The 65785-nt window shown below is 37.4% G+C and overlaps 7 protein-coding genes across 16 annotated transcripts; 4 read left to right on the forward strand and 3 right to left on the reverse strand.

Annotated features, from left to right (window-relative positions):
* Nucleotides 1-13887: 13887 nt before the first annotated feature.
* On the forward strand, nucleotides 13888-17181 carry LOC117632826 (UDP-N-acetylglucosamine transporter ROCK1). Its single transcript, XM_034366419.1, has 6 exons — nucleotides 13888-14303; nucleotides 14406-14681; nucleotides 14930-15128; nucleotides 15231-15374; nucleotides 16143-16217; nucleotides 16701-17181. The coding sequence occupies exons 1-6, from the start codon at nucleotides 14176-14178 to the stop codon at nucleotides 16860-16862; spliced, it is 984 nt and encodes a 327-aa protein (XP_034222310.1). The 5' UTR covers nucleotides 13888-14175; the 3' UTR covers nucleotides 16863-17181.
* A 751-nt stretch (nucleotides 17182-17932) lies between these two features.
* On the forward strand, nucleotides 17933-18870 carry LOC117631876. The gene has a single exon (XM_034365201.1). The coding sequence runs from the start codon at nucleotides 18108-18110 to the stop codon at nucleotides 18603-18605; it is 498 nt and encodes a 165-aa protein (XP_034221092.1). The 5' UTR covers nucleotides 17933-18107; the 3' UTR covers nucleotides 18606-18870.
* A 421-nt stretch (nucleotides 18871-19291) lies between these two features.
* Nucleotides 19292-24314, reverse strand: LOC117631877 (BTB/POZ domain-containing protein DOT3). Its single transcript, XM_034365202.1, is given in 6 exon segments — nucleotides 19292-19701; nucleotides 21434-21562; nucleotides 21636-21890; nucleotides 22020-22919; nucleotides 23909-23978; nucleotides 24181-24314. Coding segments are annotated over 6 exon segments (1848 nt in total). The 5' UTR covers nucleotides 24309-24314; the 3' UTR covers nucleotides 19292-19335.
* Nucleotides 24315-26505: 2191 nt separating this feature from the next.
* Nucleotides 26506-29597, forward strand: LOC117631224 (ras-related protein RABH1e). Its single transcript, XM_034364252.1, has 6 exons — nucleotides 26506-26770; nucleotides 26877-26947; nucleotides 27595-27683; nucleotides 28064-28175; nucleotides 28903-28993; nucleotides 29214-29597. The coding sequence occupies exons 1-6, from the start codon at nucleotides 26654-26656 to the stop codon at nucleotides 29352-29354; spliced, it is 621 nt and encodes a 206-aa protein (XP_034220143.1). The 5' UTR covers nucleotides 26506-26653; the 3' UTR covers nucleotides 29355-29597.
* A 2904-nt stretch (nucleotides 29598-32501) lies between these two features.
* Nucleotides 32502-38847, reverse strand: LOC117632792. Of its 10 annotated transcripts, none has more exons than XM_034366362.1 (9): nucleotides 38689-38847; nucleotides 38518-38596; nucleotides 38039-38222; nucleotides 37538-37634; nucleotides 37338-37408; nucleotides 36133-36432; nucleotides 35883-35961; nucleotides 35169-35277; nucleotides 32502-32783 (listed from the first exon to the last, which is right to left on the reverse strand). In XM_034366362.1, the coding sequence occupies exons 3-9, from the start codon at nucleotides 38072-38074 to the stop codon at nucleotides 32705-32707; spliced, it is 771 nt and encodes a 256-aa protein (XP_034222253.1). In that variant the 5' UTR covers nucleotides 38075-38222; nucleotides 38518-38596; nucleotides 38689-38847; the 3' UTR covers nucleotides 32502-32704. The 10 variants fall into 10 exon arrangements, with proteins under 10 accessions (XP_034222253.1, XP_034222261.1, XP_034222258.1 ...); XM_034366369.1 differs by having other exon boundaries at nucleotides 32597-32783; nucleotides 36133-36417; nucleotides 37338-37387; XM_034366366.1 differs by having other exon boundaries at nucleotides 32597-32783; nucleotides 37338-37387.
* A 9897-nt stretch (nucleotides 38848-48744) lies between these two features.
* Nucleotides 48745-52579, forward strand: LOC117629868 (probable mitochondrial adenine nucleotide transporter BTL3). Its single transcript, XM_034362516.1, has 4 exons — nucleotides 48745-49591; nucleotides 50051-50354; nucleotides 51261-51728; nucleotides 52047-52579. The coding sequence occupies exons 1-4, from the start codon at nucleotides 49146-49148 to the stop codon at nucleotides 52119-52121; spliced, it is 1293 nt and encodes a 430-aa protein (XP_034218407.1). The 5' UTR covers nucleotides 48745-49145; the 3' UTR covers nucleotides 52122-52579.
* A 1568-nt stretch (nucleotides 52580-54147) lies between these two features.
* LOC117629866 (cyclin-dependent kinase C-1-like) lies at nucleotides 54148-59968 on the reverse strand. Its single transcript, XM_034362515.1, has 12 exons — nucleotides 59643-59968; nucleotides 58354-58435; nucleotides 58073-58163; nucleotides 57932-57961; nucleotides 57658-57767; nucleotides 57500-57572; nucleotides 57288-57408; nucleotides 57057-57174; nucleotides 56169-56308; nucleotides 56007-56064; nucleotides 55477-55547; nucleotides 54148-55056 (listed from the first exon to the last, which is right to left on the reverse strand). The coding sequence occupies exons 1-12, from the start codon at nucleotides 59750-59752 to the stop codon at nucleotides 54537-54539; spliced, it is 1524 nt and encodes a 507-aa protein (XP_034218406.1). The 5' UTR covers nucleotides 59753-59968; the 3' UTR covers nucleotides 54148-54536.
* Nucleotides 59969-65785: the final 5817 nt, after the last annotated feature.

Here is a 65785-nt window from a genome sequence, read left to right on the forward strand (position 1 = left end):
ATAACAAAGGAAAGTATGGATCTCTTTTTACAAAATAAAAGATGGTATGGTAATGAGATCTTACCCCCTGGATGTATTAGTGTTGCTGGTATCGAATTTCAGACTTTGTCCTTCCACTGCGCTGTTATTCTCTCATTCCCTTCTCCAAATAACAACTAGGGTGGGGGCCGGTATGTTTTCATCTTTTACTTTTTGTTTTTGTGGTCTGACCCCAGCCCTTGGGTTGTTCTCATTTAAAAAATGGGGCTTTGTCTTGGAAAACTCAATTTTAGTTCTCCACCAATGCCTTGACATGTGGCGTCCCCCACCATTAGATATTTTCAAGCATCATCTTTTATTATTCTCAAAGAGACACCAAGTCCGAAATCCAATATCAACTGTACAATTAAAACTAAAATAATTGTACGTGAGCAGCCACACGGTAGTTAATGTGAGACCAGGCAAGCATCAGGTTTTGTTATTCTCTTTCGCGCTAAATTCTTACTCTCCCCGCCACTAACCAAGTCCTTTTTCAAAGCTTGTTTTTAATGGAAACTTGGGAAACTCCTGGTGCTGATCTGTGACTTATCAAAAAAATAATTATTATGATACGATTTAATATTGTCAGCTCGACCAAATTATAAAAGTGCAACTCCCCACACAAAACTCTCTTGTTTGGGGACTTGGGGGACTTCTATTTGTGAGGTAACTGGGCCAGAGCACGGTGTTAGTGGTCGAGCTGGGCCAAAGCACGGTGTTAATAGTCGAGCTGGGTTAGAGCACTGTATTAGTGGTCTAGTTGGGCCAGACCACGGTGTTAGTGGTTAGGTTGGGCTCCAGCCCGGTAGCCATATATTTTTCGGCCTTGACTCGTGTGGGCTTGTGGGCCCATTGGTCCATGAGCTCAGGCCCAGTGCGAATGAGGTTGATTTAAGTAGTGTTCACTCAAAGGACTTCTAGTCCTAAAGAAGTTGGGATGTTTTGGGATCACCAAGACGCCTATCTAAATAGAGTCCTAGTCCGAGGAGGGTTAGGTTATACCGGAGTCCTAGTTTGAGGAGAGCTGGTTTGCTCTGGAGTTCCACTTCTAGAAGGATTAGGTCGTCTGGGATGATATAAAAGGCTAAGGCCATCCTCTGTGAAAGGTATGCTATTCTAAGCACTAGAACCTATTGTGCAATTTTACTCTCAAACACTTGACAGACTTAAGCATCGGAGGGTCCTTGGCTGGCACCACACCGGTGTCACCCACTGAAGCTATCTTGTTTTACAGGTTCTGGAAGACGACTTGGTTGGTCAGGCTAACCTAGTCCGGAAGAATTGCCCGACCTCGATCTTGAAAAGGTCATCTTCTGTTGAACCAATTTTAGGCATCAACAGACAAGATAGCTATATTTGGATTATTGTAGAAAAATAGTGGAGACTACCCTTGTTAGATGCTTAAGCCGAATTGTCATTATTTGAGAGAGTATTTGAGATTATTCTTATTCACTGTTTTTCTTTCTTTCTTTTTTAGATTGATCTCAATTAGGCTTTTGAATTGAATATTAAGAACTAATCTCTCTTTTGTAGGATTCATCTTATACTTTCACTTTTGAGTTGAATGGACCTTAAGAGATGATGTTAGGCTATGCATGTTCTACACACTAAATAAACTTATGTCCAACCCTTATGTGTGCCACCAACCCTTTTGATGCCAAACACTCAACATTTTCTTTCATTATCCACATTATTCCTTACCCTTTTCACCCTATTTTTAGCCATACCCTATAACTTGGGAGAGGTCATGGCAAGTGAAGACAAGAATGAAGGTTGAACTCTACATCAACAAAAGAGGTGGCATATACCGAGGAAATATATGCATAAAGTTCAACAACAACAAAATTTGCATTCAAAGTTGAAGTCCAGAAAGTAAAGCATATCAATAATCCTAAATGCCTTTTTGAAGTAAATTTGAAGAGCCAGGCCGTATAACAAAATAAATGTCTTGGTATGTCTCAAGTTCTAGTATTCCCTATCATTTCTTTCATAACCCATAACCCATAACTTAGCCTTACATTACAACAATAGTAAAGACCTAATGAATTTTTGGGTACGTCTTTCTTGGAAATGGAGATATGTACATTATCTATGGTTCTTAGTATTTCATTTCATTTCCATGTGATCTATTTCCAGAAACTGCATTTTATTCATTTTGGATGCATATATGTCTTATGTGTTGATTTCTTTACCTAACTTCATTCACATATGCGGGGTAAGTGTAACCCTAGGTTCTGTGTGAAAATTGAGTGTTATCTAGTGAGGCCTAGAATCGAGGAGAATTTGTACACACGCCGAGCATGGTTATCTTTAAGTTAAAAGGCTTGGAGTATTGACTTTACACTTTACACCATGATGCATTTTATTTGTAATGACAAATTTAGTTTTGGAATTGTGATGAACATTCATTGGTTATTATTAGTTTGTTGACAGTACTGTTTTAACAAATTTGTTTTGCATGGAGCGTTTGTGGGTATTGTGACTAGTAAACCCTTAGAAGACACAACTCCTCTTACTATGGACACCTAGAGGTTTAAAGGCTTGTGTGATTTGTGAAGGATTTGTGGAATATGAGAAATTGAGCTAAAAAGGGGCAAGAAGATGAAGATTGAAGATTAATTGGAAAGAAGCCAAGTTATTCCTTTCAGAACAAGGAATGTTGTCAAATTTCCTAGTTCAAGATGGTTCAAGTCTTACCAAGTCAAACAATGAGAAATCAAGAAGACCCTAGATTAGTAGGAATCCTATTTTTATTGTAATTATAACTTAGATAGGTAGGATTTCTAGGAGTACTATATATAAGGAGATTTGGCCACTATTAGAGAGAACGCTATGCCATCAAATTCCTACACACTCATACTCATAGCCGAAACACCCTAATGAGAATATAAAGAGAGCTTGCGCAATCTTCGTGTTCAACTTGGAGAATTCGGTGCCTTCCATGTCTTCATCAACCATCATATTTCTCAATAAGTCCTTCATGAACTAATTTCTTTTATTTGGGCTATGATATAGCTTAACTATGAATACTTAAATTCTTTGATATTATTAATTTTATTTATCTATACATGTTGAGTGTTTGTTACCATTCTTAATGCTTTCAATTAATTAGCCACTAATTACATGATTGGAAGAATTAGGTTAAGACTGTTGAGCCAATTCTTAACAACTAAAATGAGTTATTAAAAACAGCAACTTTAATTCTCGCAAGTGCACGAACCATTTATAGTATAGCTTATGTAAATACGAGGTCAATCCCACGGAGAATGGTAACTTGGTTCCAAGTTAAATTACTTAGAATGCTAGAAAAACATAGAACAAGAAACTGACTAACTAGCTAAAGGCAAGGTCGAATTCAACAATGCCCCTTGCTAATTACTCAAGGTCTAGGACAGACTCCTAGCACCACACACGCACTCGAAATGGGGGGTTTTGTTGTTGAAACGAAAAGAAGAAAGTGAAATGAAAGTGCTCGAAAGTAAACACTGGTAGCAATCAACAGATTATGAAACAATAATTGAGAGGTGTTAGAGCCTTGGAATCCACCACTAGTTTTCCTATCCAAGTTATGAATGCATGAAAATTGACTCAAGCTTCATCAACAATAGATTATCGCATACAAGCTTATGGTATCTAGGTGCAGGATGCATGATTCTCCTAAGGCATGTGATTATGCATGGTATCTACATAACACGTGATCTCCAAGGCTCTAACACCTCTCAATTAATCTCTAATATGCAACCTAAGCATGGTATCTACTTAGAATAAAGCATACAAGAGTCATTAAGCTCCTTGAGAATATGATAATCACACAAGTCCTAGAACATGGTATCTGTCCTAGTCAACCTATGGTTATTAAACCCTTGAATGATTCTTAGGCCATTCATGTGTTGCTTGTGAAAGGAGAGTAGAATTGGTGAATCTAAACCCCTTCCCAACCTGTGTTAGATGCATAAAATCCTAGTTAGCTACTCCAAGAAAACATACATCAAGCACATAATAAACTGGAGATTAACAACTTGATAATAAAAGCAAGGAAATCAATTAACTATAAAATCATCCATAACATTGAATATTCATGACTAGCGCTTCATCCTCAGCCCTAACTAAATGGATTAGTTAGACATAACTATGAATACAGAAAATAAGAAATACATAGATAGGATAAAGAGAGGAGAAGAACTAGATGATGGCAGCAAGGAAGTTCCCAGGACAACTCCAAGCTCCCTTGACAGCTCCAAGCTCCCTTCTCTCCTTGTGATGAATCTGAATATGTGTATGAGAGTAATGAATGAAGTGAATGTGTGTGTCTCATCCTTTTTTTGTATGAGTGTGCAGCTGTCAATTTATAGAGTGCAATTTCGTCCTCCTCTTTGGCTGGTGAAGCACACCTCTCTTAGCTGCTCCAGTTGCCCATAATTGCCAACTGCTCCAGCTGCCCATACTTGCCAACTGCTCCAGCTGTCAAATACACGCTTTGGTATGGTTTCTTTATGGAAAGCTTGACTTGTTCATCTTTCTGAGCTTCTGAGCTGATTTGACACCCATGTGTGGCTGCCCATGTGTAGCACATGGCTCTAGGGATTGTAGCCACATTAAATGTGATGGCAGCCAACATGACATTTCTATGAACTTAGTTCAGTCTTTGACGTGCTGAGGGCTCCAGATTTATCCAATTGGGCTGAAATGTTGATATGTTATAATAAACACCCATTGGAACAACTTCTATCAAGGATGTCTCCCCATCCGACCTGTGTAAGTTGCTGAAATGAGGCCTGCAAGATGACCTACGAAACTGGACTGACAAGGAGTGTGGCTCAAATTGGTTTTGTCTTTAAGCTCATATTCCTCTTGTGCCACTCTCAGCCCTTAACATGCATGAATTGTATCAAATGTCATCCCCTTGCTGTCTTAACCTACAAAACACACAAACATAGGTAAGAGACTCAAATAAAGAGAAGCTAAACAAAATTACTAAGCAAATAAGGCATGCAAATGTGTGAAATTATGACCTTATCAAAGACCAGAAGGAAATTCATAATAAAAAGCTTATGTAACAAGTACCATAAATTACATAGCCACTCGAAAGAATAGGTATATGATTTGTGTAATCATTAGTGTTTTCTACAAATCTTAATGGATTCGTAGCCATCTAAAGCTATTACTAAAAACAAAGTGGGTTGACGGTAAGAATTTCCGGGAAACGATTATCAACATGTTGGCTAAATTAGGATTAAAAAGATAAAAGGATTTGGGTGGGATTAACTAGGTGAAATCAGTGTCCTAGTGATTTATTATCCTTTGGTTTCATCTTTTACATTGTTTACATGTTCTTATTTTACTTTCTTATTTAGATTTTAATCATCATAATTCTCTTATCGTTTAATTAAAATATAATTAGGAATAAATCACTCTAGTATTTAATTGATTAACTTGATCACTGTTATAACGATACTCTATTTACCACTATATTAATTTGAGCGATATTGTCCACTTGCAATTAATCACATCAGCTCACTGCAAAATTGAAATGGCAATTAGATGGTCTCATATTCCGTTTCTTTCTTCAACAAAATTAAAAATCTACCTAGAGAGTGCAATCTTCTTCATCTTCTCAAATTGGATGGCAAACATGGGAAAATAGATTATTTAATTATTTGGAGAGAGAGAGAGAGAGAGAGAGAGAGATTAGGATTTTGTTTTGTTTCAAAACAAGTTTCACATTAATTGTTTAGGCAGTTAGGTTTTTTGTTTCAAACAATTATTTGTCTAACTTCATCAATTCCGTATTTTTTTAATGTGATTTATCAAACTTTTTTAACCCTTGGATTGAAATTAAATGAGGTGTCATGTGGAGAATAAAAGTCAAGCAAATCGTGGCAAAGAAATGTTGGCGAGTCCTTATTTAGTTCGAATTTTGGTTCCTTATTTATTTAGGATTTTGGTTACTTACCATTTATTTAGTCATATTATAAATGAGATTTATTTCCTATTTTATTTAGGGTTGTATTATAAATGAGATTTATTTCCTATTTTATTTAGGGTTGTACTTCCTTATAAATACCTCCATATTGGAGATGAACAAATATGAGCATATATGAGCCTAACTGAAAATTTGCCATATTTTGTTTGACATGATATCAGAGCCTGGTTCTCTTGTGACTTGTGCTTACGTTCTCCTTACAATTCAAGTGCTCTCTTCCCCTAGGTGGGGAGGGGGAGTGTAAATGATATGTTTATCTTCCCATGAAGATATTGTCTATTTCTTAAATCTGACGACCCTTTCTCTTTATGGGGAGAGGGAAAGTGAAGAGAAATTGTGTCTGTGTGAATTAGCTAAAGTTGCTATGGAAGAATTTTTCGTTGCCATTTTCTGCTACTGTTGCCGTTTGTGGCTGCTGTTACTGCCGTTAACGTTGCCTTTGCCTACTTCACTTTCCATTGCCTTGACCATGTCAAACAAAGTAGGGCAAATATCTAAAAAGCACAGATACGTAGCTCAACCAACGTATCCCATATCTGATACGCTGAGGGATACGATACGCAGTGGATATGCATAGATACGTGCGGGATACATATTCGAGTCAACGAATACGGTCAATGACGAAAGGATACGCGTATCTGACAAGACATATACGGGTATCCCAATTTTAGGATATGTTTTAGGAAAAAATTTCAGAAAAAATTAGAATTTGACACAAATTTGAAGTCTTGAACAACACAGGATGTTTACCTTACCCTCTTTTGAAACTTTGAAGATCTTTTCCTGATCTTCTTCTTCTTTATATAAATAAATAAGCAAAGCCGACCGCCACCACTCATCGATTCTTCTTCTTCTTCTTCTTCATCAATTCCTCTTCTTCTTCTTCACCCATATAAAAGAAGCCCAGGTTCTTGAATTCATTTGGTGTGGTGGTGGTGGTGGGATTGTTGGTGAATTTTGGTTTTGTCTGTTTCTCACGCTTCTCTCTCTGATCTGTGTTTTTGGTGTGGTCGTCGGTATGTTCACACTTCTCTCTCTGATATGTGTTCCCTGGTCCAAATTTTTTACACTTCTCTCTCTATTTTTGGTTCTTTATGTTCACACTTTTTGTCCTTATGTGACCAACACTTTACATATATATTATTATATTACATGTATGTAACCAACATATATATATTATATTATTATTATACTTCATGTATGTAGCTATCACATGTGAACTTGCAGGTATCACATGTGAACTTGCAGGTATCACATGTCAGCTAGTACATAATCAAACCAACCTCATCCCTTCTACGTGACGAGCAATTTGAATTTAAAAAAAAAATTGTGGTTAGGTAAATTAATAATATTATATTTAATATGTTGAATTTTATTTATATTCAGGAACATGAGTCATCCGAATAATAATACAAGTGCTAATGTTAATCATACTGAGAAAAATAAAATCAAGGTAAATGATCATGCTCCATTGTGGAAGTATGTTAAAAGGCTTGATAAGTTAGGGAAATGAGGAGGAAATACTATGTTTGAATGCAATTATTGTCATAAATCTTACAAAGGCTCCTACTCTAGAGTCAAGTTTCATTTGTCGAAAATGTCAGGAAACGGGATTGTATCTTGCAAAAAGGTTACTGATGAAGTTTTTGCAGAAATGAAAGAACTTGTGAGAGAATGTGAATACTGATTGAAAAGTGCAGCTCCAAGACAAGTGTCTTTGCCTAATATTGGTTCTTTACTTTGTTCTTCTTTGTCTAATGTTGAGCAAAAGAAGAGAAAGGGAATCAATGGGCCCCTTGATATAGCTTTTCAAAAGGAGGCTAGAGAACAATGTGATGCTGAAGTTGTAAGGATGTTTTATACAGGTGGATTGTCCTTTCACTACGCAAGGAATCCACATTATCGGAACTCCTATGTTCGTGCTTCTACGCTTCCAAGATATGTTCCACCAGGTTATAATGCACTAAGAACTACTCTTTTGCAACAAGAGAATAGCCACATTGAGCGGTGTTTACAACCAATCAAGGGTACATGGAGCACTAAAGGTGTAAGTGTGTGTAGTGAGGGGTAGACAGATTCGCAAAGAAGACCCCTTATTAACCTTATAGAAACTTGTGAGAGCGGGCCTATGTTCTTGAAGGGAATTAATTGTGAGGAAGAGTACAAGGACAAACATTGTATTGCCAACTTTCTTATCGACTCCATTAAGGAAATTGGTTATCAAAATGTGGTTCAAGTAATCACTGACAATGCGCCAGTTTGTAGAGCTACTAGATTACTTGTTGAGGCTAGATATCCCAATATCTTTTGGACACCATGTGTGGTTCACACACTCAATCTTGCTTTGAAGAGCATATGTTCACCAAAACTAAATGATGATTGGTATGATCAATGTAGTTGGATTTCAGTCATTACTGATGATGCTGGGTACATAATTTTTTTTTTATTGTGAACCATAGTATGAGATTGGTTATGTATAAGGACCACTGCAAATTGAAGATGCTCTCCGTTGCTGAAACAAGATTGCCTCTACACTTGTGATGATTAGAAGATTTAAGGAAGTAAAGGAAGGTTTACAACAAATGGTGATTAGTCCAAACTGGTCTTTATATAAAGAGGATGATGTTGGCAAAGCAAGAGCAGTGAAGGAAAATATATTGGATGAATACTTTTGGGATTGCCTCTACACTTGTGATGATTAGAAGATTTAAGGAAGTAAAGGAAGGTTTACAACAAATGGTGATTAGTCCAAACTGGTCTTTATATAAAGAGGATGATGTTGGCAAAGCAAGAGCAGTGAAGGAGAATATATTGGATGAATACTTTTGGGATTGCCTCTACACTTGTGATGATTAGAAGATTTAAGGAAGTAAAGGAAGGTTTACAACAAATGGTGATTAGTCCAAACTGGTCTTTATATAAAGAGGATGATGTTGGCAAAGCAAGAGCAGTGAAGGAAAATATATTGGATGAATACTTTTGGGATAATATTGATTATATACTTTCCTTTACAGCTTCTATATATGAGATGATTAGAATGGCTGACACAGATAAACCTTCCCTTCACTTAGTTTATGAGTGGTGAGATACCATGATACAGAAAGTGAAGGCAGCTATCTATAGGAAAAAACACAAGCAACTGCATGAACAAATCGACTTTTTTGATGTGGTGTATCACATTTTAGTGGAGCGATGGACTAAGAGTAGCACACCACTCTATTGTTTGGCACATTCTTTAAATCCTAGATAAGTATTATGTGCTTCTTTCCTTTTAAAGGATTTGAAATTTACTTTTCATATTGTGATAATTTTATAAAATAATATCACACTTTACTTTTAGGTTTTATATGCCTTTTTTTCAATGTGCTTAGATGACTTTGGAGCTATTGATGCTATGAATGATAGGTTTCACATGGAACTAATGGTGTGGTGGATTGTTCATGGAGCTTCAACACCAACTCTCCAATCCATAGCTTTGAAGCTACTTGGACAACCTTGTTCCTCCTCGTGTTGTGAAAGAAATTGGAGTACATATAGTTTCATTCACTCTTTAAGAAGAAACAAGTTAACACTCCAAAGAGCTGAAGACTTGGTATTTGTGCATAATAATCTTCATCTCTTATCAAGGAAGAACCCAAGCTACAAAGAAGGTGTTACTATCAAATGTGGGATATTGGAGGAGATAGATTTGATAGCCTGGGTGAAGAAGGTGTTGAGATGCTTGAAATTGCTAACCTCTATCTTGATGAACCATCATTGGAGGTTGCTTTATTTACCGGGGAAGACATTACAAATATTGTAGTTAATTGAGACTTCTATTTTTTTATTTTTCTATAGTTTAAATTTGAATTTGGTTGATGAATTTGAATTTTTTATGTTAATTAAAATATGTTTTAAATTATATATATTGTTATTATTATATTTTAATATAAATTTTTAATTGCTGTATCCATGACATATCGTATCCTATTTTTTGGAGATTTGCCGTATCCCCGTGCCGTGTCATATTGTATCACCGTATCCGTATCCGTGTCTGTGCTTCTTAAGCAAATATTCATAAATGCTCATATTTGTTCATCTCCAATATGGATGTATTTATAAAAAAGTACAACCCTAAATAAAATAAGAAATAAATATAAATTACAATAGGAAATAAATCTCATTTATAATATGACTAAATAAATGGTAAGTAACCAAAATCCTAAATAAATAAGGAACCAAAATTTGAACTAAATAAGGATTTGCCAATAAGAAAATCATAGCAGATCCGACTATAATAATATCAAGTAAGCTATCATTTATGGACCATTTTTCAAGTTATGGAGCGAGGGATTTTTTTTTAGTACATTTCCTAATGAGATGAGCGATAACATATTAAAATCACACACACCATACGGATTTTAGGACTCGAACTCGACTTGGGGGAACAATTCCTCTAAACCACTACACTAGTAGATTCTTCGCAAACTTGTATTATTTTAAATGAGTAATCAATTGAGTAATTTTTTAATGTGATTATGACATTGTTGATGAGAGTCTCAAATTACATATTTTTAATATTATTTTGGAGAGTTTATGATATAATTTTGGCTTAATAAATATAATTTCACTTGTTGTTACATTTTATTCTCACCAACTGGATTTATGAATTTTCTGTATTAATTTGGTGAATTTATCTTTTGTAGGAAGTTGGAATGCCAAAAGATGAAGACATACATTTGTCCAAGTTCAAGCCAGGTGTGAAGAGAATTGCTGACGGATTTTATTGAAGAATTGATTGTGGGATTATTGTGATTATAAAGAGAAGTAAATAGGGAGAAGAGAAGACAACTGTTCAAGCTAAAGAGCCTATTTCATGTCATTCATAGCCATTTAACGCCCACTACCTCACCGTTATTTCTTTTCCACCAACTCTCCACCATCAACACATGTTTAATCTAATTAATCCGTCACTTAAACCCTTCATTACCCACCACGAATGTATTAACTTCCCACTCACCTCATTGACTACTATAAATCACCCATCAACTTATTTGGTAAGGGGACCACTACGACAGATTTCTTTATCCATTTCATTCAAAATTTAGTTTATGTTTTCCTTTGTTGACAAGCAAAATGGAAAAGTAATTTGATTTGATTGTTGTGGAAATTGAGTTTAAAAATGAAATATCAATAATGGAAATGCTAAGGCATCAATGTTCAATTCTTTAAACAAAATATGTTTCATGCTCTTTAATCCAAATTATAACTCGATTAAAATCATCATTGAGAAACTTTAATCGGAAGATAAAGAAATTAAAACCAATTTGATTTTTCAATGTTATCTTTTATTAATGATTGTTCAGAAAATGGAATTGCTTAATATCTACTCTTTTAATTTAAAAGCATGCTAAGTCAGTTCTTAACAATGAGAAAAATATAATTGAACTCATGAAAAGATAATAGCACTTAACATCAATCAAAATAAAAGGATATGAAAATATTGAACAACCAAAAATAAAAGAATTTAGCAATTCATACCGTATATTGGATTAAATAACAATTCACAAACTTACTCAAAGAATATTCCCTTTAGCCTTAGCTAGAATTCTAGCAACTCATTACAAAGAAAAACATAAACTAAATTTTAAATGAAATGGATAAAGAAATATGTCGTAGTGGTCCCCTTGCCAAATAAGTTGATGGGTGATTTATAGTAGTCAATGAGGTGAGTGGGAAGTTAATACATTCATGGTGGGTAATGAAGGGTTTAAGTGAGGGATTAATTGGATTAAACATGTGTTGATTGTGGAGAGTTAGTGGAAAAGAAATAACGGTGAGGTAGTGGGCATTAAATGGCTATGAATGACATGAAATAGACTCTTTAGCTTCAACAATTTTGTCTTCTCTTCTCCCTCTTTACTTCTCTTTATAATCACAATAATCCCACAATCAATTCTTCAATAAAATCCGCCAGCAATTCTCTTCACACCTGGCTTGAACTTGGACAAATGTATGTCTTCATCTTTTGCCTTTTCAACTTCCTACAAAAGATAAATTCACCTAATAAGTTCACCAAATTAATACAGAAAATTCATAAATCCAGTTGGTGAGAATAAAATGTAACAACAAGTGAAATTATAATTAAGCCAAAATTATATTATAAAGTCTCCAAAATAATATTAAAAAGATGTAATTTGAGACTCTCATCATAACCCCCAACCAGCTTATTGTTTAGTCCCTAGCAATTCAAGCGACTAAAAGAAACTCAAATTTAAGTAAAAATGACAAAATAAAATAAATAAAAACAATCAAAACAGCTAAGCCACTTTAGCGGGATACGATTGCATTTAGCATATGCAACAAGCCTTTAAACCCTTAGGTTACCCCTAAAGGACGAGTTATAGTCTCGTGAGGGTTTCCAGGGATGATACCCACAAACATCAAGTATGAGGCTAGCACAATTATTCAAAAACATGAAATAAAATAAAATTTGAAAAATAATTTCAGCATTTGTCACCAACAAAAAGGACAAAGCACAAAGTCCAAATTTTCAATTCATGAACAACGTTAAAAGAGAGAACACTTATTTAACATTTCAAGTTAATCCCACCTCGAAGTCCAAATCATTTATAAACTTTTCACATGTTTCCTTTGGTGTAAAGTAAACCAACACAATTGAGTGGCATTAGCTAAATTCCAATCACACCAACCTTTTGATCTCAAGAGTTGTCAAACTCCCTTGCAAGAAACAAACCAAGGTTTTAATTTTTTTATTTTAATATACTATTTTTTTCTTTATGTGGGCTGTGCAATGCTTAGCTCCATTAAGCTTTCTAATTAACCCATATAGCAAGTGTTAGGCTAGCGACTCTCAAACCAAAAAGGCTTTAAGGCACTAGGTATAGAGACACCTCTAAGAGCTTACTAACTCGAGTTAAAAAGGTTACGAAACTAAATTAGCCACACAAAATTATTCACACCCAGAACTTCACCGTTTGACGCAAACACTCACTGCTAATTAGACAAGATGCCCGGTTACTAAGTAGAAGCTTGAATAGAACACTACTATTTTATGAACTTTTTCTTTTCTTTTCGTTTCATTTAAAAATAAAATAAAAATTATAAATAAAATAAATAAAAATAATAATAAATAAATAAAAACAAAGATGAGTCAAAAGCAAGGTCATCCAAGTTTACCTAAGACACAAAATTAAGCACAATTGGTTTTTAACTTTATACCCCACAAAAAGTTAGTGTGCTTGTGTAAATTGTTAGAGTATAACTCATGAATTATCCACTAAGTAGAAATAAATGAAAGGACACAAAAGTGGGATAATTATCATATAGTTCATATGTTCTCAATCTTAAAATCATTCATGAATATCAAATAAATCTAAGTGCAATGTAATCTTGTCACAAACAGACTATGAAAAACAAACAACACAGTGCACTCATAAACAATTTTTTTTTCTTCACACTTTTCAGTTTTTTTTTTTTTCAAAATAAATGACGAAAATAAACAAAAACAAAACAAAAACAAACAACAAACAACAAAAACAAAAACGAAAGAAAAACTAATATGTTGCAACAAGAAAATAATACAATAAACACATCGTCTCCACCCCCAACCAAATACTAACATTGTCCTCAATGTTTAAACATATAAGCATAATAAAAAGAAGAGGATAGCGTTACCTGAGAATTGACATCCAAAATGAAAGCCTACAACGTATTAGTGTAAAAATAAAACAAACAAAAAAACAGAAATGTTGATTTTTTATTTTATTTTTTTTTTTTAAAGTGAACAAAAATTTCTAAACTAATTATATACAACAGATGGACTAAGGAAGAATTGTCCCGTCACATAAGCTTATTTACAAGTAATGGAACAAGGATTTGTATTATTTTTCACATTGGGGTTGTGGATCCTGGCAATCCGATGCATTTGTTATGAAACATTTTTTTGAAAAAAATGTCTTCTCCAACAAAAAGAAGAAAAGTCATGGAGTATTTTTGGTCAAAAAGCAGTCATGGATTGTGAAAACGACGCCATTTTTTTCGTACTTTTCTTTTCGTAAATGCTCTTTGAAGTAGAACCTTGTATTCTGAAACGACGCCATTTCACTGGGAACAGCGCCGGGTCTTCTTCCCCAAACTAGAACCAAAATACAATTCTCTCAAGGTCGCCAAAAATGGCGGCCACCAAGCACAAAGCTCCAGTGCGGAGCTCGGAGAAAATGAACTCAAGGGTTTGGCTCTTTTCTCTTCTACTCACTCTGCAATACGGAGCTCAGCCCCTGATCTCCAAACGCTGCACCAGGTACTTCAACGCCTTGATCCTTCAAATTTGTATAAGAAAATCATCAATTATAGAGCATATTGTCTGAAATTTGAATGTATTTTATGTGATTGGTACTTACAGAAGAGAAGTGATTGTAACGTCGTCTGTTCTGACATGCGAGATAGCCAAGGTTGTATGTGCCCTAATTTTCATGGCAAGAGACGGTAGCTTGAAGAAAGTGTACAAAGAGTGGACTTTGGTTGGTGCCTTAACTGCTTCGGGCCTTCCCGCTGCCATTTATGCACTGCAAAATAGTTTGCTTCAGATTTCTTACAAGAACCTTGATTCACTTACCTTCTCAATGCTCAACCAGACTAAAATTATTTTTACTGCTCTCTTTACATATTTGATACTGAGGTATGAGGCTACAACACATTGTAACTCTGAATATGCTTAATGAATCAACTAGTTTTGATAATTTTTTTAAGAGTACTGATGCATCTGACAGTACCTATTAGAGTGATTTTATTGTGGTATGAGGCTACAGTACCATTGCAATTCTGAATACACTTGATGAACAAATTAATTAAGACAAAATTTTGAGAGTTCTGAGGCATCTGACTGTACCCATTAGACTGATTTTGGGTGCAATCTGTCATGTGTAGGCAGAAGCAATCAATCCAACAAATTGGGGCTCTCTTCTTGTTGATTCTGGCAGCTATTCTTTTAAGTTTTGGTGAAGGCTCCAAAAAAGGGTCTAGTGCTAGCAATTCTGACCAAATATTGTTTAATGGGATTATTCCCGTCATGGTTGCCTCTGTACTCTCAGGTTTGGCATCCACTTTGTGTCAATGGGCATCCCAGGTTAGCAAAACATTTCAGTTTCTGTGTATTGAACTTTGAAGGACTATGTTGTAGTCTGTTTGTTTGGTTCGCCGATCATTTTGGCCTCCTTTTATATTACAGGTTAAGAAACACTCATCATATTTGATGACTGTAGAGATGTCTATTGTGGGAAGTTTATGCTTGTTGGCTAGTACCTTTAAGTCTCCAGATGGAGAAGCTATTGCAAAGCATGGCCTTTTTTATGGATGGACTCCAATGACTTGGGTAATGATCATCATGCTATTGACATTTTCCAATAGTTTTTGCATATTGGTTTGACTCCTTTGGAGTTTCTTTAATTGCTTAGTAGCTCCCATTCCATACTCAACAAAACCACCACAGCCATTGTTTAGTTTGGAAGCCATTGTTTAGTTTGGAAGGTAGACAACACAATCTAGTTCATATTAAGTAAATTATTATTTGTCTTCAGCTCATGGTTTACATCTAAAGGAAAACATTTTGGAAGGTCATGCTGCTCCTTTCTGGTCCGCTGTCATTTAGATATCCATCAGCACAGCTTCTATTTCCCATTTTCTTTCTTTCTTTCTTGGGTGTTGTCTTTTTCCTATTTTATTTGCTTTCTTTATTTGCGTGCATCTGCTTGTAACAAAGCAACTGCATGGTCTTTTCAAAACACAATTCTTGAGTCTGCTTGAAAACACTACTTACTGATCTTATCATATGATTATATTGGTGGGCGACAATTGTCAGATGTTAAGCAAAATGGTGCATGCTGGGGTTTACTTTTCTATTGTATTTGAAACACCCCACTTCGCCAAGATAAGAAGATATACAATTTTGATAAATATTGTAAAGAATTGTATTTTGGATGGTGATTGATATATATATATATATATATATATATTTTTTTTTTTTTGTAAATTATACTTGGCAAAGGAAAAAAATGTAATTTCTTCTCCGTTTACTATGTGTTGCATGGGTTATGGTGTGCCTTTACAAATAGTTTCTTTTGGTTTTTTGTCCTTGTTCCAGATCCCAGTCATGTCCAATGCCCTTGGTGGAATTCTTGTTGGTCTAGTCACAAGCTATGCCGGCGGCGTTAAAAAGGCAAGTTAACAACTAAGGATAAAAAGAGCAGTTATTATCAGATGGCTTCAAGTTCACTATAAGCTTTGTTTGATATTTTGTTGCAAGACAGGCTGAAAGCGAAGAAAAAATAAATCCTAAATGGCGTATTGATTTACTCCTATGCTTGACCGCTTGAATGAACATGTACTTTAAGAAAAAAATAGCCAGGTTACCTTATCTGCTTTATTTGTTGAACATGTAAAGGCAGTTGAATCTGATCCTGTTAGTGCTTAAGTTTCATGCTAACGTTCATTGATAATTGTTTTAAAATCTGACAAAATATACAGATCAATCTATCCTTTGGCATACACTTGTGTTGTTGACTGATCATTTTGTTCACCATGGCTGGGAAGATAACTTGTTTCCATCTTCACATGAATTTCTTATACATTTTTTGTTCTTGCAAGGCCAATTCAGTTCTAAATATACTTACTGCAGAAGCTTTTTCTACAATGGTTGCAGGGGTTCGTCATTGTTTCTGCACTTCTTGTTACGGCTTTGTTGCAGTTCATTTTTGAAGGGAAACCACCTTCATTGTATTGTCTCGTAGCTCTTCCTCTTGTGGTTAGCAGCATTTCGATATACCAGAAGTATCCATACCGAGTTAAAAGGAAAGAACTGTAAATCCTATCCCAACATCGGCGGAGTTGTTTTAGCCCTTATCACTAAGGGCTTTAAATGGTTGGACTTATTTGGACTGGTAGATGCCAAGATGGCAGAGAGTTATGGAAATTTATTAGATTTTTCCTCCTAGTTAAGGAATGCAATTGCGCATTGTATGTGGCTTAAACATTTGAATGGGGTCTCTAATTTTGTGAAAGACCTCTTTGACCTGCCTCACAATCATTGATATGAAGGTAATTGTAATTGTTTCTTGTTGTAATAGTACAATTGACACATGAAGATATTTTGGATGACAATTATCATTGCAAGATTCTGCTTCTGTGGAGTATGTACCTGGATATGGAATAGAATTAGAACAAAATGAAACTTCAGATTAGAACGAAGTGTCCCCACAATGCCCACGACCATATAACAATTCAGACTGCCGCTGTTTTTGCTTCTTGACATAGTAGTGAAGGGTCCATCGAGTTGTGTTTAAGGCCATTAAGGTTAGTCTAAGCGGCGAGGTAGGGTGGCGGTAATGTGTTAAGTTATTAGGTTTTGATTTTATCCAATCCAATACAATAAAAAAAAAAAAAAGGAGTTGTGTCCGTCCAAGGTGTCATATTAAAAATTCCTAGACGGTAACATCGTGAGTTATCGTAAGAAGGAAGAAAGAGTAGTACGGTCATTCATGTGACAATGAAGTCCGCAATGATAATAAAATACGCCGGACATAAGTGCCAATTTACCGGATTCCCATCACCACCATTATCTCCACCAACACTACCACAACTACCTCCTAACACCTAATGCTTACCCATTGCCCATCCTAACTGTAGCCAAATATATGTATTTTTTATTCATTTATTTGTCAAAGTTAGGAAGGACAAAAAGGGGAACTCACACACAGGTGCTATGGAAGCTTGAATCGATGACCACTTGGGAGCACACTAAAGACCTAGGTCAATCCAACTAACACTCTATTGATAACCTAACCGTAGCATTTCTCCAAAGAAGAAATGAAGAATTTTTGTATTTAATTGAAGAATAAAATTCGTATTTCGGATTTAGTTTTAGGGCCGATCACCAAATTAGGCCCGGCCCAGTGCCGTGGTCATCAAGAGAAATGGCAACCGAGTGAGGAAGTGAAGAATTGACACAAGGGCAGGGCAGCGCCATCTCCACTCTCCTCTCAAAATCAATCCAAAAAACTCTCCAAAATCACAGAGAAGGGAACCAAGAAGACAGAAAACAAAATCAGTCATGGGAAGTAGATTGGGGAGGAGGGTAATTCACTTCGCAAACCTTCCCATCAAGCTCTTAATGCCCACCAACTTCACCAACATCAGAGAAATCGCTCTCAAAACCATCCCATCAGCTTCCAAGGTCGAAATCAAGCGCGTCCTCGAATCCCTCTACGGCTTCCAGGTCGAAAAGGTCCGTACGCTCAACATGGAGGGCAAGAAGAAGAAGCGTGGTGGCCTATTGTTCGCCAGACCCAATTACAAGAAGGCCTACGTCACGCTCAAGAACCCGCTCTCGCTTTCTCAGGACCTCTACCCGATTGGAGTCGTCGAGCAGGAGAGGAAACAGATGAGCAAGCAATCCAAGTCCAGCGTCGTCGAAGAAGGTGAAACTGAGAAGCATTGGCTTTACGGGAAGGACAAGGAGGAACCTCGGAGGGTTAAGAACGACAAGGGTTCTGCTGTTTTCGGCGACGGTGTGGCCAAATTTCCCTGGAGCACCATGAGGTTTCGCTAGGCAGGTTTGAAGACTTTTGGAACTGGGTTTATGTTTTTTTGTTGGGATTTTGAAATTTATGATATTTGAAGTTTGGTGAAAACTTGTGGCCATGTTTGAAGACTTTTCAATAGGACTGGAGCATTTAGCTTTCAATTAGCAGAATAGTATAATATTTATGGTTATTATCTTTTATTTTACCAATAATTGTGCAAGCTCATATGTGATTAGTACTAGTGAAGTTTGAAATTGTTGAGGATAGAAGCATATTGGAAACTTGCATTGAGTATTTTTCCTATCTCCTCTAATAGGATTATTATGACATGTGACATGCACGAATTTTTTGTTTTTGTTTGATTGATAATCAATGTAACCAGAAAAAATGATCAAGTACTCCTCCAAAAGTTTAGCATAAAAGTTGTTTGTCCTCTAATTATATTCGACTGAAGAAACTTGTTGCTGCTTGAGCATCTCGTGTGACCTATTGTTGAAAGCTTGTAGGCTTGTAGTTGTAGCAAATGATGTAGTCTGCCAGACGTTCTATAGGCGGCAGAATTATTTTAGAGAAAATTAATGTGTAAGAATAGGAAAACTACAGACATTTTTTACTTTTTATTTATTTTTGTGTATACATTATGGATAGGCAAGCAATAACAAACTATCAACTATCCCTAAGACAGTTGATATGGTGTTCTTAAAGGCTTAACTCTCATATGGTGTGGGGTGTCTTGGCTTCCTAGATTAATGTAATTCAGGACATGGATGACCTTCGTCTGGAGGGGGTTCTTCTGCCAGCTGGGTTGGGTCTTTGTTGGCCTTCTCCAGTTTCATTGCCCTCACCTTTTGCATGGAAAGAGTTCTTAATTTTTCTCCATCCCAAACTCCAACCCGACACATTCTTTTGCTTGCTGCCTATCCTTTCATACTCTTGCTGCAGCTCAGAGTAGTCACTCTGCAGCTCTGCCATCTTTATCTTTACATTCTCAAGTTCTGCTTTTAGATTCTTAATCTCTGCATCTGTTGATGAGTGGTTCCCTTCCTGTTCAGAGTTATTGCCACTTTGTGATTCCTTCTCTTGCATCGACGTCCTCATCTTTACTTGTTCTGAGAAAAGCACCTGCACATGTTTCATATTCTCATCCTCTAGTGAGAAATGCCAATTTTGACAGAACACATACTGGTTGGCACTCAGATTAAGGGGTCCATGTCTGATAAATGAAATGGTCTTCAAATGCTCAGTTAATTGTGTATGCCTTTGTGAGGATTTTACATCTGTTTAAGTTAAGGGTCTATCTTCTATTAATTGTGTTTCCCTTTTGAGAGGAATGTCTTTGTGAAATCCATTTTTCAGAAGCATTATGGTTTCTGAAATTTTTTGGTGTCATAAAAAGGGGGAGCAAGGGCATAAGTGTTATTTGAAGGTCAGGGAACAGTTAAGTAATGATTAATACGTTTTTGTAACAATTAATATACAGCAGTCCAAATTGGCACTATACAAGATTAAAGTGATTGAGTTCTTGTAAGAGTCTGATTGACTTTTATAATTATATGTTGTTTTCTACCAATTTTGTATGATGCTGGTGGAATGCTAATTTGCTAGAAAACTCTTAGTATGAATTCTCCAGTCGCTAAGTGATTTTTTTTCCAAAGTGTAGATGAACTTTTGTAAGACGATATGTGGTTCTAGCATGTTTGGTGGGAGATTGAAATTATTTCCTTCCAATTTCTAGCAATTATTCATACCTGAGACCTGCCCTGCCCTGCCGCATCTCACATCTTTATCACTTAACCCAAAGCCTAAGGGCAAGTTATAGGCTTTTATTCTGTCTATGTTGCAGAAATTATCTCACAGCGTTTTATTTGGTTAGTGCCTAGGTGGTTGAAGTTATGTGACAATGCCTGCCATTTAGCACATATCTGAGTGAAATGAGGTTAGATGCCACTGTGATCTCCATTGTCGTTTAGCCCCTTAGGTTGCTCTTGCATATTTTGTCTGTAGCAATTGCATTTTTTCTAGTGGTTTTTACTAAAAAGACCGTAAGAGGCCCATAAATGTCTCTGAGTTAATTTTTAATTTTGTTACTTTTTGGGGGTTGGAGGACTAATGGATTACTCCGTGTGTTTGTAGTATGAATTCAATGTGCGTAAAAAATACTGCTACACAACAAAAAAGGGGCCATGTGATCTAGGTGGTTGAAGTTATGTGACAATGCCTGCCATTTAGCACATATCTGAGTGAAATGAGGTTAGATTCCACTGTGATCTCCATTGTAGTTTAGCCCCTCAGGTTGCTCTTGCATACTTTGTCTGTAGCAATTGCATTTTTTAGTGATTTTTACTAAAAAGACTGTAACAGGGCCATAAATGTCTTTCAGTTAATTTTCTTTTTTGTTTCTTTTGAGGGGTTGGGGGACTAGGGATTACTCCGCGTTGGATGAATTTGGCTATGTGTTTGTAGTATGAATTCAATGTGCATAAAAAATACTGCTACACAACAACAAAAAGGGGGCTTATTACAGTCTGTAGTAATTTCCTTTTTTATTCTCATTGATTTTCTTCTTCTCAAAAGCCTCTCTATTAGTGTCCTTGTGATGCTGCGTATAAATTATAAATACCTTAGCTTGTGGTTGGTAGAGGTTCTTGGGTTGCATTTCTTTTTCCTGTTATTACATATAAACTTTAAGTATCTTTATAATTTAATTCAAATGCAAGCCACTAAATATGTCTTGATAAAAGACCTAGATTCCTTAAGGATATAACTGATATCTTAAAATTTTTAACTAATTTTCAGCAGGGACCAATGATACAAAATTTATGTTTTAACCTCTTTTGTGATTCTTAAATGTTACCTGGACAATAGTTCTCATAGGCAGTCGATCATTTTGTGCAGCGTGCATGCATGCGTCAAGCGATAGTTTATCACAGTTCATTATTGTACATAGCTTTCTCCGGTCATGCTCAGGTAGTGAAGGATGTGTCTGAAAAAAAGGGTTAGATTTTAGGTTATAAATTGCTTTAGGTGTAAACTAGAGAAACAGGTGAAAAAGTAACCTTGAGGTAGGTATCAATGGCTCTGTAGAGACCATCATCACACGTCCGTGCATTTTCTGGCAGTAATTCAGCCAATATTTGAAACTTGGTTATGGAGAGGTTTGGGTCTTCGGCAATCTCTGCTAGGTAGTTGTCTAACAGCTTACTAACATTGATTCTAGCAGTCTTCTGTTGCTGTCCTTGCTGCTCATGCATCAAGAAATATTCCACAATCCTTTGCACGACTTCAGTGTCGTGCATTGTGCATTGTGCATTCTTCAGGTGAACTGTACTACACATTATGAAAATTAACAAGAACAAGAGTGTTGGTTATCAATTGACTTCTTTGAAGGATTCTATTGTAATTATGTTGTTGAATCTGACTAAATAAATAATGTAGAATACTCACTTAACTAGTTTCCCTGGATCTGCATTATTGCAACTAGGAATCAACAGATCATTCACATTGGCATCTTCTAACGTCATCCCCACTCTCTTTTCAAGCTCTGAAATCAAAGCTGGTGATGCAGAGTACAGCATGGCCATCTTTAACATCCTCAATAAGAACTTACATGAAATAGCTTCATTTTGAGGAGGAAGTACGCTCACTAGGCTTTCAATAATTGCTTTTTGCTCCTTGCTGTGTACGTAACCCCCTTCCTCTTTACTCCTACTCAATATACTGAACTGGAGGTCATTTTTTCCGAACCCGTATCCTCTTAGTCCTTCAAACTCTGCATTCATGCCTGGCAACCATCTCTCTGCATAGTGCATGATACATTTACCTACAACTTCTGGTCTTGTACTCTTTGCCTTTATTGCTGTTATAATCCTCATGAAATGATCTATTCGAAAGGTAGCCACTTCATTAAACCACCAGCCTTCTTGACAGTCTGTATCTCCGACAATGTTTACTTTAGAAGTCTTCCAAGCAATTGAGTCACAGCACCTTCTGACAATTTGAAGATTTTCAGCCCATGGAGATAGAGTTTCACAAGATTTAAGTACAGTAATGGTGTCTTTCCACGAAGAAAGGACTACAAATGTGAGAAAAGCTTCAGTCTTAGAAATGAGATTTCCATCTTGAAGATCTTCTGTCATTTCTAGAAATTCTGAGGCGCATCTTAGTGGTGCTATGTTGATAGGGTTCAAGTCCATTGGAAGACCATAACAAAATTTTAAAATGATTTCGAAGGTTTCCGATCCACCTGGGAAGCTTTCAAGCTTGAGGTCATAGCCAAAATTTGAAATTGAAGGCTGAAATTCCAATCGACCAATGTAGCCACATTTTGATATCAAGGGATACTGTAAAAAGAAATAGAAATGAAACAGGAACCAATTGAGTACTTTGTATACGTGAGTTTTCCCCTGGTTGCATATTATTATTTAGTTCCTATGAAATGTACTGTACAAAATTGAATTCATAAGACAAAGTTCATGCTGTGGCATTCAAGCTAGTGTGCAAGTATGTCAATAATTTGTATGAAGTCCAAATGTAGGAAGTGATGCAGTCACCTATCATTGCTTTATAATTGTTGGGTTTGTGTGTTCTCTTTGTAGATAATTTACTTTTATAAAGTATATGGCATGCATTATGTATGCGCAAAATAGGAAGGCATAAACATTATGATTAAAATAAAAAATTGGTTGATTCAATTTAAGCACCGAGTATTGTGTAGCATGTACTGTTAAGATTGACTTTAACCTTGATTGGCACATAAGTTATAGGAATTGATACTAGGAAAGAGTTATGGCTGTCCCATGGTCAAGCAGAAAGGGAGAAAGAGAACACTCTAGTTGCTTCACTTGAAAATGTGCTTTTCAACGGTTAGTTTTGCTTTGATGTAGAAGAGGAAAATAAATGGCTCTGATATTATGAAACCACACAAAGATATTTTCAACAGAGGAGAAAGAAAGGGAGGGTTCCTAAGTACTCTGTTATTTCAGTGTACCTTGATGACAGGACGTACTGGTTAATTCACTGGAAAATTCTTGCATGTGGTGTATGTATCTGTTCTGAATTATAATACATGGATCAAATAACAGTTCCTTTTGGGAAAAACATCATCTTGAATGTAACCTAGCATCTCTATTAGAATAACTATGATCATAAATTGAAGGCATGTGATGAACTTAATATTTCTGGTTGTTTATGTTTTTTTGTACTGGAATTGTGTATTATGTAAGAAGTTTGGTTTTGCTTGCAATTTTCTCTAAACTTCTTGTATGCAAAGTTTTTATGAGCTCTTTTAGGTATCAACTTATTGAGTATGTTTGTCTTGCTCCGTAGTTACCTTGTGAACGATAAAGGTGACATCTTGAACTTGAATTGTTAGGTCTGTTGGGACATGAGAAGTGATAAACCTGCATGAATTCACCAAAATAAAGAGTGAGAGGGATGAGAAACAGTTGAATAGGATATGGAGGTGCACAAATCTGTTGTTATTGAATGTTCTGCAAAAGAAATAATATTTTAGCCTAGATTTTCTCTAGGAGCAGTATAGTATAGATCTTTAATGATAAAACTGGGTTTCTTGCCAATTCTATGATGCAATTGTAGTTGTACCAGGATTGTTCTTTCTTTTCGAAGCTATTTGCTATGGTGATGTGTTTGGAAGGAATTACGATGCTTTGTCTTTGAGTGCCCTCGTAAACGCTCTCAGGAGTTTGTGGTAGAGTTTGAGACTTCTTCATGGTGACTTGACTCCTTCGCTGGATATGTTTTTGAGTGACACTTCATTTGGATGAATAACATGATATAAGAACTGGGATGTGATCTGAATAAATGCATGAGAAGTGAGTCTGTGGTTGTGATCAATGTCCTCTTAAGAGGGTTGGTGGAGTGCCCTCTAACTGTTGCATCATCTGATTGTGACACGAGACTAATTTGGTGAATGTGTTATGAAAGAGACATGGAATGTGGGCTCTCTTATTCTTAGAGGTCAGTTATCGGCCATGTAAGTATGGAAGCAACCAACAGGTGGTTGTGTGGTTATAAATATAGACAATCTCTTACATAATTTTGTGTATCTCTTGGAAAGAATAATTAAGTATGAGTTGATTTAACATCTAGTCTACTAATGTTGCATGTGGATGACACTTCTCTAGAACAATGCGAAAGAAGTTGGATTAATATTTCCTCGATGGAATTTTAACCCACACAAATCAACACAATCTATGTAACACCTCCTCAGAAAAATTCCCAAACCAAATACGCGTGTCCACAAAAGCATTGCCCTTTTCTATAGCTATCCTTATTGTAAATGGTTATGACAGATTTAGTTGAATGTATTGCTATCCTTATGGATTTCAAGACGAGATCTTTTTTCTTTTTGGTGAATAGCGATGGTCTAAACTATAAAGGGGATGAAGTTTTCACATGCTATCAAGGTGTCATGGGAGTTTGAAACTGAGATCACCAGTATGCAAATTAAGGTCATTTTTCGTCGGGCTAAGATTCGTTGCCCATCTTTTTATTTTTAGTTTTTGGTATTAGGTGACGAGATTTTGAATAATGCAATAACTGTGTTGAAGAAATTTTGAATAAAATTTTCTTTCTTTTTAAGTGTAATGTGATTTTTGACAGGTATCCCTTGTATGTTTTTGTGGTTGAGGTTCTACTTGTGCATGTGCTCCTAACTTGTCGTGCATGCATGATGTGTAGCGACACATCCATGCGCATGTTGGTGTAAAATACACATGACCTTTCTTTGAGCTCAAGAATTGAAGGTTTGGAAAGAGAACCTTGGCATATGCTTAATTAATGTTTTGTCCCGTGGAAAAATGTCCGGAATCTCACTTTTGCCCTGTGAACGTTACTTTGATTCAACTCGCCCCTTAAACTGAAGTTTCATATTTTACTTTACCTCAACTTGTGAAGTTTGTCAAATTTTTCGTCTAAGGTGGTGATGTGACTTATGTATTATTATTATTATTTTGTTATGTGACTTATGTATTATTATTATTATTTTGTTATATGTAAGCCACGGATAGATTAGATTCAAATTTGATTTCTTTTTAAAAATTGAAAAGACATAAAGGCTAACATTGGTTTTCATTCTAAGAAATGTTTTTCCGGCTTTTTGCCTATGACTTCTCTATGAAATAATGTAACAAAAATTCGTTGACGGCTTGTTAAAGTAATGGAGGCGACCTCATCTGTAATACCTGCTAGCCTCCCACATCCTCCGATTCTTACACTTTCTCCCACCATCTACGAGTCCTTGGTGTCTCAGAACCTCCTTCCCCCCCCTAAGGATTCGATGGAAAAAGGAAGGATGAGAGAGAGAGAAAATTAATAAGAAATTAAAAGAGGGAGGGGGGACTCGTTTTTTTATGGGTGGATTTTTAACTGCAACGATCACACGAGTTTCATTTCAGCCCTCAAAAAAATATTCAAACAAAAATTTAGAGGGAGGATCCCCATAAAACATTCTTGAGTGCGTATATAACTACTATAATTTCGTATCAATTTAAGATGTAGAACTGTAGTTTTAAGGGTGTCTTACACATAAATTGTTATGATTTAGCCACCCACATATACAATACTAGCTCTGTATCCTACATGTACAAATACATGAGGGCATGTGAAGTTGATTGTGGAATGCTTGAACCATTTTCCTACTATACTCAATAACTTTTTCAAAGTGCGATTTGACAAATATGTTTAATTTTAATTTGGTGTTAGTCTCATTCAGTTTTCACTTTATTTAAGAAAATCTCGACAATTGTAAATTTATATTAAAAAAATAAAACAAAAGGTAATGCCAGACACGGCCGAAATTTCAAAAAAAGAGGAGGGGCAAATTCGGGCACCAAACCAAATATCAAAGATCTGACTTTTGTTGGTCTTCGTCGTGGTTGGCGGTTTCTCCTCGGCACCCTATATAAAACGCTGAACTCAAAAACACGAAAAAGGAAAAACGAAGAAGAGAAAGAAAAAAAAAGCGTTAAGTCATTTTCCTCTTTGCTCTTATGAGATTCAGATCCAAACATCCACAAAAGAAGGAAACGTGGGAGGGAGCTGAACAATCTTGAAAATGGCGACGGTGTCTCCTCTGGCTAAATACAAGCTGGTCTTCCTGGGCGATCAGTCCGTCGGAAAAACCAGCATCATCACCCGCTTCATGTACGACAAATTCGATACCACCTATCAGGTCTTTTTCCATCCCCTTTATAATTTCATTCTATTTGGGTGAGTTCTTGTTCCGATCGCCCAATTTTAATTTCTTTTGTGTGATTTTGGGTATATTGGATTTGCAGGCTACGATTGGGATTGATTTTCTGTCGAAAACGATGTACCTTGAAGATCGGACAGTTCGTTTGCAGCTTTGGTAAGGATGCATCCAGGTTCCTTGTGATTTATGGTTGCTTAAGTAAATGGTTTTGTAGTGAATTAGGATGAAGGTTTTAATGACAATATACATATATGTGTGGGTGTGGGTGGGTGGGTGTCAATTTGTTTGAGGTTGATCCAATTGTTTGTTGTTTAAAGTGAGTCGGCGGTTGCATCGGATCCATATGGATCACAAAAATGATTTGTTTCTTTCTATTCTGAAATTATCTTGAGGAGCAATTTGGATAAATTTATTAGAGTTGGGGGGAAGGTGGCAAGTTTTCTAAGTTTTTCTTACACTAAGCTTGCATGGGGCTGAAATCTTGATTATGACAATGGTTAAGATCTTCATTGTGGTGCATCTATGGTCAAAAAGTGAATGGCAACTCTGCTTGAAAGAATAGAGCTCCCCATTAGTAAACCAATTTGTGCATTTTTTATTTATACAAAGTTCGGCAGAAAAAGGTGTGTGTTCTGCTTCATGGTTCTTTTGATGACCATTTGGTAGATCAAACTTTAGGGCTTGTTACTGCTACACACTTGTTGATTTGTGAGTTCATGTTTGTGTACATGATGTATATATTTCTTTAGTTTGCTATTTATCTTTTTTTTTCCCTCCTGAAACATGGCTTTTTAACTTTACAGGGATACTGCAGGGCAAGAAAGATTTAGGAGTCTCATTCCAAGCTACATCAGGGATTCCTCTGTTGCAGTGATTGTTTATGATGTAGCTAGTGAGTTTTGATCAAGAGAAGTTGGGCCTTTTAGAATCATTTTGTAAATTCAAAAGTTTCCTTTTTCAATATGAAATTCATTTTCTAATTGAAAACTAGAAAACTCTTGTCATTATTCATCCCTTTTTTAGTAAGCACTAAACAGTTTTGTTCCGATGACAGGAAAAAGAAATGGATGGTTGGAAATTAAATAGACAGAAAACCATTTCTTTCCTTCTGCTTCTGTATGCATGGGTGCACATCCGTGTACATTTGCTCTCTTGTCTCATTACATTGCCCTTACAACATGAAATTTTCATTTATATTTATGCAACCCTTAATCTCTACTCCTTGTACAGACATTTTGTGTTCCAAATTCCTGACTGAATTGTTGCATGCAGATAGACAGTCATTTCTGAACACTAATAAGTGGATAGAGGAAGTACGAACAGAACGAGGAACTGATGTCATTATCGTGCTTGTGGGGAACAAAACTGATCTGGTTGATAAAAGGTGAGGAATGCACCAAACTAATACCCCCCTCCTCTTCATTGTGCAAACAAAAATGTAGTACTTGTGCTGATTAATAATTTCAGTTTCTGTCCATCTTAGTGCACTTTGACATATGTATCTCCTTTGGTTCTATATAGACCCAAAACCTCATCAAACATGCATGAGATAAGTTTTTTCTTCTGTAAGTGAACCTTTACCATTCATAGTGAAGACACTAAGAAATGCAGGACACCTTTGGTCGTGGTTTCTGTAATACAATAAAATTCCTGTTTTATTACCATGCAATTTATCCGGGATATATATATATCTACACACACACAAAATCCTTTTATTTTCTGGACGTCCGGATTTAGTTAAACTGCGGTTCAAGTGCAACGTCTTGAATACATGCATCCCATGAGCAACGTCTTGAATACATGCATTTGCAACATCTTCATTTCTTCCAACAATTTCTGCTGTATTTTATTACCTTTTCTGAACTTCTTGATTCAGCCCTCATTGCAAGCATAAGAAACAATGCAGAGAAAATATTCCATTGTAATGCATTTCCTTTACTTTTTGTTTCACCATCATGGAAATCAGTGCACTGGAATTCATGAATAGAAGTATGGTTAGTGATTTGTTGAGTTTATTCAGTTAATTAAAGTTAAACTAGACACAATAGTTCATTTATTCTCATTATCAATTTTGAAAGTGTTGTGACCTTGTGGTTTTGTTGATTAAACAGGCAAGTCTCTATAGAGGAAGGGGATTCCAAATCTCGTGAATTTGGAGTCATGTTCATTGAAACTAGTGCAAAAGCAGGATTTAATATCAAGGTAAAATAAATAAACTTAAGATGAAATTTAACTGTGTGATGGGCATTGTACGGAAAATCTACATAAATATATATATATATATAGTTTATTTTTGGTATATTTCCTACTAGGACTTTTTCTACCAAGTACAGGTACATGATATCTATGCAAGTGTTTCTTGGTTTGTTTTGGTTTGGTTGCTCACGTTTTTCATATGACTACTATGTTTGCAAAATTGCAGCCTTTATTCCGCAAGATTGCTGCTGCATTACCAGGGATGGAAGCCCTTTCTTCAACAAAACAGGAAGACATGGTCGATGTAAACCTGAAGCCGACGACTAATTCATCCCACACAGAGCAGCAAGGAGGGTGTGCATGCTAGGTGGCCGGCTATTCATTATTCAAAGGAAAAAGAGAAAGCAATTAGCATAATCCAAATTCAGCCAACACAGTGATCTATATTAGTATAAGCTATATTTTGACGGCAATGTGAAGCGACATAGATCTAATGCTTTCTGTTCCATTATGTAATCGTACAATTTTCAGTGTTCATAGGAAACTAAAGGTAGCAACTCTTGTGTTCTAACCTACTAGAAATTAAATGACAGCTTGGATTTTTCTTACATTTCCATGACCATATTTATCCCCTTAGAACATGCAAAATGTTCCCCAAATGATTTCAAACAGATACTGATAGATACAGAAAGGAAATGGTTGATGGTTAACAGAGCCATGCGCTAACAAACAGAATTCTATTTTCCCCCCCTCCCCCCTCCTCCTCCTCTTTTATCTCTGACGGAACCGTGGATAGGTACAAATCCTAAATCAAGAAGAGAGAAATTGCTGTTTGCAGGTAGTAGCTCGGACCAAGTGTTTCAAAATGACAAAATATATAACATGAACGTCCATTTATGGTTCTTGTACGAATCATTTGGGCGGCGAACTTGCAGTACGTTAGCTTTGACTTCGGATATTGATTATCTGAGAGACCCTTCATCTTCATCATGACTATGATCTGGGAGTGCACTATGGTTCCTGCAAAAGCGAAACCAACGAAAGAGAAAACTTGAACCTTTTTACTTTCAAATCAAACATAATCAAGGGAAGAAGTGAACAGAAAAGAGTTGTGTATCTTTATGGTTCTTTGGGGAGCAAAGTGAGCAATCACACAAAGCCCCACTTTGAAGGCGCCTCATATTAAATATTAATTTATATTAATATGTTGTTATAGCTTAATAATGATATTAATTTTATAACATTAATATTCACTTTTTATTTATCTTTCAATACAAAATAAGAAAAAGGGGTTCTTAGATATAGGTTCAAAACGATTAACTGTCATTGGATTTAGTCCACGCATTTTTGGTTTTAGATGTAGGTCCTTTGACTTTTATTACTCTCTTTATTGTGTCGATTTTATCATTTGAGGTACATAAGGCAAACATTGAAAAACTAAATTTACTGGATTATTTACTTGTAATTAAATTTCAAATTTCAAATTTGGAATTCTTTCATTGATAATATTTACCTAATATATGGGTAAAATACAAATTAATCAATTGAAGTAAAGGCCCACATATTATACTAATCAATTAGGCAAGCATTCACATTAAATTATGTACCTAACATAGGTAAATAGTGTTCTTATTAGCAACGAAAAAAACTTAGTGATAAATCGTGTTACCTATAAGTCATGAACATAAATTAGAATACTACCTATAAGTTAGGAACATAAATTAGAAGACTACCTATAAGTCAGATACAAAAATAGACAAATAAAATTGTATGTTACCTATAAAAAAATGTACATAAAATACTATTATTCATTGTCTAAAATATGAAAAAACAAATATATACCTATGCAATAGGCAATATGACAATATACCTATACCATAGGATAATTTATCTATAAAAGTATATACTATACCTTTACCATAGGGTGAACAAAAATAAAAATAATGGCATATAAATTCTCATCTTATCATTTTAGACAATAGGGATATAATAGAAACAAAAAAATTTAAATACAAATCAGTTAAATACAAAAGTTTGAATCAATATGTCAAAGATGAAATGTAATCTACATGGCAAACTAGTCAAAGGACTTGTATCAATAAACAATAATTCGAGGACTAGACCCAATTGTTGGTTGGATTTTTGGACCTCTATCAACTTTTCTATAAGAAAAACTGGACTCCATAATAAATATTATTTTATTGATGTGAGTTTATTATATTGGTATCTATTACTTTGGCTTCTCCTATATTAATAGAATAAAATTAATGTTGAATTTCCTATTCCTATTTAATATTGATTTTCATGTTGAGACCTCCATCATACAACTTTGTATGCAATTTTTTTTTTTTTTTTTTCCAACCGCATGTATCTTCTTTTTCTTTTTCTTTTTTTTTCAAGTTTCACCCTTCAACCACTCAACTCTCTTGTTGCATTACTAAAGTCCGGTTTTTACTTTTTGTAACCTTGACATTGTTGTGTTAATAAAGTTATCTGTCCTTGATTAAAAAATAATAATAAAAAATAAAAAATAAACCACTCAACTCTCTCTCTCAAATTCTCAGATTTTTTTAAAACTATATTTTGTATATATTTTTAATTGATTATTGATAATTAGCAATTTGATGATACAAGACTTTGATTATTTTTTATAATTGTTCGTGAAAGACTTTATTTTAGGAGGCCCTCTTGTTATTTTGGCACAGGGCCCCTAAAATCTCAAAGTCGCCATTGCTGGTTGCTTGCATGCACAATTCTTCCATTTTATTGTGTTTGTTTAATATAAAGCAAAAGGCAGAAAATGGTTAAACATTCAAAAACTCAAAAATACCTTTGATTAATGAAAACACTAATTTGATCAATTATAAAATAAATTCTACATAAGTAATTATATGAAGAAAGTTACTCCCACTCTATCCACATAAGTAAAAACCCAAACTCAATACTTGAGAACAGAAAGTACGGTTTTTTATTTATTTATAATTTTTTTCATGTCTTCTCTCTTGCTCAAATTGTTTAAGATTTATAACCAATTTTCAAGTTTTATTCCAAACAAGTTTTTAAATCTTAAAAATTAATTTTAAAACTCCTTATTTTTAAGAATAATAATAACTTTTGAGTTCCCCACTTTAGGATACCAAACGCCATCTTACTTTTCATTTTTTCTGTCATTGCCCTTGTTTGTTTTTAGAAATTGGGACAAAGCTGCCATATTAAATTTTTGCCTTTGTTCTTTGTTCTTCGCTAGTGGTGGTGGGAATGGTAGGTTCGAGTACCGAGTGGTAATGGGAGTGGGAATGGTTGAACTAGTATTAGTGATGGGGTTGGACTTGAAATGACCATATTACCCCTAAAATGACCAACACTGCTATCGAAAGTGGGGTGAAGTGACTACAACAACCAGTTTTCGAAATCAAAGATATTTTTGTTTTTACTTTCAAGAAATCCAAAGATTTTTCTTTCAGAAACCCATTAATGTACTTTTATCGGTTTGAACACTAAACAAGATGGGAGATTATCCAAATTAAAAAGTCTGCTATCAGCTTTCAATAGCTGCAAACCACATAGCATTATTACAACAACACAAGCTAATTACCCATATACAGAATACACCAGAAAATGCCAAATATTTACATTACAAAGAAGGTTAATTCAGAAGCAGCCCTCAAGACACAACAGCAACTAATTCATTTGAAGCATGAATGAGGTGGCAGCGAATTAGACATGAATGAAACCATCGGCACTCTGCCGAACTCTCAATGTCAGATATATCAAAACCAATGTCCCCAAACTTGACCTGGAAAACAGAAATTGATGATTGTCATTCATAGAAAAACGATCGAGAAGAAAAGGAAAACCAAATTTCCTGGGTTTACAACATATATTACGACCATAAATGTAGGCATATCAGTATCTGTACATGCAGTTTCAACAAAAGCATCATGACCCTTAAAAATGAAGCACACCTTTCTTTAACCATTGGAATTCATATTTACTTGTTTTGGAACAAAAATAAACCAATTGCCATTTGTGGAACGGGTGATCTAGTTTCCAGACCACAAAGCACAATTTGTACACTTGTAGTAAAGCAGTAGAATAACCAAACACATTAAAAATATCAAACAAGAATGCCAAGTTCTGTCGACATGACTCAACCAAACTTAAAAATACATGGAATGACTAAATCTTGTTACAAAGTACTAATATCCTCCAGCGTCAAATACGAAGATGAAGCATTAGACTAAAATGAACATCATCTCAACTACTGGAGATGTATCATGTGATTACCATACTTTATGCATGTCTTCCTTTGCAACCTACCTCTTTTCCATAACTTTCTGCAGTTTCCCATTCTAGTTCACATCTAATGTCCTGATGTTTTGCTCCTTTTTTTCGTTCTGTGGTAAGTAACCTACTTAGTACCAAGCCAAAGAAAAGGTGACAGCCAACACAAAGCTGAACGCAAAAGATTATGAACCAAAGGAAAGAATAGAACCTGACCGAAAAAAGAAACAAGTTAAAGAAGCTCTGCTATTCCACTTAAATAGCAAGCACCAAATGATGCAAAGAGGGAAAACTTTCCACTACTCTTCTTACCGCCTCTTCACGCAGGCAACAGGCCAATTCCAAACCACATCACTATTAGAGCTAGAACACCCAACTACTGTCATGCAAAAGATGAAGGTCCATAAGTCCAGGTATAGGACAGTAGACAAAAGAAGGGCCACAGAATCTGTTGGTGCCTTACACAGAGAGCACCAATTAGCAAGCACTTGACCCAGAAGAATCAGATTTTCTGTAGCTAAAATTTTGGGTAAATCGGGAACCTGGTTCTGGTATTCTGGATTTTATTGCATGCTGCACAACAATCCCACTGTAATATACTGTCTCTAATTTAATTGGTTGACCATGAATTTTACTAGCAATTTCCACACCATCCTACTGATACTGACTACCCATATCTCTCAGATTCATCCGAAAAACTGCAATCGTGTTTTGTCCCTACATCCCATCTTTTGCAAATTTTTTGAAATATGAAGACAACATCAAAAGCAGACACACTGCACAAAAACAGGAGGTAAAAAAACAACACAGTATATTGACTCTTTCAACCAAATATTGACCAGTAATCTTCACCATACCGTCATGGCTTCACTCACAAAACTTTATCTTCCTCTATTTCTAGCAATTCTCCTGCTCACTGAATTATAAATGGCACAGGTTAAGCTTTACATTTTTAGTGGTAAGCATCCTGTTTCTGATGCCAAACTTTTTCATAATTGGCTGCCATGTAGTCCCTTTCGGCTTTCTAGGCACCAAACTTGGTAGAAAGAACTAGAGACACTGAACAGGTTATGCAGAATTGCCAAATGAAGGACATGAAGTTTTGACAGTGTACGTAGTTGGTGATGTAATCATGTTCAGGGGCTGAGCCACCTTCAGGCCAAAGGTGAATACTTTGGCTTCTCTTTTCAGTAATTGATTTTCCAAAGAAACCAATAACTAGTCAAATAGGTTTAAATTAATTTTAAGATTAATCTAAACATGACACTTAGAAAGGATTAAAACCCAGTATGTTGAATCTTGATACTTAGTGACTGTATAAGATGACTCTACGAGACCTGAGATTAATTGTTGGTGAATCATTAGAGTCTTAAGTTATGTCATGATAAGATTTAGTAGTTTAGATTAATTGTTGCTGCATTATGATACTTAGTGACTGCACACTACACCCTATGTGAAGAATGAAGACCTGAACATTAAGCATGATACTTAGAATGGAATCTGAGCACTCAACAAACTATTTTTATTTGAAATATTTGAAAACTTTAATATTCACATCAATTAAACCCTATGACAAAAAGCCACCATTCTCCATCCTACTGTTGTTCATGACAGTTACAAAGTGTCAGATCAAATCAAGTACTAACTTGAGACTATAACGATTTCTACTGAAAGTGTGTCAATGTAAAACATTAAAGTTTAGAATTCACATCAATCCAACTAAAACATTATATGTCATTGTTCCTCATCCCATTGTTGGTAATCACAGTTTGTCTGATCAAGTCAATTTCTTGTTTAAAAAGTCTCATGACATAAAATCCATAGTATTTTGGAAGAAAGATTTCACAATTGTTTAAAAAAATTATATTAGTAGCAGCTTGTTTATTTTACTACTTACAAGATTGAAAACAGGAAAACGACTTTTCTGGAATCAAATGAGGCAGTGCGTTTGCATCTTCTCCACCGGTTGTTTGGTGTTTCATGAAATTTCTCAGGCACTGGGTTATCTGTTGAAAATATGAGAATCAAATCAACTTCTCATTCACTGTGTAGAAAAGTGTAAAAATATTAGTGAGAGAGACTTCTGTGGACAAGTCATCCATCTCTTAGATAAAAGTGACAGAGCCTCAAAGTAATGCTTCTAGAAAAATTTCTTATATTTATGCAATACGCATCTTAAGCAGAAAACCCCGGAAGATTCAACATATTGTCATCTTAGAGAAGATAAATAATAAATAAAAGGAAAACATAGAATCCAGATTTTTTCTTTCTTTTTTTCTGGTCAGACCTTCTAGGTTTTCTATCTTAAAGTTCAGGTCAAATGCTTTTTAAAGGTAGAAGAATGCCGTTGAAACAGAGAATGAGAATAGTTTAAAGTTCACTCAGGATTGAACTTGTTACTGAGTCATTATGGCTCCAGTTGGGCTAAAATAAGTCCCAAATCTCTTTAACAGGCATCCCACAAGGTAAATGGAAACTCAGTACAAGAATCTGTATGTCATGACTTATCACCAGGATTATCATTATATTCTTTTTGGTTGCAAAGTTGTACAGAAGATAATGACTCAAACAACATAATAATTTAGAAACAAACAGAACAAATCTTACACACCTCTTGAAGTGCCATGGTTGAATAGAAGATGCATAAGTTTCCCACCTACTTTTAGGCTTGCCTGTCTGCGAAACACCCTCTGAAAGTGTTGTAACCCACTGATATTAAAATTAGAAATAGCAGAAAACAGAAAATGTCGAAAGTGATGGAAATTAATGTATGAAAAGAAATTTTTGGAACATCTCTAGTTTGCAGTTTATTCTAGATAAATAAAGGATAAACCATTAAAAGATGACCACTTGTAACTTACAGTGAGTAAACCCTCACGTTTAAAACTTTCGATAGCTTCCTCTTCAGATTCTGGTGCTTGAATACATCCCTTCTCAAGATCTATCTCAATGATGCATGGGGGATGAGAATCTGCCATGTTTGCTTGTGAATCAATGCCGTTCTGGCAACTCGACTGAGCATCCATGCACATCTGACTTTTAGATGAATTATAAACTTTTAAAAAGTTCAAATAGCCAAATACTGAAGCACATCGTAAACTGTTGCCTTCTTCGGGCAACATTGAAATGCTATAGACATCTGGGGCCTGCACAACAGAAGACTTCAAAATGCTGTGAACTTGAAACAGAGAAGTCTTACTTGAAACCACATCACTGATGTTTTGTTAACTTTACTTAAACAGACTCCTTGACTCAACGATAACCAAAATGGGTCTACAGTAGGAGCCAATAGTAATAACTGAAAGAGTAATGGAGAATCCATAAATAAATAAAAATGTCTTTATTAATGTATCCAGGTGAGTTAAGTCAAAAGGTCCTATCCAGGTGTAAGATGAAAACGTCAATTCGTCATACACATAGATATGTATCCCCTTTTGTTGAATAAATGAAAGCCAGACCGAGTTCAATGTCAAATTGTACACATGTTTTCGATTTCTAATGTAAATTATTAGACAAAGTCATACAGCAGTAGGTGTATTTATGCGCACAAAATATATGCATATGTAGAAAACTTATAAGGAGGCCTTCAATGTGGTCTAATAATCCAAATCATCCATTCGTTAAAACCCTAATCAAGGAACACCTTACAAAAAACAAAAATAAAATAAAATAATAATAACCAAACCAGGAACCATTAAGTCATCTAATTATGATCAAACAAATAGACACCCAATGTGTTCCAGATAAACACTGAACATGATAGTCAAATGGTCAAACTTTTACTGGTTACTAATTTTTTCCATGGATGCTCCCTAATTAATGATCCAAAATTTAGATGGTTCAGATCATTGGACCACATTCAGGGATGGACCCAACGATGCTATCCTGTGTACTTCTTAGAAAACGGGATCCCACTAGAAAGGACTAGTGTATATAGGTGTGAAATTATGTATATATTCCGTGTTTAAGCATTAAATTTGCAATCAAAACAGCAGAACTTCCACACACACAAAAAAGCCTAAAATTATTCCAGCACAATATTAAATATTGGAAGGTGGAAACTTACATGTGAGCTGTGAAAGGGACATTTCAGCTTTGCTGGAAATGGAGCCTTCTCTAAAAGAAGAGGCAAAATATCTGGAATGAAATGCCATTATAAATATTGAAGGAGCTAACAGAGCTTACATGAACTAATTATCTACAATTATCTTTTTTTCTTTAGCACAGGGGGGAGAGAGAGAGAGAGAGAGAGAGAGAGAGAGATACCAAGAGAGCAATGCTGGTCGACTTCATCAATAGTTTGCTTTAGCAATTTAAAATTTGAACAGCTAACAGGTATGCTGCAACTTTGATCCACACTTCCCTGGATGTAAGGTTTTCCCGGCCAGTAATGTATGTGTTAGATTCATGCATGCATAAAACTGTAACTCAAAATAAAATTTAACATTTAACATATGGTATTGATTGGAACTGCAAACTGGAACAAGACCACTTCTATATGATGAATGCAAGCATTTAACTTCAAAATAATATAGCTAGGAGACTTTTTCCTGAATTATTGATTGGTTAGGTACCTAAAAATAATATAAGACAATCTTAATACTAAAGAAAGACGACATTGACTTGCAATTTCAAGCTCAACAAAAAAATTTAGGAAAGCAGTAAGCAACCTTTGATTAGAAAGGGGTATCAACGCCATGAGTTGTAAAGACTACTCTAGTTCTACTAACATTTCTTTTCTCCTTCATTGAAAATAAAACGACTTACTAAATGAAGTGAAGAAAATACAATAGCATTATCCATCAGTCCACCAACAGTATAATAAAAGTCTCTATCAACCAGCTAGCTGTCTTGACCAAGAAAGAAAGCTCAACATAAAAATCTCCACCAATCCGCATGAAGAAAGAAGAAGGGTTAAGGGGACATCTCTAAACCCATTCGATACCGATGCCTACAACGAAGCCCATCAGAAAATCAGAGTTGTAATGCAGTTTCAACGAAACCCACTTCATTTCGGAGCCAATCAGCCTTGAATTGAACCATTGTTAGTAAACTGAGAGTCAATGAGCTAGTATTCATGAACCCAACAGATAACAGATTCTGCTGGGTGATGAAAAATTAGAAAGGCTTAGAATTATGCGCTTGATTTTGTAGTGCATCTAAAATTCTAGCGAGATTGTTAGTTGAAAAGACCAATTTTTTACCGCCTTCGAAGTTAAATTTCTTAGTAAGAAAAAAAAACGTACAGTTTGAAGTTGAACCTAGAAGCAAGTCGAATTGGACAGGAAGAGCATATGTAGTGAGCAAAACTTCAAATTCAAGAGTCTGTAAACTCAAAGACAGTGTAAGCTTCGCAATGCAGAAGAGAAATGAGATTATTCATTTGGAAAATAGAAGATAAAGTGAAGGGATTTTACCTCGTCGGAGGCATTTACAGCCATTGCAGAGAGATTGTGTTCCAGAGAGAAGTTAAACACTTTCACAATTTCACACAGAGAGAGAAGTTAACGTTACAACTTACATCGTATGAAGGAGCGCTTTTTTCTCTTTTTTCTTTTTCAGCTACTACTCCTTGACATAAAGTCTTGATATCTTGAATTCCTGTAGTTTAAAAGATTTGTGGCCACTCATCATTGCATGTAAATTTAACGATTCATTCACTTTTGCACTCCTTTTAAGAAATTTTTTTGAATAATCAGATTAATATCCAACGGTAGGTGACCATAATCTCTTAGACTCTTGTGATCCAAAAAGTCGAAACTCCATAAAAATATTAGCAAATTCTTATTTGTTATCTAATAAATAAAATAGTTAATTACAATTTAATACCCTTTATTACATACTTAAGACATGTTAATTTATTTCTTTTCAATTTTTATAATCACATACTCTAATTCTTTAAATTTATTACAATATGATTCTGCCGTTATGGTTTCCGTCAGATTTCTCAGTTAGTTGCCTAGTAGCGTTAGAGATCTCACATTTTCTTTTTTTAAAATTTTAAATTGATTAAAATATAAATAAAATATTAAAAACCAAAAAAATTAAAAAAACCTCTCTCTCCTCTCCCCCATCGATTTCTTCTCCCCCTCTCCTCTACGCTTCCCCCCATTCCCATGACCACCACCTGCCCCCACCCTAGCCGGCAACTACAAAAAAGAGAAAACAAAAAAATCATCGGCAGAACCCAGACCCCCAGCAACTACAGAAAAGAGAAAGAAAAAAATCATCCATAGAAACCCCCCCACACACCCCCACCCCACCCCCAAACGAATCCAACAACCCAGACCCCATCCCCCCGATTTCCCTTTGTTTGAACTCCAGGCTTGGGTGCCGTTGGTGCTTGTGGATCGTTTGGATGCTGCCATTGGAGCCGATTTTCCTTGGGGCTTCAACCCATATTGTTCGGTTAAGACACCAAACTCGTCCATATCAGAAATTGAGAGAAATGGTCCACAATTGAGCTACAAAAAATCGAATTTTGACAAAAAGAAAAAATGGGTTTGATTGAGCTATGAACAGAGGATTTTGTTGAACAAAGAAATTCAAAATCTGGGTATATCTAATTGATCTATGATCTACACTGTAATTGGAAAAGAAACAAAAAATCAAAAAGTAAAAACAGGGATGAGTGTAGGGGTCTGAATGAGAAATGGGTGTAGGGAACGAAGGTGGGGATGGTGGAAAAGAAGCAGAAGGATGGGGCGGCGGAGATGCTGGGTTTGGGTTGGGGGTTGGTGACGGCTGGGTCGGATTAATGGTGTGGGGTTTTTAATTGTTGTTACATTTTTAATTTTTTATGTTTTTTTATATTTGAGTTAATTATTTTTAACTCCATATTAAATATTTTTAATTAAGCAAATTAACAGAATTGAAATATGGGATTAAATTTGTTAATATTGTAATTACGGTGATGAAATTAAGAAAATTAAAATTACGGTGATCAAATTTAATTTTGAGATAAATTTTAGTGACTAAAAATATAATTAACCCTTTTATCATATGTAAAACCAAAAAAAAAAAAGATTAGCCGCATGTGAAGCTTAAAAGTGGGGACAAGGTTTGATGGCATGGCACGGACATTCAGACAAAAAGTTAATCACAGGTAGGACTAGAGGGAGTCACGGGCTCATTTTAACTATTTCAGTGGTCCCACCCCACCCTGCTCCCCTCCTTTGAGGCGGTGACATTGTGACTGCGACGTGGTACGGCGCTGAAGTCTAAAATAGGAGAGAGTATTGGGTAGGATAAATTGTTGTGTAGGGCTGTTGCATAGAGCAGTGGGACCCGCCCTCATTTGAGTGTGCTGGTACCAAATGTTTTGTGATTATGTGGTTTTGCTCTGCTCCTGGGAATTAATGATCATCTTCGACATACAATCATGTTTGGATGTGGTTTTCGAAATTATGGGACTTCCTTTTGCTTGGTTGTTTCAACTTTCATGAATGGCGTCAATGCCAACCTGTATTTTCTTTTTATTATTATTATTTTTTTAAGGTACAATTTGTATATCATTTATTTTAATGAATCACGAGCCTGCGTATTTACACGGATTTAGTTTAATATGAACCATCGCAATAATTCAATTATAAAAAGCAAGCCACATCAGCTAATTTAGTTTTAGTGTTAATTTAAAGACACAGAATTATGAAGGAAAGAATAATTTATTGTTGATTGAGAAGTGATGGACTTGAATTGTGGATCCACCTCAGTCCAAAAGATTCTTCAAGGATTTCTAAATCGCCTCTTTTTATCTATGTTTTCGTCCTTTCCCTCACTTATCCAAGCTAATTTTGTTGGGCGATAAGGTTCTTTGGCTGCTCTACACAGAGACATATGATGCTCCAAAAAGACTCACAAATGAATTGAAATCAATTTTTTGGAAGGTAAAAACAAAAACAAAAAGCATCGTGAGCCAAAGTTTTGGTAAAAGGGATAATGGAACGGAGTTAGCCATTAATTTAAAAAAGAATAATAATTTAAAATTAGTATAGCTTACGTGGCTTGAGCTTCAACAATTGGATTTTTGTGATGGTTTAGATTAAGCCAAATGTGTGTAAATGCACAATGCGTAAATGTAAAGGCTCGGGATCCCATTTTAACAACTTTTTTTTTTGCCAAATGATTCATTTTAGACCACACTTGTGAAACAAGTGTTGTGCGAAAACACTCTGAGACCTTATCTTTGATGTACTACACAACCGGCAGGCACACACACAAGCTACACGAGAACAAAGCAAACACACACCCATAAAGTAAAGCAAACACATAGAGAACGTTGTGCCTATGCTCTCTTGGTGACCCACCCGAGAAATTCACTAATATAAAAAAACAACTTTGGTTATAATGAAGAATCCCCTTAACTCTCACAAGAAACCCTAGCTCTCTTTTCTCTCACCCTTGCTCAAATCCAATTTGATGCCCTTTAAAAACCCTAGCACTAACATGCCTATTTATAGGTAGTAAAATCATATACGAAATAGGAAACCTAAAACTCCCCAAAATTCAATGAAAAATAATCCTAAAACGAGTAGGATCATTTTTCATTGGATTTTGGGGAGTTTTATTGGATTCAGAAATTAATTAAGCAAGAGCTTGAGCGCATCCAGATTTTGACATTCTACCGCTTGAGCGCCAGAGCCCAGTCACTAGGTCTGCAACCCCTTGACTGCTTATTTCCTTCGTTCCTTTTGCATCCAATGTGAGCCAACCTCAACAAGAAGTATAGCACCAAGTATGTCCATCATTTGATTTCTGAATGATAGAACTGATTGCAAACTTTTATTAAAAGGTCAATGACAATTCAAGCACTACATAAGCACAGAAACATATATATGAAATATGGATTGCATGTGTATGATTTCTTACTAAAATAGCTAGCTAGCACATTAGTATAGTGCAAGTTCTAACTGCCACCAAGTCTTCCCAAGTGCTCAAATCAATCCAGAAAGTTCTCTAAGGTGGTAGTGGTCCCATTTCTAATCAGATCCATCGGTCTCATCCTTTGTTTACTTCTTATTTGTTGTTTTATTCCTTTTCACTACATAATCTTTTGATTATAAGTCAGTTTCTTGGTGTGCCAGTTACTTTATTATTCCTTCAAGTTTATTAGGGTTTTTGCATTACTAATAGTGGCATGCTCACAATTTTATACAATCTCTTAGCCTATATATATACACACACATACAGTGAGTTTCAGTTGAGGGACATCTTTGTAGAGCTCATCAGACATTGTATTTCAATGATCTAAACCGTCCAATTTTTGATATTACCTCAAATATCATCTCTGCAAAAATTCACTTGAATTCGAAACCATTTGACCACTTAATTAGATAGTTGTTATTATAGTTTTTTCTTGAAGCATCATGTCCGTCTATTGAGTTGGTCCCAACTAGATGCCTTAATGATTTTCAAGTTGTTGAGGCCCAAAAACCCAGGGATTAGCCCCAAGTTTATTCTTAGCCCAACACGAATAAATTGGTCGCGAAAGAAATATAAGAAAAATTGCGGGATGCACCTACGTAAGCCATGGGCCATGCGTCATGCCAAGCAAACATGCGCAAAAGAATCAAAATACACCGGCTTTATAAATTTACGCTCACCAACTTAACCAGATGCTATTTAGCCCGATCATGACTTATTGTGGCATGATAAAATTCAAGCACAAGCAGGCTAAATAAACACGCAAGGCCATGAGAAAAATCATTATTTTAATATCAGGCTATGCTACAAGCTTAAGTGGGCCCAAGCCACGTAATTACCCAAGGCTTGCTGAGAAGGTTGTGGTATGGAAGGAAACAAGCGATCACGGGGGCCCATTGAGGGTTCGAGGAACGAAAGTTTTAAGCCACTTGGGGGCATTAAAACTCAAGCCCGTTCCTCAAGCCCAAATACATGGGTTAGCATGAAAGAAAAGAGAAAAATGGTCCAATGCCTTAGGAGGACATCTAGAAGCCTGTCATAACACTTAGACAAGCCCACATTAATAGAATGCCCAAAATTAATAAAGCCATTTCCAGCAGCTTGACGAAAACCTATCAAACGATGGAAATGATAGGCCAATAATCCAATACTGTGCTCACAAGCCCAGCCCAGCGACTTGTGAAAAATATGGCATCATGCTTCCTCCTTGTTAGAGTTCCAATGTGGTCAACAAAGAGCCATGGCAGGGACCAAAGGAAATCCATGAACAGAAGAAGAATACCCAGCGGACAAAAGACTCCATCCATCTCTCATTTCTACTGTAAGCACCATTTTGAAAAACCAAGAAGGAAAGCAAGTGGCGCCGCACCCTCATGGGGAGGTCCAGCCACATAAAATCCTTGGAACCCCAAAAGGTTCCTTACCGAGGCGCCTCGGATAGGAGAATTTCACCAAATTAGATCAAGTAGGAAGAAACAATGAAAAAGGGGAGAGAAAAGTTAGATAAAATTAGGGTTTTGTTAGCCTATAAAAAGGAGCTTCTCCTACTCAGCAAAATCATCATCCAGAACCTGACCAAGCTTTGTCAAGCAACTGGGAATTTACTCAAGCCACCCAAATTTCTTCTTCGTTTGTTTTTCTTCTTCTCTTAAGATAGAAATCGTTCTAATTTTCCTCAGCCCTACTCCAAACCTTCGTCCTCTATAAGAAATTCATGCTTCTCTCTCTCTCTCTCTCTCTCTCTCTCTCTCTCTCTCTCTCTCTCTCAAATTGCTAAACTCGTGAAAGCTTAACTCCCATGCCACAAGCTACTCAAACTAAGCCCAGAATCAATTTATTATGTTTATTCGGCTATTGGTGAAAAGAACTTGAGGGTGCTTTTTATAAGGTTTTTCAAAAACTCTTTTGGGAGCTTGGTTTCTAAACTTAGGCACTGGGCGAATCTTACTCGTTTTCTTGCAGCAACCCAAGCCCATTCGTCAGGTTGCTGGAACAAAAAGGCCCCTACACAAGTTACCTGATTTTTTGCATGGATGATCTATGAATGAAGACTTGAAAAATTGAAGGTTTGGATCGTTGAAAAAAAAATTTATAGAGGACTCTAAAGGGTGTTCTCAATAGAAGGGGACAATAAGAGGTAATCCTTAATGAAGATTAATTTTTTTGTGGTTGTTGCGGCTCTTGGGGTTGCTTTGCTTAGGTGGCTCTTGACTTAAGATGCCTTTAGTGATGCTTTCAATGGCTTAAAATGGTGTCTGGCCACTCCTCCTCTAAGTCTTCCTGCCAGCCACCAAAGTATTTTCGACCGTTCAAGCTTGTATTGGAGTTTACGACAAGTCCGTGGGTATTGGCAATGGTGACTTAAGTTCGGGTTTGAGCAACAACTTAAGTTTGGCTTGGTTGATGCGATCTAGCAATAAGATAGTAACTCTAAATTCTTGGGGATTTAAATTATGATGGGTGAATTAAGATGGAGAATTAATTTGACATGGTTCCCTTCCATGGGCTTCGACCTTGGTGAGTATTATGTAGGGATGGCACAAATCTTTGTCGGGTTCAACCCTCATTGGGTTCCTGGCCCTAACGGGGGGAGATTTCGAGGAAACATCGAGGACAGGCATAGGGATTCCCGAATTTAAAAAATTCCCAGTTGGGTATATGTTGGGAATGGTATTGTTATCCCCATTCCCAAACCCGGGCCCGATACGTAATATATTCATGTTTATATAATATACATATAATATAATATAATCAATAAATATATAACTTAATATTTATTTAGTTTAGTAAAATTGAATTGAGATGATTGTGAGTACTTGAGTTGAATTTTATAGGTCAATTAAATGTGATTGATAGTTTAAGGTGAAATTAGTTTTGATATTAGATCACTCCATTATTGTAATGACCATTTGTGGCTAGTGGCTTTTTTGGCTGAAGCTTGAATTATGAATGTAATCCCAGAATTTCTCAAAAAAAAAAAAAAAGAAGGTGAAATTAGTTTTATAATGTAGGATAAATATTTTTTTTTAAAGCAAAAAAAAATCAGGAATTTGGGGTGGGTTTGGGGGAAATCCCCAAACATGGACAGGGACGAAGATTTCCTGAAAATTCTTATCGGGGATGGGGAGCGGAGACAAGAATGGTATTGTCATACCTGTCCCTAAACTGGCCCATTGCCATCCCTAGTATTATGGCTATACTTGACAGTAACTCTAAAATGCTTGGGGATTTAAATTCGGATGGGTGCATGCATGGGTAAGAATGTTTAAAAGGGAACTCAAAACTGGAGATTTTCTTAGAGTTTGTGGTTAATATGAGGGTTGGATTTGGATGGGGTGTCTTGGCTTTTATAGAGGTGTGGGATTAAGATGATGGATGATGGATGATGGAGATGTGTTCCGGCAGAATATATTCCATTCCAACGGAAGTATGGGCTTGGCATGGCTTGTATTACATGGCCCTTGACATAGATACAAGTCGTGTCTTAGTTAGTAGGACTGTCCTTTATATTGGGCATGCATGCTTTACTACTTATTGGGCACCAAAAGTCTTAAAAGAGGCATTGAGGCATTGAGGCATTGAGAGGTGAACATATTCTAGAGCTACAAGTTGCATATAAAATACATCCACTTATAAGAGCATAATTCTCATTACGTCTGCAGTGCAGGCCACTTATGTTTTTTTTTGGATAGATAACACAAAGAACCCCAATTTCATCTTTGCAGGGAGGGATGGAGCTAGAATTTATAATTTTTTGGGGGGTGGGTTGGGGTGGCAAAACTTAATGCTCTAATGAAAAGAATATATTTTAATGTTCAAAGCACATAACAAGGTATATTTTTTAGAGATATTTAGTCATATACTCATTCTTAGCACTAAAACTATAAATAAATCCTACACTATTTAATTTCTATAAACAAACCCAAAAAAACCCCAAAAAATGACAACTAGCCCTATTGAATTTAATTTTAATTATTAAATTACTTTGATGCCCTATTGAGTGTTTTGGTCTTTTTTATAAGATTTTTGGGTTGAGTTTGTTTTAAATAATCAATGGCAGTTTTTGTAATTTAAAAAAAGTTAAAAACATTTCTGTTATGTTGAAAATGAGTTTTGAGTGTGTTTCTAAAGTCCATTTCATATAGAGTTTTTTATAATTTGGGCTCCTATATTAAGTATAATAGTAAATCTCCCTATTTTTTAAAACACCAAAAATGATAAAAGGAACAAAAAACAGAAAAAGAGAGCAAAATTCAAGAGTTGCATATATTGGAGGGGCCATAAGAGTAAAACAACATTTTCTGTAATATACACATAGCATAACATAAAAATATTATATTATATAGGAAAATTTTTGGGGGTCCAGGGCCATGTCAAGCCCAAACACGACTCTGTCCTTGTTTGCAAGCCCTGCAAGTTCGTGAAGATTGAACCACCCTAATTTATTTCTAACAAAAATTTTCCTCTATTTGTCCTTAAAAAAACTAGATCCTAACTTGAAATGACAACGATTTATTTGTCTTTAATTTTTATTTATTTATAAAAGTGATATTAGAGTTAGGAGAATCAAATTTAGGACCTCGAGTGCAAAGATAAATGCTTATAATCACTTCATCTACAAATCCCTTAAAATTTATTTTTCTTTCTTAACTCAAATGCAACACATAAAAATAGAGTTGTGGATGGAGGAGTATGCCAAGAGAAGGCAACTTTGTTGCCAATGACAAACTTGGAGTTAGTTTGGAGCTTGGTCGGTTATTTGAGGCTCCCTAAATGAAGCGTGCTGTTTAAATTTTTAAGATCTTTAGAGGTTTTGTTCGACACAAACTAGTTATTAGTCAGTTTGTTTTGTTTAGACTTTGGCCCTTCACTTATTAAAAAAATAACAAAGTATACAAATGAGAACTGAGATGATCCATATATAGTAGAGATAGATACCATCTATGTTTATTGGTATCTAAATAGTAGATATTAAAGTAAGTAAAGTGAAGAAGGTGAATATGAAGCATGATATGATACCATACAGGGTACACCAATGCTACTCCTACTCCTTATGTGTCATCTTGCACTTTCTGTGAGTGTGTTTTCTTGCCCTAATCGAGAACGGGAGATTTTGAATGTGGAATCTCTTTTCTTTTTTCCATGGAAAAAAAAAAAGGTCCATCAAAAAGCCATGATCAGTATTATATTTGTGTATATACATTCAAAAGATTTTTTTTAAATTAAACATACAGAACATATCATTAGTAATAAATGTGAATATCATGCTATTGTTTTTAATTTTTCAAAGGGTTTTTTTATTTATTTATCTCAAAACGTTTATGAGGTTTCCTAAACTATCGTAGGCCTATATCTTTTCTTTTTTCTACATGTATCATCCTATTAGTATGCTGCCGTAACATGCATATGGGGCCTATAAATTCACCGTTATAATGCCATGTGAATTTAAAAAAAAAGTATGAAAATAATGTGTTTTTTATCTTCTTCTCTTTTTGCCATAATTAGGAAGGGAAAGATGGGATATTCTCTCACACACACACTGTGCCATGAGAGATCAAACCGCATACCATTAGCTTGCAAGCCAGTAGCTCTACCACTGAGCTAAAGACCACATTGGTAAATAATGTGTTGAAATACCACAACTTGTGCTTAAGAGGAAAAGAACTCACATGACACTGGTGATATTCTAAGCAAATTACGTACTCCCATATGAAAAAGTAGAATAAAATAAAATAAAACACATAATAATGCATGATTGACTTAGAATACCATCACAGTCATTTAAACAAACATAAACATAAGCAAACACGGGCAGCCAAGTTTATTAGAGCTGATGTGCTCCATACTCGAGTTCGAATCCCCCTACCTTAAGTTCAGATCCCCCTACCAGATCTATATATATAAAGGAAAAGGATGAGAATGGTGAAACATTCAAAATACTATAAGGCAAAGATTAATGATTGAAATTATTATTTAAATGAGGATAATATGGTAAATTCACACTTTTACATATAAAAAAAATTAAAATTAAAATTAAAACACAAAATAAGATAATGAGTCCTATTTTTATTTTTATGCAATGCAATTACCCATTATCTTTCTTAATTCTAAAATAAAATAATAATAAAAAATTAAAAAACCAATTGACGCACGCTAGTTAGATTATAGGGCTCTTTAGTTTTAACCCATAAAAAACTTAACTAATTTAGAAGAAAGATAATTAATTTTGCTTAATTAATATAAAACCAAAGCCACCTAATTTTACCAAAAGGACATCCAACAACCCTAAAATTACTACATGTGCCATTGTAGAATTGTACCATAAGGGTAGAATTGTCTTATCAGTTGTTATTTTTTACCTGGCCCAACGAATCTGGGCCTCTCTTTGGGCTAATCCAAAATAATAGTTTTTTCCTAGGTATTAAAACTAAAACCAAAATATCCAATATCTTACAAACTAATTAATAAAGTTAATTATGTCTAAAACCTAATTTTTCTTAGATTATAATAGAATGTCCCTTTGTATAAAATTAAAAAAACATAAACAGAAAGGAGAGACTGTGCAAGCAAGCAAGCAACCGTCCAAACAAGAGCAGCTGAAAAACAGCAGAAGCTCGATGAAAGCTAAACTAAAAAGCCATGTGAATTTTGCGATGATGAGAGAGATAGCGGCTGCATGAAGGCGATGGGAACCAACCAGAAGCAGAAGCTGCTGCAAAAGCAGAAGCAAAATCAAAAGCAGCACAGCAAGCAAGAGTCAAGACCCACAAAATCCACCATCACCAACTCACTCCCATATGTCACTCTCCTCTGCAAATAATATATATTCCATTCTCTCGTCCTCTTCAAGCTTCTTCCCCGTCCCCAATTCTCCACTCTCTTATTAACCCTTAAATGTCGTTCATCCGCAACCCCACATCCACTCTACGACGCCGTTTTCACGTCCCCAGAAATGCACCCACCGGACTTCAGCCTCACCCATCTCATCAAATCCCAGCCCTCCGATCCCGATCCCGGTCCCCTCTTCCTCGGTGGTCTGTTCCTCCACCCGAATGACACCGTCCCTCCTTCCTTCCTCTCCTTGGTTCCCCCCAAGACCCGTTTCAGTTTCACGCGCCGTGGCAAAACGGTGCGTCTTAGAGGTTTGAGAGGAGGAGGTGGCGGTGCTCTGTTCTTTTCTGTGAGCTTGTCGATAAAGGGGAGTGAAGGGAATGGTGACGATGGATGTGTTGGGGAATCTGGGACAGTCTTGGGGCAAAATGGGAATACAAGTATTTCGTCGGAGGAGGCCGTCCTGGTGTTCGAGAAGGGTGAGAGTGAGACTGTACGAAAGGGATCAGGTGCTATGAACACAACAAAGCATCTCTGGTCTGGAGCTGTTGCTGCTATGGTTTCCAGGTTCCTTCTCTCTAAAACAATTACATTTTTTTAAAAAAATTCTTTCTTCTTTTGGCGGGTGAATGACTGTTTGCATTTATTTGTGAATTGGCAGAGCTATGAGATTAAGAGTAGATGTAAAGTCTTGGTTTTTCCAAAGATGAAAGGAAAGCTTCTGTTTTTAAGCTAACCCAGATAGATATATGAGTATATGAGGAACTAACTCTAGGTCCAGGTTATATATCTTTGAGTCCTCAATGATGGAAATCTTAAAACCCAATTGACAGTTTCTCTCCTATCCTGTGATTTTGAAGAAACTAAAAAGGAGTGTCCAATTATAATTTCTTTGTGATTGTGGCTCCGAATTATTGGTTATGCTTTGAATTGGCTAAAAGGTACATCATATGCTTCTCTTCTGCTTATGCACTGACATTCAAACTTTTGGTGTTTCACCTGCCCCTATGGATGCCGGTGTATTAGGACGTTTGTTGCTCCTCTTGAAAGGCTAAAGCTGGAATATATAGTTCGTGGCGAACAGAAGAACCTTTTTGAGCTCATCAGGACGATTGCAGCTTCTCAAGGGCTGAAAGGATTTTGGAAAGGAAACTTGGTCAATATTCTTCGCACAGCACCCTTTAAGGCTATCAATTTCTATGCTTATGATACTTACAGAAATCATCTGATGAAATTGTCTGAGAATGAGGAATCCACAAATTATGAGAGGTTTGTTGCTGGTGCTGCCGCTGGAATTACGGCCACCTTGCTCTGCTTACCTATGGACACTGTATGTTGCTACTTACTACTGCTTTTTGGTTCAGTTAATTTCATCCCATGAGCATACATTTTCCTGGTGCCGTTTTCCAATTTTTTGTGTTCAAATTAATTTCATCTTGTACTTCATAGTTAGTGCAATGTGCAGGATGGGAGGTCACCATAACCCACACTTTTATAGATCACTCCTTGAGAGTCTTCATGACCTAAGTTCTTTTACTTGCACTTGAGAACTCTGATCTGGTTTTTTTAATAAATTCTAGCCAGAAAGAAGAATGTGAGCGTGTGTGTGTGTGTGTGGAGGAGGGGCAGTATCTGTGTGTATAACATTAGAGTTTCCACACCTTGGCATTCATTCCAGCTCGAATTTTTGTGTTCATTTTTTCTCTTTTGAGATTGACCAGCCAGCTGGGTTGGTTTAGCTTTTCCTTTCTATTGAAAAGGAGTCAGCTGACTGCGCGAATCACCCTTATCTCTTACTGATTTTGTCAGACGTAAAATTATGTCACGAGAAACAATCCAAATTTACTCAAATGAGATAATAAGAAGAAATTGGCAGGGGCATGGCCTTAGCACAGGTTAATTCTCCAATGAGACCCCGAGGTGGATGCATGTATTGTTTAATGGAAACCAGTTGAGTTTTATCCAGTGTTATTTTATGTAGCAAACCTCAAAGATTATTTGGATATACAGTAGGAGCAAGCCTTTCTTTCGTCTTTTACATAGCACCTGAAAACAAATTACTTGCGTTGGCTTCCATGTAAACTGTTTTGGTAACCCCATTTTGAATGAAATAATGTTTTTGCGGTGGCCATTGCTTGGAGCCCCAGCTCTCATAGATTAAAAAGCTGGTATTTGTCAACAATTTTTACAATGGCATTGCAAGCCAAGTCACATTGTAAAATTTCAATTATTTCAGATCAGGACAAAGATGGTAGCACCTGGTGGAGAAGCCTTGGGTGGTGTAATTGGTGCTTTCCGCCACATGATCCAAACTGAAGGGTTCTTTTCTCTTTACAAGGGTTTACTACCCTCTATTGTAAGCATGGCACCTTCAGGTGCAGTTTTCTACGGTGTTTATGATATACTAAAATCGGCTTATCTGCACTCACCTGAAGGGAGGAAAAGAATCCAACACATGAAACAAGAGGGTGAGAAACTGAATGCTTTGGAACAACTGGAGTTAGGTCCCATTAGAACATTACTGTATGGGGCAATTGCCGGAGCTTGTTCTGAAGCTGCTACATATCCTTTTGAAGTTGTGAGGAGACACCTTCAATTGCAAGTTCGGGCAACTAAGTTAAGTGCATTTGCAACTTGTGTGAAAATTGTTGAGCAAGGAGGTGTACCTGCTCTTTATGCAGGGCTAACACCAAGCCTATTGCAGGTATGGTACTCTGATGATTCTTTAGTTGGAAACGCTTCTGGGTTCTGTGTAATTAATTGTGCTGAAATTATAATTAAAGAGGTGTACCATTGCAACTAACCAAACTTCGGAAACGAAATAGTAAATTTTTTTGTCCAAGATGAGGTATAAACGTCAAATTAAGTGTCTACTTGTGGGGTTAAAATGAAATTAACCCAGTGAAAAGAGTAAGTGAATGTGGATGTGGTTTTATTTTGGTTGTTAAGAGTAGTTGAGCAGTTGTCATTACGTCATTTTATTATGAGTTTCTTAACATTTTTCTTTGTCGTCACTCTGCAGGTTTTACCATCAGCTGCAATCAGTTATCTTGTATACGAGTTCATGAAGATTTTTCTCAAAGTAGAGTCCACGTAATACTTTTCAATCAATATCAAGGACCAGAGGTTCTTTTCGAGGTTGACTGGTTGGGAATGAATACTTTTGTTTTTGTTTTTGTTTTCTTCCATGTTTTGTTTTGTTGATACTTGGAAAAGAACCAAAAGAAAAAAAAAAGCATGCATTTTCAAAGGAAGTCTTCACAATGTTTTCGGTTGACTTTTCTGTGAGATGAGACAAGAAATTTATCCTGACGCGCAAGGCAGGCACAAGCGGACAGAAAATTTCGCCTTTCGTTTTCTTTTTTTCTTTTCCCCCGTAAGTTCTCCATTGGCATCTGAAAAGTGCAAAAGAGTGGTTCAGTTGAGACAAAAGAAAATCAATGTAGTTAAAGAGGACTTCAACATAGAAAGCTCAAATTTGGCTTGTTTCTTAACAACTAGCCTAAGACAAACTCCAGTTGTATCAAGATATAGTTTATATGGTTTGTGAACTTTTGCACATGTGTCAAATTGTGATTTATAGGAATATATATTGATGATAGAACAAAGCAGGATAGCTTATATGCTTGGAGAACTTTTTGTGTTTTCTTTTATATTTTTCTATAATTAACTAAGAATATTACTTGTTTCATTTCCTAAAAGGAGATACCCAATACCGAACACACAAATTCGGTAATAGTTTTTGTTTAAGGGAAAAATTTAGCAATGCCCCCGAATTATAGGTTGTGTTCTACTCTGCCCTATGAACTCTCAATCTCGTTCTAAGTACTAGTAAACTTTTCATTCATGCCAATGTGCCCCTTGTTAGTTAGTTATGTCAATTATTTGTCAAATTGATGGTCATTTTCATGCAATCAAGTTGGGACTTGCTTTAATCCACTTTCAACTTGCCCCGGCCTGATTGTGACACTAATTGACCTAAAAGGTGTAAGATATAGGCTATAGTCGGTAGAACAAAGCAAGATAACTTTTTTTTTTTTAAGAAGAAGATTTCATTCATAAGTCAAAAGGGCATATAAAGACCGACACGCTATCAATAGCTTCATTAAAATCTTCCTAGGAGACCACATGGGACAGACTCTAGAGTAAGAAAGAGTGAAACACATGTCGTGGACTAACACGAGAGTCCAATACAACATGACAAAACCAAAACAGAAGAGGAAAAGAGAACCCCAACTAGAGACCAACAAAGTAAACCCACATGAGAGGACCGTAAAACATCCCAACTATCAAAAGAGGCCGTCTATGAGCAAAATCATAGTCCTTTGACACCTACACAAACTGCAAGGCATACCATAGCAGAAATTAGGAGAGAACACAGAGGAATAAACATAGAAACAACAATAAAAGGACCCCTGAGAAGCACTCCACGTCAACTTAGAACTTGACAAAGAAAACTCCTATGACCAAGCATAGTTTTTCGGTAGGTGCAGAATAGAAAAAGCACCATAGTCCAACAACTACCACCAGCGTCATTGCAATCGTTGTCGTCGAAACAAAGACAAAACATCAGCCACAAGATATCACAACTTGGGAGAGATACAACCCAACATCACTAGTACACTACTGCTGCCACCGCCAAGACAGAGACAACACCAGTCACTTAGAACACTGCAAAAACAACCAAACGAAACTAACACATACACAAACAGACCTAGATTCAAACAGATCTAGGCTATTTGGGGAGGGATAAGAGGAAGGGAAAAGATGGGAGAAGGAGGGGAGAGGAGGAGAGGAAGGGGGAGATGGGTGGATGGGAGGAGGGGCAGTGGCCACCTTCCCCCTATATTCCTTGCGGTTGGTTGTCAGCAAGGAGAAAGGGGAGATTGGATGCGGCTAAGGGAGGGCATTCTTTGGTTAATCATTTTGACGGTAAAAATGCAAGATAGCTTGTTATGGTTGGAAACTTTGTGTTTTCTTCTGTATTTTTCTACATTTAGCTCACCTCTTTTACCTTAGTCACTTGGAGATGTTCCCTCTCTATCAATGAGCGATAAGGGTGTGTAGAGAGTAGACTTGTCAATCTATTAACGATGTCAGGTTTCTTCATCCATTCTAACTAGTGCAATAAAACATCGGAAAACAAGGAGTGTTTATACAATGAATGAAACAATAACCAAGAAAAACAAAGAAAATGGAGCATCTGATAACTTCGACTCTTACAAAAGCAGCATGGTTATCTACAGGCATAAACTAGTTGAAACCAGCAGATTGGGTTCCTAAAAGCACAACCCTGCTGGCATGGTTAGGCTCTACAGTTCGGTTTAACATTTCATGAAAACTGTTGGAGGTAAATGAGGGAACAAAAATGCCTCCCAGAAGAATGTACAACGGCAGATTTTCTTTATGTGAAATTTTAACTCTACCAGTTAGCCTAACACAACTCCAATCCCGTAACCATCTCTGTTGCGACATATAATGTCCTAATACAGAGCCATAGTGTCCACTGTCACTACTGCCGACCATACTGTTGATTTCGGATATTAACACCCCTACCAGCAGCAGGAATTCCATATTGATTAGTCTGGGAGTAGTTGGGAGGACCAACTCCATAACCACCAGGGGCTCCTCTAGAGCTAGGGGCCGCCATGCCACTCCCAGCATATGGTGGAGCTCGTCCTTGGGGTGGATATGGTCCACCACTGTAACCTCCAACTTGACCTCCGCGATTTAGGTGGTAAGGTCCACCCTGGTTTCCAGGAGGGTACCTGCTTGGACCTCCAGGAGGACCGTTCGGTTTTCCATAGTGGTGGTGACTTGGTCCAGCTGATAATGGGGGCTGAGAATCGTTTATTGGATGATTGGGCCCGTACCACTGTGGAGGAGCTTGCCCTGTATGTTGAATGGGAGGCAGGCGATAATGCTTATGATAATGCTGTGACTTTGATCCCTTTGTTATTTCTTCAGTTTGCCGCCGCTGCTGCTTCTTTTTCTTTGTTTGGAATTCGTGTGATGATTCATACTTAGGTAGGCTGTACGATACAAGATAAGCACAGTTCAACATATTATAGAAATACAAAGAGAAGCCTTGAACCATACATATTTCAGAAGAGACCCAAATACCAGAACCCCTCAAATTCCACTATAACAGGCCCAACCCTATGCCACCACTTTCAGAAAAGGAGACAAGTATTAGGCTACTAAAGCTGGTTGGTGATGCACATGTGATGAGCAACGATCGCTTAAATGTGCTAATTTATAGGAAGCCAAGTGCAAAAGAGATGTAAACAAAAGGGAGTAAAATACGAATAGTCATCCACGATAGGCACAACACAACTGGATTTTTATCACCAACTGTGAGAACTGTTTATAGCTTGGACACCTATTTGAATGTACCATGTGATCTAGCAAACTCAAAGGAAATGCAGATAATTTAAAACAAAAAAACACACCTCTTCGGATCACAGGGTAAAGGGTCAGCCCAGAAATACTCTGCATCCAGTGCTTGCTTCGCAGTCCATCTCTACATAGAATAAAACAAGTAGATAAGCAGGAAAAACCATAAGAGCACCCAATATTTTTAACCCCTTACTGCAAAAGTAGAAGTGGCAGTCTGCTCAATCTGCATTATCAAGTTCATTCCTCCAAAATAGTAGCTAACAAGGACAAAAAAGCTTGATTTACTATTAGTGATGTGCCATAGTGTTTGTCAATATACAATCATATTCCTTTCCTTGAAGCATCCTGACAATGTGCATTACATAGTCTTCAAACAAGTATTCAGCTCAATCATTTGTTTGAGGCAGCATATATTTGGATTCAGGTTACAACCAAAGAAAGGTGACAAATGAAACATGCTAGTGTAGCTGATATATTTAAATATAAAAAAAACCTCGAATGATTTTTAAACAAAACTAGACTCCAGTATATTAGTAAATAATAAAATTATGGCAAGAACAAATATGTAAAATTCAAGTGGTACCTGATTTGGATCAAGAGCTAACAAGTGGTCCAATAGATCCAAAGCATGGGAGTCAAAACTGGAATGCATATTGAAAAACAAATTAACAAACAGAAGCAAATAGCTTATGACAGATTAATATTCAATCATAATACTTGAGAAACTCATCAATCATTTACTTACTGTCTGAAAATTTCCCCAACTCGTCTTTTCATGGTCCTTGTTGGCTTGAAGTTATTATACCAAGGACTTTTTGACACATCAGGCCAGTTGATCTCATCAGGCGATCCACAGAGCTCAAATATTTTGTTCAGTTGGTCAGGCTACAATAAATATGAAGAAAATAAATACTACAAACTGAGCCTCATGAAATAATTTGTCCATGTTGTCATTGTTTGTGATTATTTCATAAATATGTCTAATACACCAATTACCACCAAATACAAATACAAAAACAAAAAGAAAAAACCAAATTCTCCTAAACCAATCACATATTCATCACTAGCCACATAAAAAATTTAAACATAAAACAGCCATTCCTGGATAGCTACAGTCTCTAATAGGGTACAGCAATAACTTCTACACCATATAGGATGAGACAAGTTGGATGTAAGCTCCACAACACATCCTTCGCACACGCACCCCTCAACCAATATTTGATTAAGAATGCATATTTTCTAAAGGGTGCTGATTTTCCCACTCCGGTTTTGTCCACTTACACTCCCTTTTGTTTTTTAATACTTTTTACTATAACATACAATTTCCAATAAGGGGGTGTAAATGGACAAAAGAGGAGTGGGAACATACAATTTCCAACAAAGGGAGTGTAAACGGACAAAAAAGGAGTAGGAAAATCAGCTCCCTTTCTAAAAAGCATGAGATATTGAACCTTAGATTACGCCAGAAAAATTCTTTCTTTCATCAACATATTTGAAAATAAAAGCGGATGCAATCCATAGTAAATTAAATAAGACATCAGACTTCATTTTGCAATACTAGCCAAAATTTGGTAAATTCATCAATTCTAAAACCAATTATCAGAGTGGAGAAGAATTGGAGAGGATGTCTAACTTCACTTCTTCCTTGCAATATTGGTTTTCCATGCAGAAGTTCAGCAAAGATGCAACCAACAGACCAAATGTCAACAGCTGGACCATACTTTGTGGCTCCAAGCAGCAACTCTGGGGGCCTGCTCCAATTATATCAGTTATATGCACTATCTAAACATCAGGCATACTCTTTGAAAGAATCAATGCTTTAGCAAAGTGAATTTCTAATGGTAATTATGAAGTAAATGCTTACCTATACCACAAAGTAATGACACGATTTGTAAGATTTCCCTCATGGTTACTACAAAAGGACCTTGCAAGCCCAAAGTCTGCTAGCTTCAACTTCCCCTCATTATCTATCAAAAGATTAGAACCTGCAAGAATAGGCTTTATTCTGATATAGCTCCAGGTGCACAATACTAATAATCATATTTGAGAAAGGAGATGATAAACTTGTTGATTAACCTTTGATGTCACGATGAAGTACTTGATTAACATGACAGTAATGTAGCCCAGTCAATAGCTGCTTCATATAACACTTGAGAATAAAACGTGAGAAAACTGTAAGGTACTTGATGTAACAGATAACTCTCTTTCTCCAAAATTGTAAGAATATATTATACCTTTATCTGGGGAACTGTAAATCTCAGTCCAGGACGATCAGCAAGGCCTGTCAAATCGTGATCCATATACTCAAAAACCATATAGATGCCACCCTTGGACTTATTACCATCTGTAATCGACAAAACACATGTCAGAAGAACTACCACCTACAATAAATTTTGATACAAAGCGACACTCTCAAAGCATGTGTCACCAGATGGCATTAAATGGATCACAGACACGCAGATGTAACACACACAACTGACTAAGATTTCATGTAACAGCTTTTGGTACCTTGATTCCCTTGCTCATCCCCTTCAGGACCTTGAAGACAGAAAAAATTATTTAAGGTATGAGCAAACAGAACCAATATAAATGTTACATATTTGTCAATTGTGATACAATATAATTCTTGAACGATGGAAATTCAAGTACCTGTAGAAGTTACAATCTCTTTCAGCTTAACAACATTTTCATGATGAAGCTTTTTCAGAATTTTAATTTCCCGGATTGCTGTAATTGGGAACTACATAAACAAAGCGAAAATCCCATAAAATTAATTATAAGATGTGAACATGTGTGTGCAAATAGGTCTGGGAGTGTGCCTGGTTGTGCGTGCATGTGTAAATACCCGTAGTTTCACTTAATCAAAATTGTTGAAACATACTACAATTCTCCATATAATAAGAACACATGGTAAATTAAAGAAACAGTACCCCTTCTTTTTCATTATCCATGCGTATCTTTTTCAAAGCAACAATTTCCCCAGTTCGGGTTTCTCTGGCCATGAACACTTGACTGCAAAAGAAAACATGATCCAGGGGGGAAAAAGTTAACTCAATTAATTCAGGATTAAGAAAAACCACCAGGGATACTAGTGTTTCATTACGTGAAAGAAATTTAATTTTTGTTCATAAGAAACATAATTTTCCACACTGTTTGACCATGAAAATATGTCTTACTTTGGGTTCCTCAAAATCTATCTACTCATACCATCCTTGGCCGCCCCCACCTAAAAGAATCTCAAACTTATAGAAACTTGATCTTTCTTCTTTCCTTCTTCTGTGTTTTGGGGAGGGGGGTCTATAACATACTACAATTTTAGTGGAACCATTAAAACTTGCACAATTTGTGCTTTTATTTATGCTCCTGCTAAGAAAGGGAAAAGAGAGAAAGCAAGAAGTCTAACAGAGCCGAAAGGAAGAAGGCAGTGTCTTCTCTGTCCACTCCTCCAGAGACCACAAAACATGATCCTTCATCTCCATTCAAGATGAGTGGGAGAAGAAAGACTCAAAGAACCACCTCTCGAGCCACCATGAATCCCAAAATGCACATTATTACCAATCCCACCAGTAAAGATCAAGATTTTAAATTAAAAAGAAAAACAGTCCTCCCTCCCTAGGACTCCTCGTTCCTTACCTAAGCTGCATTAAACCCTTACATCCAGTGCATCATTTATCCTAACAAAAGTAAAATGAAAAGCAAATTTTTCTAGTGACATCATGTGCTCTCTATTACATCACTATAGTTTTATTTAAAGACTTTTTTTCCCCACCACAACAAACTAATATATGAGTACTTCTAACCCATTTTATTAATTAAGGATCAAGATTTAACTAATGTTCTTAAGCTCCTCCTTTTTTTTTCTTTTTGAAATTATATTTTTCCTACTTTCTATGATACTAATTGCACAAGAATATTATCAGTGAAAAAATATTACTGATGACAAAGAAGTAAACTAGAAAAGAAAGCAACCATCATTATAGCAATAACAACAGAAAGGCCAATTCTTCAGCACCGAGAACATAAAATCTACACACTTTTACAGTTTCCGAGTTATTAATAAACAAATATATCTGGCAATTATTATAAAATATTTGCACATAAATTCCTAATTGAAGTAGAAGGGCAATCATAATTCATCATTGAGTGGTGCACGTTGTTTCAATTTTTCTGCTCTTTGAAAGAAAAGAACGATAATGCCGAGAGAGGGAGAGAGACTGACCCATAAGTGCCTTCGCCAATTTGCTCGAGTTTCTCAAAGCAGTCGACGCTTCGAGACCCCCATGAAGGTAACTCTTCGGTGTTTATCTGCCCGGCTGCCGCCGAAGCCATCGCTCCACAGGCTTTGCTGAGACTTTATCACGAGAGAGAGAGAGAGAGAGAGAGACGCGCACACACACAGACACAGACTCGACTTGTTTGCTACTCACCGCTGTTTCGGAAGATTATTATTAATTTTTTATGAATCATGAAGTCGGAACCGAGGCTTTGCCACATTTCGTAAAATCTGGACCATTTAACTAATCGAATGATTGTGGGTGTGCCACATCCGCTGCAATAAATTTGTTTCTTGTTTTTTAAACTGACACTGTTAGTCACTTTGACAGAAAAAAAAAAAAAAAAACTTCCCTTCATCTTCATCTCTAGTTGCCTATCGCTCTCTTCATTCTTCCCTTGATCTTTCTTTTATTTATTTATTTATTTATTCCTTAGGAAGCTTCAGTCATCAGCCGAAATTGATAATGAAAATACCCAATTGATTGCTATTCTGATTGATGATGGAATATCTTCAGCATGAGCTTGTTTGAGATCTTGAGTTTTCTGAGGTGAGGATGGGGATGGTGCTGTGTTATCAGAAGGGTTTGGTGTGGAGGGAGTAAAATTGGAGGGCTTTTGGGTTCCCTGCAACGAGGGACAAAGGCCCGTGTGTTTGACAAAAAGGATTGATTTTTGGAGCTGTGGGAATTGCAAAGTATTGGAGTGGTTGGGTTGTCATTAGGAGTGGGTACGATTCAGTTTGGTCCAGTTTTACTCTCAAATTATAGTTGAACTAATTAAACTTTTATGCTTTGGTGTGGTTCGGTTTGAACTAAAATCAAAATGAAAATCGAATCAAACCAAACTATTCATATTCGATTTAGTCCAGTTTGGTTCGGCCGGTTTACGCATAAAAGAAAACATGCTTACAATAACACAAAACCTGTTAACATCTGTATTCCATCAAATAATCCTAAAACTGAACTTGCTCCTAACAAACACAAACATTTCATCAAAGTTCATCCAAACTTCTAGCAACAAACTTCAACATACAATCCCATATTTTCATACAAATACAAACAAATTTCAATACCCAATTGATTAATACAATTGGAAATTACATACCAACTAATCAACTACAACATTCATTCTGATTTTATCAAATTAATGCAAAGAACAAAAAGCCAAACAAACACATTACTTCTTATTCTTTTGCAAGGCATTTCTGAGAGAGCCATTAACCATATACTCTGTCACTGTTGACACAGAACCTCTCGAACCATCAAGCACAACACCATAGAAGCTACCACATTGAGGTGGTGCAAATCAGCAAGTTTAATGGCCTCGTTCTAGAAATCATCTCTCTGATTGAATACAAAATCTATAACATAGGTGTTTATACCGTATATTAACGACCAATGACCACCTGACACGTGGACGGAAACGACAACTTGACATCACAGGCCCTTCGGCATATCTTCTACCGAATCCGACACATTCCTGACACTTTTGACCTAGGACACGTGTCATGCTCACGACCAGCTCCTACAGGCCCACATCGGAAATATAAACATAATGCACGCCTCCCAAGGCCTATATAAGGAGACCTCTATTCCCAAAAAAGGGGGAGAACAATCAACGGTACGCTATCGCTTGATCTGTAATATGACATTTACTAAATCCGTACTTATTTAAGCATCGGAGAGCCTTCGGCCGGTACCGCACCGGTACCCCAAGGTCTTACCGAACGTTCCCTTTTTGCAGGAACTTGACCTTCCGAAGACTAACTACCTTCCGAAGACACAATATCACTAAGTTGGGCGAACCACGTGTCAAACCACTTTTTCGCATCAACAGTTTGGAGCCGTCTGTGGGAAACGAAAAACAATTAACCCACTATCCCCTAAACACATGGGGACCACTTCAATACCCACTTTTCTATCGGAGGACGGGGCACCGTTCGGAAGGCAAGCTGGGGCTAGCCCAGCGCTACCCCCATGCACTCCCTACGGAAACACCCCCTCAACCCAAACAACCGCCGAGGCCGAGCTAGTAGCCCAAATCGCATCCCTGCGAAAGGACATGGCTAGGCTTCAGGAGCACAACCACCACCTTTCGTCCAAAGTGGACGAAACCCAACGGCAGCTGCACCAGCAGCACCCGCAGAACATCCAGACGACTCACTCTTCCGAAAGCTTGGGAACCCCTCATAGGAGGAGGCACCGAAGGGCAGCAAGGGCAACGCCCGCGCCCTCCAAACAACTGGTGGTGCCGACACCTAGGGACCAACCACATATACCGAAGAAGGTCTATTCTGACTGCCGACACCGGCTTAATGATCGGGAGGGAGAGAGACAGAGATCCCCGATCAGGATTAGCGCTCGACTACGGGAATCCCGGATGAACGCCGGGGGAAGTAAGTCACCTATTCGGAAGGTCCAAGGATTGAACTCCACGGAGTCGGCATCCGAGTATATCCCTTCCGATGCGCAAACGTCCACCTACCGTTCGGTATCAACTCAATACTTGGGGGATAACTCCGTGAGCCCGCGAAGGCGCTTGGAAGACTATGATGCCGAAGGAATCCCAAGCCGAGACCCTGTTGTCCGACTCCTTTTTCAGAAGGTCCAGAAAATGGAAAACGACAAGGCTCGCTCCCAGGAACCTGAGTGGGGAAAGCTTCGGCCCGGGCCGTTCACGAGACGCATCCGTCGCTCTCGGCAGGATCGGGAAGTGCAGCCATTGCGCATACCATTCTACACTGGTACCGAAGATCCTTTAACCCACCTTCATTCATTTCAGTCTGCCATCGGATGCAAGGGTCTGAGCGACGAGGGGCAGTGCCTGCTATTCCCGTCTTCACTTACCGAGGCAGCCCTAAATTGGTTCTACCGTCTGGAGCCGGAAACGGTGGATTCTTTCGACGAGCTGAAGCAGATCTTCCTCAATCACTTCATGATCCAAACGGATCGCCTTTACTCTGCCGATGATCTGTACACGATTCGGCAGAGAGAGGACGAGCCACTGAGAGAGTATGCGGCGCGTTTCAGTCACGAGTACTCAAGGTGTCCGGAAACAGATGATAGGGCAGCCTACGGCGCCTTCAAGAGTGGCCTTCGGTCCTCGCATTTCCGATACCTAGTACACAGCAGCAACTGGCGCACGTATGATGAGCTGATGAAGCAGGCGGCGGTGCACGCCAAGGCCGAGTACTTCAACTCAAAACCAAGCGCTTCGGCACGCCGAGAGGATGCAGAGCCAAGCGCTTATCCGGCGAAGGCGCCATCCTACGAAAGGGCCGACTCATATTCGGCGGGCCATAAGCGGAAAGACAACCGTGCCGATCGAAGAGATCAGCCAAAGAAAGGGAAAGGGCGGTATGGTCGCAACGACAACCGAGGACCCCTGCCCAACCGTGACCACGGCAACGAGGTCTTCACCCTGCTGAATACCACGTATGAAACCGTTCTGATGAACGAACAGGAGGCCATACCAAAGCCGAATGTTAGAAGACCCAATCGGCAAGACAACCGGGAGACCGGTAAATTCTGCCGATACCATCAGCACAACAGCCACAACACGGAAGATTGTATAAGTTTGAGAAAGATTGTGGAGCGGCTGATCCGAGAAGGGAAACTGGACCAGTATATCGCCCGGCCGCCACGGCGCCGGTGCCGAACCCTCCTCGGCAGATAAACATGATCAGCACTATCAGCGGAGGACCTACCGTTGCGGGGATGAGCCACCGTTCGATGAAACAGTATGTGCGTGCCGCGCAGTTTCCTCAGGTGCTCGGAATAGAGGTGAATCGGTTCCAGGAAACACCAAAAGTTCATTGGGAGCCGATCACATTTTGCCAAGAGGAAGAAGAGGGAATCCTCTATCCCCACGACGACCCAATGATCATCCGAGCTGAAATTGCCGATTACGATGTAGGGCGAGTGCTGATCGATACCGGGAGCTCCGTGAGCGTAATCTTTGCTGAAGCTTTCAGAGAGATGGGAATCAATGACAACCAAGTCGACCGGCAGTTGACACCTCTGTTAAGCTTCTCTGGAGACCTGGTCCAACCGATCGGTAGTGTCAGACTGCCAATTACATTTGGCACGGCGCCGAGAAAAACAACAACGTACGATCAGTTCCTCATCGTCGACTGCCCGACGGCATACAACGTTATCGTTGGCCGAACGGCACTGACGAGGATCAAGGCGCATCTTTCGCCCCACATGCTGTTGATGAAGTTCCCACCCCGAACGGCACGGGGGCAATCCGGGGAAATCAGTTGAGTGCGCGGACTTGCTACGCTACGGCGCTCAAGGCAACCTCGTTCAAACTCCCCAACGAGACCATGACGGTGCAGGGTTTACCGAACGGTACTGGACCGGTTGACGACCCTAGAGATGAATCTCCCACCCCTCACACACAACCTGCCGAAGAATTGGAGACCATAACCTTGAGCGATGAGCAGCCCGATCGACAGGTTAGAATCGGCACTAGACTCACTGCGAACCTCCGAACGCAATTCATAGACTTCTTGCGGCACCATTCGGAAGTTTTCGCATGGTCTTACGAGGACATGCCCGGCATCGCCCCGGACGTGATTAGCCATAAACTCACCATCTCCTCCGCTTATAAGCCCGTAAGGCAGAAGCGCCGATCATACGATGCCGAACGGTATGAGGCGATGCGCACGGAAGTCGAAAAACTTCAAACCATCGGTTTCATCCGGGAAGCAACGTATCCGGTATGGCTTGCCAACTCCGTCATGGTAAGAAAGTCCACGGGCGGGTGGCGGATGTGCCAAGACTATACCGACCTCAACAAGGCCTGCCCGAAGGACAGCTTTCCGTTACCACGGATAGACCAGCTCGTGGATGCCACTGCCGGCCACGAACTGCTGAGCTTTATGGATGCCTACTCCGGCTATAACCAGATATTCATGCACCCTCCCGATAGCGAACACACCGCATTCATAACGGACAAAGGGTTGTACTGTTATAATGTCATGCCGTTCGGTCTGAAGAACGCAGGGGCAACTTATCAAAGGCTCGTCAACAAAATCTTCGCCGGTTACATCGGCAACATCATGGAGGTTTATGTTGACGACATGTTGGTAAAAAGCAGGACTGCCGAAGAACACCTGCAGAACCTATCGATCATGTTCGGCATCCTAAAAGACTACAGGATGAGACTAAACCCGAAGAAATGCGCCTTCGGTGTATCTTCCGGGAAATTCCTCGGATTCATGATCAGTCAGAGGGGGATTGAGGCTAATCCCGAGAAAATAAAGGCAATCATCGATATGGAGAGGCCGAAGACGACGAAGGACATTCAGAGCCTTACCGGACGCGTGGCCGCCCTGACCCGTTTCATATCGAAAGCTACCGATAAATGTGTACCGTTCTTCAAAGCCTTGAAAGGGGGCAAACGGGATATCACATGGACTGCCGAATGCGATAACGCATTTCAAGCCCTGAAGAACTACATGAGCAAAGCCCCCCTTTTGTCAAAACCGCTGCCTGGGGAAATTCTCTACCTATACCTTTCGGTATCCGGAACTGCCGTCAGCTCGGTACTAATTCGGAAACCAGAGAAGGCAGAGTTACCAATCTTCTATGTCAGCAAGGCACTCCAGAGAGCGGAACTTCGGTATCCCCCATTAGAGCAGCTGGCTCTAGCCCTTGTTGTCTCGGCACGAAGACTTCGGCCATACTTCCAGGCACACGGGATCAAAGTCCTGACCAACCACCCCCTCCGGCAAGTCCTCCAAAAACCAGAAATTTCGGGCCGATTGATCAAATGGGCGATCGAACTCGGGGAATTCGACATACAGTTCGTTCCGAGGCCAGCGGAGAAGGGCCAGGCTGTTGCCGATTTTATCTCCGAGCTTACCCCAGCAACAGTACAACCGACATCTGAGGCGATTACCGAGACCATCTTGCCGGATCAACCAGGCGCCGAACGCCTTGACACATCAACTCCCGTCTGGGGTTTGCACGTCGATGGCTCGGCAAACCAGCAAGGATGCGGAGCGGGCTTGGTGCTGACAACACCGGACGGACTCAAAATCGAGTACGCCCTCCGATTCGACTTCCGGACATCCAACAA

Source organism: Prunus dulcis, chromosome 6 (assembly GCF_902201215.1).
Source record: "Prunus dulcis chromosome 6, ALMONDv2, whole genome shotgun sequence".
NCBI lineage: Eukaryota > Viridiplantae > Streptophyta > Magnoliopsida > Rosales > Rosaceae > Prunus > Prunus dulcis.

Bases quoted from the DNA above. Each gene is read 5' to 3' on its own strand.
- LOC117631224 (XM_034364252.1), top strand. From the start codon at position 26,654: ATGGCGACGGTGTCTCCTCTGGCTAAATACAAGCTGGTCTTCCTGGGC. The intron at 27,684-28,063 runs GTGAGTTTTGAT...TGTTGCATGCAG, and splicing joins GATTGTTTATGATGTAGCTA to ATAGACAGTCATTTCTGAAC. The intron at 28,176-28,902 runs GTGAGGAATGCA...TTGATTAAACAG, and splicing joins ACTGATCTGGTTGATAAAAG to GCAAGTCTCTATAGAGGAAG.
- LOC117629868 (XM_034362516.1), top strand. From the start codon at position 49,146: ATGCACCCACCGGACTTCAGCCTCACCCATCTCATCAAATCCCAGCCC. The intron at 49,592-50,050 runs GTTCCTTCTCTC...CCGGTGTATTAG, and splicing joins GTTGCTGCTATGGTTTCCAG to GACGTTTGTTGCTCCTCTTG. The intron at 51,729-52,046 runs GTATGGTACTCT...GTCACTCTGCAG, and splicing joins TAACACCAAGCCTATTGCAG to GTTTTACCATCAGCTGCAAT.
- LOC117629866 (XM_034362515.1), bottom strand. From the start codon at position 59,752: ATGGCTTCGGCGGCAGCCGGGCAGATAAACACCGAAGAGTTACCTTCA. The intron at 57,409-57,499 runs GTTAATCAACAA...CTATTCTTGCAG, and splicing joins ACTTCATCGTGACATCAAAG to GTTCTAATCTTTTGATAGAT. The intron at 55,057-55,476 runs GTGTGTTTTTTT...TGTATCGTACAG, and splicing joins TTACCCTGTGATCCGAAGAG to CCTACCTAAGTATGAATCAT.
- LOC117632826 (XM_034366419.1), top strand. From the start codon at position 14,176: ATGGCGGCCACCAAGCACAAAGCTCCAGTGCGGAGCTCGGAGAAAATG. The intron at 14,682-14,929 runs GTATGAGGCTAC...TGTCATGTGTAG, and splicing joins TTTACATATTTGATACTGAG to GCAGAAGCAATCAATCCAAC. The intron at 15,375-16,142 runs GTAATGATCATC...TCCTTGTTCCAG, and splicing joins GATGGACTCCAATGACTTGG to ATCCCAGTCATGTCCAATGC.
- LOC117631876 (XM_034365201.1), top strand. From the start codon at position 18,108: ATGGGAAGTAGATTGGGGAGGAGGGTAATTCACTTCGCAAACCTTCCC.
- LOC117632792 (XM_034366362.1), bottom strand. From the start codon at position 38,074: ATGGATAATGCTATTGTATTTTCTTCACTTCATTTA. The intron at 36,433-37,337 runs GTAAGTTTCCAC...AGCATTTTGAAG, and splicing joins GTCCCTTTCACAGCTCACAT to TCTTCTGTTGTGCAGGCCCC. The intron at 35,278-35,882 runs GTGTGTAAGATT...TATTTTCAACAG, and splicing joins CAACCATGGCACTTCAAGAG to ATAACCCAGTGCCTGAGAAA.